This window comes from Lytechinus pictus, chromosome 2 (genome assembly GCF_037042905.1).
Source record: "Lytechinus pictus isolate F3 Inbred chromosome 2, Lp3.0, whole genome shotgun sequence".
In the NCBI taxonomy this organism is placed as follows: domain Eukaryota; kingdom Metazoa; phylum Echinodermata; class Echinoidea; order Temnopleuroida; family Toxopneustidae; genus Lytechinus; species Lytechinus pictus.
Window position 1 is genome coordinate 27,439,515 of NC_087246.1, and position 63,506 is coordinate 27,503,020.

A 63,506-nucleotide genomic window follows, 5' to 3' on the forward strand; every position below is an offset into this window, starting at 1 on the left:
CATATTTTAAGACAGATGCCGCCATATAAATGCCTATAATTATCATTATTCAATCGCATACTATGAACACTCGCTCGTAGGAAAAATATCATATGAATGCAATTTGAAATTTGCAAATTAAACGCACATCCACAAACCCAACACACACCTCCATCTATGTCACACACCAACATCGTTACGCCCTCACAAATCAAGGGACAGAAAAGTGGTACAACGATAACTCAGTCAGATTAACGGGGGAGGGGGTACGTATGTTAGTCTTAGTATACATCACAGGATTTCCCGCTATATACATAGTATGATCTTCAACTGCTCAATGTAAACTGAAGAAACACCGAAGTAATTTTAACTACGTATAAGTTAACTATGCACCTTCGGGGCATGCTTTGATACCGAAAGCAGTTTATGAGATTAGGCTAAGAACAAAATAATGTTGATGTACTGTATACAAACGTAGTGCTCAACCCCGTGGACCCTCGGCCCGGGCCCTCGGCCTCATTAAAAGGTCCCAGATAAACAGGTTTAATGGAGAGGATTTGAAAGAAAAACAACAAATGGGCACATTGATTCCGTTAGAAAAGTGTTTTATTTCTATATACCTTAGCAAATGCAGCAATTTAAAAATGGAGCAGAAAATAATACTCATATACAATATGATTATTATATTCTAAATGGTGCAGGACGGTATACACAACAACTCGGCAACCCTTTTATGTCTATATAGAAAAATGGTCGATGCTTTACAGATCAATATTATCGCCATCATTTTATATATACCTTAGAAAATGCAGCAATTAAAAAAAAAGAGCAGAAAATTATACTCATATAAAATACAATTACATATTATATATGATGCAGGCATACACAACAATTCGGCAACCCATTTAGGCCTATAAAGAAAAATAGTCGATGCTGATAGATCCAATATACCTTAGAAAATGCTTACAGATCAATATTATCAATTAAAAAAAAGAGCAGAAAATTATACTCATATACAATATAATTACATATTCTATATGATGCAGGTATACACAACAACTTTTTTAGGCCTATGTAGAAAAAAATGGTCGATGCTGATAGATACTATCAATATTATCGCCATTTTTTAAAAATACCTTAGCAAATGCAGCAATTAAAAAAGGGAGCAGAAAATGAAACTCATATACAATATAATTACATATTCTATATGGTGCAGTATACACAACAACTCGAAAAACCTTGTAGGCCTATATAGAAAAAATGGTCGACGCTGAAAGATACTATTAATATTATCGCCATTTCTTTTATACATACCTTAGAATATGCAGCAATTGAAAAAGGAACAGTACATAATGCTCGTATACAACATAACTATATATTCCATATGGTGCAGGTACAAAAACTCGACGACCCCTGTAGGCCTATATAGATAACTGGTCGATGCTGATAGATACTACCAAAATTATCGCTAAGTATTCACGCGCCAAATTTCAAAATCATATTGACTGCATCATTAATTTTTCTAGCTTGAGTGTCTAGTGCGTGACTGTATGTGTGCGCATTATTTCATAATAGTTTATTGTAACTACATTAGTCATGTTTATCTAGGGATTGGGGTTCATCTATCCGCTCTTTCCTGCATTTACTTCAGACAAGACGGACTTGATTTTCCATGCTGCGCTTTCAAGATGGATTTTTAATGCGAATGAGGTGAGTTAAGCCCCTTTCACAATTGACGTACGACCTGTTTACGACCACCTGCAACAGTTTTTTCTTGTTGTTGCACGATCGATCCCATGGTGTCTTGCGAGCACTCGCAGTCGTTGTAGACGATCGCACAAACTCGAGGTGGTCGGAGGTGATCGTGACTGGTCGCATCTGAACTTTGAACATGTTCAAAATCCAAACGCGATCAAATACGATTGATTCACTCGCAACAGGTCGTACCATCGGTCGGGCGATCATCGTGTGAGTGTTGTTCAACGTTGTACGACTTGGTGCGAGAGGTGGCACAACTAAGTATAGTCGAATTTAGTCGACTGGAGGTCGTACAACACTTGCACATGTGCTGGAGACCTACAGAGACCAGTCTTGCGACTGGGTGCGATAATATGAGACTGTTGCAAGACCAATCGAAATTACGGCTTACTACATTCCACTACCGTTGCATTCGCATGTATGCGACCGTTCAGCCCCTTTCACAATTGACGTCCGACCAGTTTACGACTGCCTGCAACAGTTTTTTCTTGTTGTTGCACGATCGATCTCTTGGTGTCTTGCGAGCACTCGCAGTCGTTGTAGACGGTCGCACGAACTCGAGGTGGTCGTGACTGGTCACATCTGAACTTTGAACATGTTCAAAATCCGAACGCGATCAAATACGATCGATTCACTCGCATCAGACCGTACCCGGGGTCGTACCATCGGTCGGGCGATCATCGTGCGAGTGTCTTTCAACGTTGTACGACTTGGTGCGAGAGGTGGCACAACTAAGTAGTCGCATTTACTTGACTGGAGGTCGTGCAACACTTGCACATGTGCAAGCGACCTACATGTACAGAGACCTGTCTTGCGACTGGTTGCGATAATAATATGGGCCATAAGACTGTTGCAAGACCGATCGCAACGGCTTACAACATTGCACTACCGTTTCATTCGCATGTATGCGACCGTTCCACTCGCAATCCCTCGTGCAACACTCGCATGTGATCGCACGAGCACAATAAGAGTATATGCGACTTACTCGTGCATCGGGGTTTACTGGTTGTTTTGTTGTACGACAGCTGTTGCAACTGTGAAAGCCTCTGTGCGATCTTATGAGATGACTAGCGATTGATGCCTGTTGCAGCCTGTCGCACGACCAAAAGGTCGCAAATGGTCGTACGTCAATTGTGAAAGGGGCTTTATCTGCCCAAATACCGGTTCATGCATGGTGGAAATTTGTGTGATTTTTCGTGCCCGCATTTCTTTGTGGAAAAGTTACTGCATGGGTTTATCAGGAACTTGTGATGAATGCCGGGAATGGATCTCGCCTGCATGTTATATATCATTTACGGCGGATCGCTCGAATTCTTCGTGCTTCTTGGTCTACCCAATACATTTTATTTTTTTAGAGAGAATACTTTCATTCTTATACAGATGTAAGGCTCTTCATTTTCATTTACAAAATGAAATAGTGAGTGAGAGAGTCAGAGTTACATCATCGACTCACTCATTTGCACAATGAGATGTACATAATAATGTTTTGTGCGAAATTTATTATGTCATAACTTTCTTATTTTACATCAGACTTTAATGAAACTTTCAGCCTAATACTAGTTTGAATTTTCTCTTTTGATTCAAATCAACAATTTATTTGGTTTGGACTTGACACTAATGTCCATTAGTGGACTATTATATCTGTTTACAAAACAGAACTTCTCTAACGGGCCCGGGCAGGACCAAACGGGCTAGTATGAAGTGACCCCCCCCCCCCCCCCATCTTTTAGACATTTTACTTAGACAATGGTTTTTGAACTATCGTAGCGTCCCAGTCGTTGTTAAAGAGAATCGACCCATCTTCTTTCCGTTCAGCGCACTTCTCCGATCCCATGTAATCGACCACCTCTCGATACAGCTCCGGCGATGCCGATCCCCGGAGATCGACGGTGTGGCTGAGAAAGTCGATGATGAGTTCCCCGTCGTCGGATCCCTCTTGGAAGCAGCTGGTGATGTCGACGCGTGACGCTTGGCGGGATTCGTCAAACTTGATCCCGAGAGATGAGAGGCTATCTCGTATGTGTGTAGTGCAGAGGTAGCGACTAACGCCGTCTTGGAATCGGGTGAACCGGTCCCAGAGACGCCAAAATCCACTGACATCTACATTCAAGGCAAGGGAAAAGAAATAAAGAAACAAATATTTGTAAAGTAAGGTTTTGAACTATCTACCAGCTACAGTGGTTACAGCCCCATCACTTGCTGTCTTGCAGGGGGTTGCCCTTCTTGTCATCAGAGGGTTAAAACCTTCTGTTCCAGGATGATGTAAGGACTGGGAGCATGGTTTTACTTGCACTTCACCATTTTTATTGTAAATAGAATTCCAACAAAATTGTCTGCACCGCTACCTCCTATCTCGTCACATCCAATTCCATTTTAATTTTGAAAAGTTGCTTATGGATTACTTCTTCAAGGTTTAAGGTTCAACGGCTTACATTATACCGAGCGATACAATAACTTTACATTTGAATAATTGATATCATTATATAGATCGAAGGGTGACTTGTGTTTCGTTTTTTTTTCTGTGCATACTTGCAACTCACATAGGAACCGAAAGGCAGAAAATGGCCAAGACTAATCTAGGCTCCATGAGTTCAACAAACATGTCGAGGCGTATCTTGAAGAAAGGCAATTCCCAATTTCTTTGGGAAGATACTGGGATTGCAACCAAGAACGTTTGGGGAGCTTTAGAATACGAAACGGCCCTTCTACTATTGGTTTCATTTGTTTCGTATATTTCTAGCCCAAAACGTTAGAATATTTCTCACCTGAAACGACGATTATGAGAAGAATACCGCCCTCCTCAAGGCAATCGTAGAGATACCGTATGGTGTCCTTGTGGTCCTTGGCGTAGTACAGGGAATGTATGGCGCTGATAAAATGGTACTTGCTTGGTTGGTCGCCTACCTGGGCACGGTACTCGTCGATGCCACATTGGCGGAGGTCAAACTCGATGCCTTCAAAGTCGGTCTTTTTGCTTTCTACCAAGGAGCGGTACATCTCAAGTTGCTTTGCGGCAGGTTCGAGAACAACATTACGGACGGATTCGAATCTAGCTTTGACACTTGCCGCCATCGAGCTATCCATTTCACCTAGTGAAAACAAGTGTAACTTGATTAATAAAATAAAATGTTTACGACAGCTGAAATAACGAGGGTTTTTGCAACTGACAAAGGCCTAAATGACTTTTCTTTCTTCTATAGGTCCCGAAACTTTCAAAAAGCTGGAAGACTTTCGCTAGATGGAAATTTCGGAAACGTAATCAAAGCCCTCCGAACGGATTCCCATTCTTGTCCGTATCTCAAAGAGGAACCCAACCCAAATTAAGGTTGTTTTAGAGGGAAAAAGAATGATTAGACACTTGGGTAGATAGGTGAAAGTGTGAACAAAATAGGACAGAAAGTTTTGAATTTTTTAAGTTGTAAAAATTGGTATTCACTATACCTATAAATGGAGACTTCAAGTTGTCAGTATTTTCATAACTATCATATTGATGTAAGGCAAGTATTACATTTTTCTTTCAAAGGATTCACTTAAAATTGTACTTTCAGGATAACATAAAACAATATGCTACCTGTGTTAAATTATGATTACTGCCCAAGGTGAACACGTACTTAAATCCCTAATAATCAAGTACATGACCTTAGGTAAAGTTGTCCCTACCATTTGTCATAATTTATTTACTCAGTTGCCAATTTGATTATTTACATGGTCTTAGGGATCTCAATTTTAAAACAGCCATAACTTTTTTATTGCTTGTCGGATATCTTTCAAAATTTCACTATTCTGTATTCTCTCCTCTCTATTATGACCAACGTTGGATTCCCTCTAAAAAGCATGAATTAACAAACCCCAACTTCACCTCGATGTTCAAAGAGCAAGTGCTCGTGGGCATAAAAAAAAGAGAGAGAGAGAGAGAGAATGGTCTTTTGCTGGTAAACATGCAGTACGCACGTGACGTGTCTGGGGTGTCAAACATGATTGTCAACGGTGTTTTTTTTTAAGGAAAGGCTTGCTGCACAATGTAGCATAACATTTTCTGAGCACTATAATTTCCTTTATAAGCACGCTGGAAATGTATTTTATGAGGGTTTTATAGGGGCCGCGTAACGATTTTGAAAGTATGGGGGAGGGGCTGAAATTGCATAAAATCACGATTTATTTGTCATCATATTCAAGTTTTTTTTACGCTTTACATAGTTACCGAAGAGGGTAGTTGCTGAAGCAATTATCCCCCCACCCCCACGTTATCGCAGCCCCTGCTTTAGTCTATCAGCATCAGCGCTACTAAACTCAATATCTTTTTAAGCGAATTATTTACGGGTTACATTGAAAATAACATGGACTTTTTTCCCACAGCCTCTGTCTCATTCATCTTCGAGGGTGGTGTCATTTTTTTCTCTCTCAATTGAATAACTGGGGTAATAAAGAGTTGCACGACCCCATCATTATTTCTTTCTCCCTCATTTTCTTCTCCCCCTTCACTACATGTAAAAACATAAGAGGACAACTGACCGACTGCCCCCATGCAGCGCCGCTAGCCTGCAGACTACAGTGCCTCCCCGTAACCACATGGCCCTAGGAAGCGGAGGTGCTGGGGTGAAGCACCCCAAAAAATGTATTGGGCCTTGGGGGTGCTGCGTGTATTATTCTCGATAGGCAACATCTCAAGGTATTCTTGAAGTTGTTTTAAAATAAGAAAATGTAACCAAAATGACCTTCATTTTGTAGCGAACCCCCCCCCCCTTTTTTTTTTTTTTTTTTTTTTTTTTGGCTTTTCAAATTTACATCAGCACCCCCACTTATAAAATCGTTCCCAGGGCCCTGCGCGACCTTACCAACTTTTCTTTGCAGTTCATAGTCTGATAATTTTTATACCTTTTTTCAATAATACAATGTTAGCTTTACAATTGATGGGCAAATAACTTTTTGCAGACTGACACATTTTATTTTACAGAAAAAGAAAACAAACGAAAACAAAGTGAAAATGTGGATTGTTCTTTTTTTTCAATTACAGAAAATTGAAATATCAAGAATTAATTACATACAGATGGATTCCATTGGCGGAAGCATTTTAATTCCAATCTTTAAAAAAAAAAAACACTGTAAGCCTATAATTACCCACGGAATTAATTATTCCGTTGCATTATCTTGCAAAAGTGTAGGTAAGGGTTTGTCTTCAAATCTAATGTCTTTGAACCTCTCGTGCAAACAATTGCTGTTGTGAGAAACAATCTAATCCAGGCCAGCGCTATTAAAATAAAGTAGGTCGAGTTGGTTGGAACATGTGGTAGGGTCCATGGTTAGAAGGGTGCGGAAAATTTTATTGATCATGCAGCCCGAACATCCGCGCACCACGTCCTGAAAATGTTCCAAATCGTTCCGCTATCACAACATTTCCATGGTATGGAAATTCCACCCCCCCCCCTAACGCGTTATATCACCTTCATGAAAAGTCTCGAAAATGTCCACTCCCCCAACCATCTCCAAATCTGACAAACAAAATCATAGAAATATTAAGCACAAATGATTTATTTCCTTTTTTTAACAAATCGTAAAAAGAAAAGAAAAAATTCAGCGGAGCCTTCATTACTCGAATCCCGGGGGGGGGGGGGGGCAGTCAAATGTATTGCTGTACACACGCGTGGCCAAATTATTTCCAAACATCCCCTAAACGAGATTTTCTCTGTGTGGAAAATAACCCCCTAAACAAGTTTTTCGGGGGCTTTATTTACAAATTTTGGCCCCTAAACAAGTTGTCGCCAGAATATGACCCGGGGAAAAAAAACATACCCTAAACACGTTTGGCTAGTCTTAAAAAAAACATACTCTAAATACGTTTGACCCTGCGATTAACTATTGACCAGTCTTTCAAAACTACCCTTTTTTTGGAAAATCGGAGTGCAGGCGCGGCCCGCGTCCAAAACTGAAAAACACCCTTTTAAACGCGTTTTTTTTTTTTGGTCACGCGTGTGTACAGCAATATATTTGACTGCCCCCCCCCCCCGGGCTCGAATCATATTAAAGGTCAAGTCCACCCCAGGAATTTGTTGATTTGTATCGGTAGAGAAAAACCAAACAAACATAACGCTGCAAATTTCATCGAAATCGGATGTAAAATAATAGTCAGGTCCAGATTTTAAAAAATGTGCTCAGAAAAAGTGCTTTTAGGCATTTTGTGTTAATGCTGATTTATCGATTGTTTTAAGGTAATTCAGGGGTGCTGAATCAAAAAATCATCCTGAAATCGGCAAAAAAACAAAATGGCGGCATTTTGAATGCAGCTTCCCATATTAAACGATTTTTATGGGTGATTATATTTCAGAAATTGGGGTCTATGCCTTATTTTTGATACCCTGGGTTGCAAACATAATGCATCCGATTGATTCGTCAGCCATCTTTAATTCCAAGATGGCTGCCACGATTCACAGGTGTTGATTGATAAATAATATGGCCAAATATTTGATGACTTTGGGGCGATGCTGGCATAATCATGTTGTGTCACGTGTCCGCCACTTTTTACTCGCCTGCATAGCAGAAGCATGACATGGACATCGCTTTTCCGACGGCGGCGATGGCGGCGGCAAGGTCAACATCAAATCTTAACCGAGGTTTAGTTTTTGAAATGTCATAACTTTTAGGGTATAGATGTCTTTTTCATGAAACTTAGTGTTAAAATCTGTTGAGACAGGTTATAGTTACAAAAGGTCGTCCAGGGTACCTGGAAATCCAACATAGCGTCCAAAACGGCAGTCGTTGTACCATCAACTCCAAAATTTAAAGTAAATCATCAAAATCATCAAAAAGCTTTCAAGGCAAATAATGAATCAGGACATCCAAGATGACCTTCCAAAATGGCGTCTATAATGAACGTTGTAACTTTGAAATGGTCCACTTCTTATAATATCCACCTGGTAGAAATAATTTTGCGGTCTACTGAGAAAAAAAATACAACATATATAAAATCATGGTTCCAAGAAGAAAAATTACATTGGAAAATTTTTAAGGTGTATCAGTGGTGCTGTTTTGCAAGAAAAATCATGATGGCTTAAAAAATGCCTACTATTTCTTTAAAAACATGCTGCATAGTGCATATACTATATACCTAAAGATATTTTTGTATCTTTCTCATGATTTCAAGGGTCAAATAATATAGATGAAGACGAATTACAGGGATACGCTGTTGTCCATTTTGTCAAAAAATTGCAGAACGCTCCAAAAATTGCATTCGAATTGGCCAACATTGACACAAAAATGGCAATACTTCATATCCCATCTAGCGCCACTATTTTGGTGCCTCTGCTATGTATTTACGACTCATAAAAATATGTTTTACAAGAGTTAGTGACATAATTAGATGGTGGTGCAACAACAAGTAAACAACCATAAACAAACGTTAAGAAATAAGGTACACTTTCACCTAAAAAGAACCATAATTCGCTGATAAGTATTTCAAGACACGTCATTTTACTATTAGTGCTTAGGACTATCCTATGGTTTCATGATTAGGGGACAGCAGTCATTTTTACGCAATTTTAGAAGTCGCTTTGGACATTTTACGACGAAAAGGACAATACAGACCATCCTTGTTATTTGTCCCGATTTATTATTTCAGCCTTGCAAGCCACCATAGTGTAGATTTTTTTCATCTAATTATAATGTATAAGTGATTTAAGTCTTTTTAGACTCATTTAGAAAGCCATCTTTGAATAATATGCAAAATGGACAGCTTCATAGAATTGTAACTAATCCAAAAGTATTATTAAACCCTTGAAACCATGGTGTAGACACCAAAATCATATCTCCCAGATGGATTCTAAATGGATTATGTCAATTTTTAAGTATCAGCACCCAGTTTAGACTCCTTTATTGGAAGTCATCTTGGATTTTTGGACATACAGGACCATTGATTGCACTGGTTACTTATCCTAATGTATTACTTGACCTTTTAAACCAAGGGTTAGACAACATAATCATATACCACAGGCGGATATTAAACAAACTATGTCAGTTTTAAGGTAACAATAGCCATTTTAGACTCCAATTTTGGAAGCATTTTTGGATTCTTGGACATGCTGGACCTCTGACTGTCCCTGTAACTTATCCTACTTTATTATTTGACCCTTGGAGCCATGGGTTAAACACCAAAAATCATATACCCCAGGCTGATTTTAAACAAACTATGTCAGTTTTTTGGTAAGAACGGCCATTATAGACTCCATTTTTGGAAGTCATTTTGGATTTTTGGACATGCTGGAACCACTAACTGTTCATGTTACTTGTCACATGTAATACCGGTACTTGACCCTTTTAACCATGGGTTATACTAAAAAATCATATTCTCCAGGCGGTTATTAAACAAACTGTGTCGGTCTGTAATTAACGACATTTTATACTCCATTTTTGCAAACCATATTGGATTTTTGGACATGGAGGACCACAGACTGTCTTTGTTCCTTGTTCCAACATATTTTTGACCCACTAAACCAAGGGTTAGGTATCAACATCATATCCCCAAGGCAGATATTAAACAAACTATGTCGGGTTTTAGGGTTTTTAGATAACAACAGCCATTTTAGACTCCAATTTTGAAAGCCATCTTGGATTTTTGGTCATAGTGGACCGTTGAAAGTCCTTGTAACTTGTCCCAGTTTACTACTTGACCCTTGATATCACCAATGAAAAAAAAACCAAATAAAAGGCATTAAAATAGTGAATTGTAAATTTTTAGTCCATGGCAGCCATTTTTACGCAATCTTGGATTTTCAGGTATCATGGAGTGCTTATGTTCACTTTTTCCTTTTACCCCCTATATACACCATTGAATGCAAGTCATGTATGCACCCAAAAAAAGGTCTATTGCAGATAAAGAGTCAGTTATGTTAATTTTCAGTGAATGGCGGCCATCTTAGACGCCATCTTGAAAATAACCACTTTCCCGAATGCGGATTTTGGTAGATTTTTAGTATGTTATTCCTGAGATCAAATAGTACCAAAAACAGTTGACAAACATTTTTGTTACAAATTTTGAGGTTCAAAATAGAGCAAAAAAGGGTGTAGAATGGCGGCCATATTGTTTTTGCAAATTTGAGGATTTTAACATCAAAATCAAGGTTGGCATACAGCATATTTAGACTCAGCGTCCTCAAATTATGCTTTAAAACTTCTCAATTCAGCATTAACACGATTTGCCTAAGGCAGTCTACTTTTCTCAAATCTGGACCTGACTATAAGAAAGTTATGACATTTTTAAGTTTCGCTTATTTTTCACAAAACAGTTAAATGCAAAACTCAGCGATATGCAAATGAGAGAGTCGATGATGTCCATCACTCACTATTTTGTTTCTTTTTTTAATTGTTTGAATAACAATTTTTACAGATTTGACAATAAGGACCAACTGTTAAAATAATGGTAATTCCACATGTTCAGGGAGAAATAAAACTTCGTTTCACTTGACAAGGAGGAGAAAATTAGAATATTTCATATTTCATAGAATAAAATACAAAAGAAATAGTGAGTGGGTCACTGGGTGACGTCATCAGTCTGCCAATTTGCATACCGACCAGGATGTGCATATAACGGTTTTGTGAAAATAAGTGAAACTTTAAATTGTCATAACTTTCTTATTTTGCATCCGATTTTGATGAAAGTTTTAGTGTTATGGTTGTTGGATTTTTCTCTTTTTATTTAAATCAATTTATGGTTGGGTTGGACTTATCCTTTAAAAAGAAAAAAAAATTATCAGTGGAGCCTTCATACCCCGAATCTTATTTTCACACACACATCTATACACACAATATTGATACCCCAGCTCTCTGTCTCTCATTTACTTTCATTATTTCGTGATACAGTTTGATCAGGGAAGCTGGGTTGATAGAATACAAGAAAAAAAATCAATAAATACACTTAATGGTACTTGCATGGAGTGCTGGTCTATTGCAAACAATGTACAAAAGTTACAATCGCTGGCGATTTTTTTTTTCTCTCTCTCTTTACCGCCCCCTCCCCCCGAGTTGCTAATCTCACCTGATCCACTTCCTATTCCCAGCATGTTAATATTGGTCTCTTGTGGGAAGGTATTGGCCAATCTCTCTCCGATGAGCTGGGGGAATGTATTTTCACCCCATCTCTCCAACACGGCGAACTTCTTCGAGTTTTTGGCGTACGCGTGGAACGACTTCGTGTAGTAGTCCGGATCGTGCATCAACGATTTCAAGTCGGCAGTTTCCATTTTTTTTAGCTTGATCTCTTCCCCTTGAATTCAAATATATTGAATGTTATTGACGTATTCCGGCAATTGTAGTAGTAACCGTCTGCAATGATATCATTAACTTGAAAATCGACCCGATATCAGCAAAAATCAGGAACTTTTAAAGCCGTGAGTCGATTGAACGTAAGATGACCTCGAGCATATACAGCGGTACATTGAATTGTGTACGCCACTAGACTATGAATGATTGTAACATGTGGTTGAACCCCAACGAGGCGATGTCGAACGAGAGGTGCAATTAATAATCAAATAAAAAAAAACTCACACAATAGAGGTCACACGAGGATCGAAGGTAATACTCGTTGGCACTAGCGTACCTACGGGGGGGCAGGGGGGCGGTCTGCCCCCCCTGACGAGCCACAACCCATGCAAAGGACGTATCCTTGCCCCCCCCCCCCCCTGACGAGCTTGAAAGACCATTTTTGCCCCCCCCCCCCTGACGAGCTTGAAGACCTGTATTGTATTGACGATCTGGAAGACTTTTTTTTTCTGGTACGAAATCCTTTATTTGTGATCGAAGACCTTTTTTTTTTTTTTTTTGCTTGTCAATTTTTTTTTCTGGTACGAAATCCTTTATTTGTGATTGAAGACCTTTTTTTTTTTTTTTTTTTTTTTGCTTGTCAAATTTTTGACCGGACGGTTTTGCCCCCCCCCCCCTGTGAAAAATCCTAGGTACGCCACTGCTCGTTGGACCTTGGAGTCCATGGAGTTTCAATAGTGATCGACTTCCATAGGCGAATGCTAGCACTACGTAGTCTGCTGGGCAAACCCTTTACTCGAGTAAAGGGTCTGAATTGCAGCCTACTAATGCCTTGTGTACTGAAGGGAGGCCCTCTCGCTCAAGTTTAGTATGTGCTAGTCTTTGCGTGGAGACACACTTGTTGATCAAAGTTTTAATCAGGGTCTGTGCCTGCAGACTAAGCACTACGTACAAGTAGATTTCGCTCGTGTCTATTTGAATGCCTGTGTATTTGGAATTCACGCGGTAATCCGTTTTGTTGACGATCAGCCATGTATGAATTATTTTGTTATAAACCGTGCGATAATTACAGTAGTCAGTGGAATCTGTTGAAACCGTTACTTTTAACTGGGCGTTGTGGCGCGCGCCTGTAATCCAAGCTATGTGGGGAAGTTACAAATTGATGTAGAGGTTCGAGGTTCGAGCCCTGGTCACGTCTCTAGGATCGTGACGTTGAAGGTCGGTCCAGACGTAAATAATCAAATCTGATTCATTCACGTCTGACAAAACTCAAATACACACACAATTAGGAAGTACAAGCATTATTTCAGAGACACAGAAATTGACTACTATTTTTTGTCATTTGAGGTAACATGATTATTAAAGAGCAGAATTTGAACTTTTTCAACATGCCATGTGGTTTTCTAGTTGAAACTCAGATACCGCCCGCCAAGTAACTTTTCTGTATCCCCTTTTCAAATTGTTTTACTCAGCCTTAAGGAATCATCTCAGTTACACCAGATAAAAGAGGATAGGCCTACTCTACGCTTTACAATACGTAGGTCATTTGTATATATTTTTTTTTGTAGAAGTCTTTATTATTCATTCAAATAACAAAATGATAATTGCAGCCAGGCGCGCCGGAACACTTTCAGTTTTCGGGGGGCAAAATCCCGAAGGGGGCACAATATTTTTGACAACGTGAGATACCGAAGCGATCGAGCGGGAGAGGGTGTGGGACCCCCCACGGTAAGGACTTTGTGTAAAGATGGAGTATAAAAGTTGCGTTTCTAAGAGCATTCAAAAATACATTTCTTGAGAATTAAACATAGAATTCACTACGAAAGACTATATAGTATTAAACAATGCTAATTCCACATGTTCAGAGAGGAATCAATCGTTGTATCACTTGACAATGAGGAGAAAATTAGAATATTTCATATAATAAAATACAAAAGAAATAGTGAGTGGATGACGTCATAGTCTCCTCATTTGCATACCAGCCAGGATGTGCATATAACTGTTTTGTGAAATTTTAAGCGAAACTTTAAAATGTCATAACTTTTTTATTTTACATCCGATTTTGATGAAATTTTCAGTGTTATGCTTGTTGGATTTTCTCTTTTTATTCAAATCAACTTTTTGTTGGGATGGACTTGTCCTTTAATGAACAAAATGCATAATAACTAAGCAATTCATGCTAGCGCGAGCTGAAACTTTTAATTAACTATTCTGAAAAAGGGACATATCAATTAACTGTTTAAAGTGAATCATTAATAGAATACATTTCCCACTAATCAAATAGAGCGAGTGCAAAGCTCGAGCTGAAAAAAATATATGCCGACATAAAAACTCGACTCTCATCATGAAGAGGGTGGATATATATCAACCAAACAATTGATGCGAGGGTGAAGCGCGAGCTGAAATTTTTGATTTCCGGTCAGAAAACTGGACATTCTAAGCACTCATTTTTTCATAAACAATATAAACAATAACATAAACAATAACAATTCGTGCGAGCGCGAGCTGATACTGTTAATTAACATTTCTAAAAAAGAACACGTTAATCAACTATTTGCAGTGACTCATGAATAGAATACATTTTTTACTAACCAAATAGAGCGAGCATGAAGCGCCAGCTGAAAATTTTCGATATTTTGACTTGAAATTTAGAATTTTTTACATTAAAACAAACTCAATTTTTGCATCTGTATTGAAAAAGCTATGTCTCTCAATAAACATAATGCGAGTGCGAAGAGCGAGCTGAAAATTTTCGATATTCTGACTTGAAAATTAAACATTTTTACATTAAAACATACTCAGTTTCTGCATATGTAATTAAACAAGCTGTGTCTCTCAAACATAATGCAAGCGCGAAGCCCGATCTGAAAATTTTAGATATTTTGACTTGAAACCCAAACAATTTAACATAGAGATTTTTTTATTAAAACAAACTCAGTTTGAGCATCTGTATGCCGTGTATCTCAATAAACATAATGCGAGCGCGAAGCGCGAGCTGTAAATTTTGATTTACTGATCCGAAAGGGAACATTTTAAGCACTGACCCGAACATTTTAAACGAGAAGGAAAATTGGTTTACTAACGGTACAGAAGTGCGAGCTGACAAGTCTTGATATTTTTACTTGAACATTTAACAAGTTCACACGCTTTTGTATAAAGAACAAACTTAGGTTCCGCATATTTGATTGAACAATCTGTGTATCTCAATAAACATAATGCGAGTGCAAAGCGCGAGCTGAAATTTTTGGTATAGAACTGACCGCAAACATGGCAAAGGGAATTTTTAAGCACTGTCCAGCATGAAGGAAATTGTGGAGATATTGATCTCACTAAATGTATGATACGAGCGCGAAGCCCGAGCTGAATATTTTTTATGTTTTGACTTGAAAACTTATTATTTTCACACTTTTTTTTTATTTTTATATAAAGAATTCAATTCAATTCAATTCAATTTATTTTTCTCAGTATAAAAACAATATAAATAGTACAAACATGAAATAAATCAGACATTGACATAAATAAAGTATTATACTGAAAGGGTAGCAGCCAAAAAGAAGTTAACCTTATGTACGGCCGACCCAAATAAAATAATACATTATTTGAACAATTAAAGTAGAAAAGGGGAAAGAATTACCTAACTAACCCAAACAAACAATCAGAATAATAATTACATAAAAAATGAATAAGTAGTGATGATTTGGTATTTATAATTTCTCCTAAAAACATTAAGAGAGCAAAGTGAGATGCGGCATATGCAATTTAACAATCTGTGTATCTTAACGATGCGAGAGCGAAGCGCGAGCTGAATTTTTTTTAAAGATTTAGACCTTAAACCGGGACTTTCTAATCATTGTCGGGAGCCTTCAGAGAGCTTCCCACGATCGCATTGCGAAAAAATTACAATTTAATGATAATAGTATGCAAAAATTTTGATATTATTTTTCCAACAAAGATAATGGAACTCAAAGACCGAGCAAGAACAAGGTACATGGAGCAGTTGGAACAACCCTGCGTGACCCGACAGTTTGTCATTTTCCCGACAAGCGTAATTCAGTCCAACAGCCCTGCGCTTCCGTAACAGACAATTTATAACTTTCCAAACATCTCAGACTCCGCATCTTAAACACCGACACACAGGTGTACCAAATCAAAACCTTGTCTACCCCATTCTCTTCTCTCTCTGATTTTGTCCTGCCTTCCGTTTGTTTTCCTCTTCCACTTTGTCTCTTTCTGCCTTTATCTATTTCTTTCTTCCGTCCTTCCTTTCTTTCATTTCTTTTTTTCTCTTTCCCTTCTTTCCCCTTTTCTTTCTTCTTTCTCCCTTCGTTTTTTTCTTCGCCCCCCTTTTCCCCCCATTTTTCCCGACGGCAGCGCTGATTTACCGACGATCTCCAAATTAGTGGGGGTGTCCACCCCCCCCCCCTCTTTAACGACGGCCCTGCGTGCAAACGCCGATACTCACGTACCACTACAATGTCCTTCTGGAAAATAATTATCTTTTTTATTCAAAATATTTTGACTACTTTCGGCTTTGAAAAGTACCTCTAAGTACCTCTACACCCCAAGTTTACTTTAAAAGTGACTTACGGTTGCGGAGTTAGGTGTCATAAGAGAGTCTTGCACGTAAATTTTAACGTTGACCTGAAATTGACCTTTGACCTTAACTTGTGATGGTCGACTGCAACATAACATGCAGGTCTGTATAAGTGCATCTACAACCCAAGTTTGGTTTAAAAGTGACTTACAGTTGCAGAGTTATGTGCCATAAGAGAATCTTACACGTAAACTTTAACATTGACCTGAAAATGACCTTTGCCCTTATCACGTAACCTCCGACTGCAGCATTACATGTAGGTCTCCTAAGTACCTCTGCAACACAAGTTTAGTTTAAAAGTGCACGTACTTAATTGCGGAGTTATGTGTCATAAGAGAGTCTTGCACGTAAACTTTAACGTTGACCTGAAAATAACCTTTGACCTTACCATCTGATTGACCTAACCATCTGACCTCCGACTGCAGCATAACATGCAGGTCTGTAAGTACATCTACAACCCTGGTGGGCGAGACAAAAAAGAGAAATAATGTATGCAGACTGGATATCAAATGTTGACTTCCCAGCACACACACACCCACACACACACATATATTGGATTATACATATATATGTAACTGTGTGCAGAGGTGGGTGTGTGTGAACAAACACCCAAGGATTTCATTCAAATGAAAATCATTGATTAAAAAACATGTTGAAAAAAGTGAATACACACAATGAACCGGGATGTTACCCTTTGTGATATAAGACCCTTGACAAATCACGTGTTTTTGTCTTGTTGAAGGACAAGTCCACCCCAACAAAAAGTTGATTCGAATAAAAAGAGAAAAATCCAACAAGCATAATACTGAAAATTTCATCAAAATCGGATGTAAAATAAGAGAGTTATGAAATTTTAAAGTTTCGCTTAATTTCACAAAACAGTTATTTTCACATCCTTGTCGGTATGCAAATGAGGAGACTCATGACATCACTCACTCACTATTTCTTTTGTATTTTATTATATGAAATATGAAATATTCCAGTTTTCTCCCTGTTGTCGTGTGAAACAACGCTTAATTCCCCCTGTACATATGCAATTAGCATTGTTTAATACTATATGGTTCAATCAAGTTGGTTCTTATTGTCAAATCTGTAAAAAAATGAAATATTGTATAATTCAAACAATAAAAACAAAAGAAAGAGTGAGTGAGGGACATCATCGACTGTCTCATTTGCATGTCACTGAGTTGTGCATATTGCTGTTTTAATTGTGAAAAATAAACGAAACTTTAAAATGTCATAACTTTCTTGTTTTACATCCGATTTTGATGAAATTTTCAGCATAATGCTTGTTTGATTTTTCTCTATTTATTCAAATCAACATTTTTTGCTGGGGTGGAATTGACCTTTAATAACAAATCGGTGGCCTATTATTTTTTCCTCCCAAGATACGGGCAAGATACCAACGCTGGAGCAACCTGTCTTGCGTTCAAATACAACTATGGATTGACTACTGGCCATGTAGGCCTACTCAGTATGCACTAAATCTCTGCGAAGTTAAATGCAGAATGATCGATCTTGTCGTATTTTCGCTTGAGTCCCTAATATCATCTTTACACTTGAACATACAAGCTTTGTTAGGAAGAGGGGACGTGGACGAAGTCGGAGAGGGGGTGATATTGGTACGATGGGGGATGGAAAGAAGTAACAGTAGTCTGGGACCGAGATTAGTAAATGTGGAGCTCTTGGCCCATTACGAAGCCGCTGCACACCGAGCATCCTGAGTATGTGCACTCGGCGAAGTCTGCAGGCGGCACCAGAATAATACATTTTGATTTAGATGTGTTTTATAATTATTGCGTAAATTGCATGCAATCATATATATGTTTATATGTATAAATGATTAATGATGTTTACCAGTAGGTTTTGAAATTTCGTTTTTTGGTGTTTGGCTTGATTGCTATGAAAATATTAATACTTCTCATTTTAACATTGTGTGTATACGTTTTCTTTCAAAATTTCCAAGTAGCCGATCCTCTCCCAGCTCCTCAGCAACGGATTGTTCGTATCCCACCAAGTATCTTCACTCCAGCTAAAGATCACCAGGGACGTTCTCTGATTGGTTTCTGTCGCAGTGATCACGTGGTTAAGCTGACGCCAGTAGGAGTCAAGACAAGATACGCCGTGATTTGCAAACTTAGTGTTAATTGTTAGACTTAAGCCCCCCTCACACCTGACCGAATGTAGGCGGACGAAGGGTGACGAATGGAAAAAAAATGCACGAAATGGACGCGAATTCAACGAATTCAAATAAAATTTCCGTCAAATCATGCGATCAGTAACTATTGTCAAATGTTATCAACGAACGGTAAGCGAAGGATATCGATTTTCGGTTCACCTCTTTGAATAAATTGCAGCCGAAGGCGAGACAAGGGTTTATATAACCCAATAAGACGAACGAACAGTGAGCAATGGTTTGATATGGCGTGTGATTAGAAACGAAGACGAGGGAATAGATCGGGCGTTCTTGTAGTTTGTGTCATCGTGTTGTTTCGTTAAGGGTTCTTTCGAGATCGGTCCACTTTGGCAAAAGCGCGATGAGGGACTAAGCGCGACAATCACACACGAACGATAAACGAACGATTACCGCAGACTAAATAAGAGATACGAATTCAAACAGATGACCAACGATTTTTCAATTCGTCGGGAAATTTTAAACATGTTCAAACTTTCCGCGCGAATTTGAATAATCGCAGCTGATAAAGGTGTACGAACCCAAACACGAAGGGCAAATATGATTTACTATCAGTTACCATTGAAAACGATTTAAACAAAAATGCCTTTCGCCAGCCATCGCATGGCATATTTCAGGCAATTCGGTTAGGTGTGAGGGGGCCTTTTAGAATGAAAGTTCGTTTTCAAAGTTGAATGACCACCAAAGTAAATATTTGCACCCTTAAAGAAACTGTTTACCATTACAAGGGATTGTTTTAAAAATCCTGAACGTGGATTTAGAATTATTTGAATGAAAAAAAAAACCGACAGGAAGAAATTCAACATCATATTCGTGAGACACATTCAGGCCTAAATGTATCAGTGACTAGAAAATCATTTAAGTTATCTGCTGTGGACTCTAATTGAGACACATTGCACATTGAGTTGAGTTGTGGCCAACACTTTCGGATTGTTGCCCCATGGCCTACATGTATAACATTTACTGTAAAAGGCGATGGACAAAAATGCACACATTAATGCGTTACAACTTAGGAACATGCGTGGATCAAACAGTCTGAATATGTTATTGCATCAAATGAATATGCGTGTTTATATGTTGCTATTATTTTTATGTTGATCTTTTCTTATGTATTAGAAACAAAACGTTCACACCTATATGAATGCAGTTGTTGTATCGCATAAATTACAATTTACAACCATGACAACCTTTGGATAAATGCATGCATTGTAGATGAATATTATCACACAACAGAAATATTTTCACAGTCATTGTATATTCATAGGCGCGGCCATCTTCAAAGATTTATCATCAGAATAGGTAATTGTTTTATATGTTTTCAATTTCACACGAAATTGAACAAAATAAATTTATGACTATTAATAATGTATCTGATCTGAGCAATATATATATATATATATATATATATATATATATAAATATATCAGTGTTCATTATGGAGTACGAGTTTTGTGTTTTATGCATGTATATAAGTTAGTCCACCTATAGATTCCCCCAAAATATGATTTGGTAATTTCAAACTTTGCGTTTCATCGTATTCTTTTTAATTATTTTTATATTAATATGACCCAACTTTGTCTATTAATTTATACAAAAATGTGATTACGATGTGATTCATGTATATAGATTGGATGTCCTTTAGTATAGGCTTATAATGGTTCTTTGAAGATGCTTAAAGGACAAGTCCACCCCCAAGAAAAAGTTGATTTGAATAAAAAGATAAAAATCCAACAAGCATAACACACAAAAAATCATCAAAATCGGATGTAAAATAAGAAAGTTATGACATGTTAAAATTTTGCTTAATTTCACAAAACAGTTATATGCACATCCTGGTGGGTATGCAAATGAGGAGACTGATGACGTCATCCACTCACTATTTCTTTTGTATTTCATTATGAAATAGGGAATATTCTATTTTTCTCCTCATTGTCAAGTGAAACTTTATGATTCAGTCACAGTTTGTCCTTAGTGTCAAATCTATATAAAAAATGAAATATTGTATAATTCAAACAATAAAAACAAAAGAAATAGTGAGTGAGGGACAGTGGCGTACCTAGGATTTTTCACAGGGGGGGGGGGCAAAACCGTCCGCCAAAAAATTTGACAAGCAAAAAAAAATAAAAAATAAATGAAGGATTTCGTACCAGAAAAAAATTTGACAAGCAAAAAATAAAAAATAAAATAAAAAAATAAATAAAAAAATAAAAAAAATAAAAAAATAAAAAGGTCTTCAAGCTCGTTAGGGGGGTCAATAAAGGTCTTCAAGTTCGTCAGGGGGGGGGGGCAAAAAAGGTCTTTCAAGCTCGTCAGGGGGGCAGGGATACGTCCTTTGCATGGGTTGTGGCTCGTCAGGGGGACAGACTGCCCCCTCTGCCCCCCCCCCCCGTAGGTACGCTTAGTCTGCAGGCACAGACCCTGATTGGAACTTTGATCAATAAGTGTGCCTCCACGCAAAGACTAGCACATACAAAACTTGCTGTTCCAATACCTTCAGTACACAAGGCATGAGTAGGCTGCACATTCAGACCCTTAACTCGAGTGAAGGGTTTGCCCAGCAGACTAAGGTACGCTAGTGGTGAGGGACATCATCGACTTTCTCATTTGAGTTGCGCAAATCACTGTTTTGTGAAAAATAAGCAAAACTTTAAAGTGTCATAGCTTTCTTATTTTACATCCGATTTTGATGAAATTTTCAGCGTTTTGCTAGTTTGATTTTTCTCTATTTATTCGAATCAACATTTCACTGGGGTGGACTTGACCTTTAAAGTAATACAATTAATGATATGCAGGAGATCTGATTATCTTTGGTGAATTCGTTCAAAATCATTTTTTGGGCGATGTACAAATTAAACTTTGTACATGGGAGGTTGTCTATAATTTATGAAAATAAAATACCTATCTAAAAGCAAAAGTTTATTACTTAAATTGATTTCCTTAGCATTAGCTATCGAAGAAACATTTAAGAGCTGAAAGATAATTCAACTTTTAATCATAGAAACAATAATGATAATCATGGACTTGTTGATATACATCGATGACAGTTAGCTGCTCACATTAAATGCAGGCATGTCACTGCTCATGCTCAGTTGAAGATATGTACATGTAAATTTGTCAGGTACGCTAGTATAGCGCTTTGATTATTTAAACACTTCGTTGACTGCAATGAAATTGAGTTCATAATACGCTATTGGATTATTAAATCATACTAAAGCTTTATTTTAGCAAATTTGATCGAAAAGGGCTGAAATATATTTATAAATTATATTGGCTGTCTTGATGATGGAGTCGACCATTTGAGTTTAAGTACAAGCAATGCTTGTTCTCCATTCCAGCAAATAAAAGTTGTTATGAACCGGATGTTAAAAAAGAAAGCTGATGAACTTTGCTTTAAAGAAAATAGTTATATGCACATCCTGGTCGATATAAGAAAACGGGTGACCCGGTCACTCACTGTTTCTTTGTATTTTATTATATGAAATATGAAATATATTACTTTCCTCATTAAAAATATGAAATGCATTTTGATTATCTACGTGTGAGGGTGGGTGGGTGTGCATATACTTATACGTGTGCGTGAATGAGGGAGGGTGTGTGCGTGGGTGGGTGCGCGTGTGTGTGCTAATGTGTGTTGCGTATAGAGCCAGACATTTTGAGAGAGCACACTATTGCGTATGGTGGAAAACTCCCCAAATTTTGTGTGGTTTGTTCTTCGCATATTTTCTATTCGTTCCGCTCGCAATTTTTAAAAACATTCCCTCTTACACCATTTTGTGATATATTTTGAAATAATTCCCAGAAGGTACACCGTGTCTAACACTTATCTTCTCCTCCCACCCTCCCCCCCCTTACCCCTAACCCTCTTCTTGGTATTGAAACTGTTTTGGAAGGGGGGATCCAAGTATCCCGTGTGTGCACCAGTATGTGTGCGAGTATACATTTGTACACAATCATGTGAGTACACCATGGTGTACATCCATCCTTCCACATATTGCTCATCATAAAAATCTGGCTACGTCTCTGAATTCGTTTTTTTTTTTAATAATAAAAACGCTACGTTAGTTTTGGCGCAAAGTATCTCCTCGGCCCAGACAAAATTGGTGTCGCCGGCTCAAAACCCCCTTTCCACCAATGAGACATGAGAGTGAAAATATACAACACAATTCATCTGTCGTGCCGCCCCCGTGAAACACAAAATCTGCAATCAAGGCAGATCTGGTTCCTAAGCAGAATTGTGTCTGTCGTAAGGAACGATATTCGCCGGAGGACACCTGCAGGCAGGGGCGAAGCGCGAGCTGAATTTTTTTAGTATACTGACCTGAAAACAAGAAAAAGGTAACTGTTTAGGACTGTTTGTAGTAACTCATGTGAAGGATACATATCTCACTACACAGATAATGCGCGGGCCGAGAGCGAGCTGAAATTTATTTATATTCTGACCTGAAAGCTTGATATTCTAAGCATTTTTGGTACTATAATGATTAAGATGGGTATCTAAAAGAACAATAGATGCGAGCGGAAAATTTTGATATTTCGATCTGAAAAAAATTGCCAGTTAATGGACGTTTTTAATAAAGAACAAAATATATATCCAACAAAAGATTATTGCAAATCGAAGCGGGAGTTCTTTTGAGGTTTAGAACTGAAAACGGGGCATTCTATTCACCTATTTAATCATGAAAAGTATGGTTTTTTGCTACAGTATTGATGCGAGCGCGAGCTGAAATTTTTTATATTCCAATCTTAAAAAGCGGACATTTTGAGCACGATTTTAAATAAAGAACGAGTTTTTTATCTCAATCTCGCTTGCTGATTTCTGTGTACCATTACAATCTTATTTTATTTTTGCACATGCGGAATTATTGGGGGGGCAAAACCATGTTTGCCCCCCCAATATTTTCATTGGTGGGGCGATCGCCCCCTGCCCCCCCCCCCCCCCCCCCCCCCAGGATCGACGCCTCTGCCTGCAGGCAATGAAGGTCATATTCGCATGTGCAATACTGTGGAGCAGGCAAAAAACCCGGATGGCAGGGGAGCGACCGCTGCCCCCCCCCCCTAAAATTTTTTTTCAGTAGTAAAATAAAAGAGAAGAGGAAGCAAATGTAAAAAGAAAGAATACAAAAACGGGGAGAGGTGTGGTGGTCTAATACCCCTTTCATAAACCCAATAAAACACAATTATGCGGCTAATAGCAGCATAATTTGGTCGTAAAATCAGAGGAGGACAAGAGTTATCCGCATTATTCTGATGCTACTATTATCCGCATAATAGCGGCATCGGGACAAGATTTTGAGTTTATGAACGTATTTCCAAATAATGCGGATAATTGCCATGGTGCGGTCACAAGGTCACCCTTTTCCAACACAACCGCATTGGAGGGGGCGTGTCCAGTTGTCATGACGATTATCCGCCTTTTTCAGGACGGGTGCTCGTAAAAATTATTTATGGAGTTTGTGAACGCAATTTTTATTGAATTATCCGCATTACTCTTAGGCGGCTAATTGGAGGATATGTTTTATTGGGTTTATGAAAGGGGTATAATACCCCTATAATTCAATTGAGAAAAAAATATGACTTTTAGGTCATCTTACCCCCTCCCCTCCTCCCCCATCGAAATATTCTGGTGCCACCCTTGCCCACCCCCATTTGCAAATCCTGGATCTGCCTTTGTGTCCAATCGAGGATCACATATTGACCACTTCCAATGTGATATATTTGACCACTTTTGACAATATTTAGACAGTTAAGTTATTCCATCTTTACTTCCTCTGCCATTCCTTCTTCCACTCCCTATATAATGCGTGATTTTCCTCATCCTCTCATTTCGTGATTCTAAAGTAACCAGATAAAATCTATATATAATCATGTAAGAAAAAAAAGTTTATCTCAACACTTTTTTGCAATGCCACACCTCAAGCAAATATTACAAATATAAGTTTGCACCTTTCTGGTCTGAAAGGCCCAAAATTGCACCTATAAAGGCACTTCAAGGCCAGAAAGTTGCACCCTTTAAAGGGGCTCCCAGAGGGATTACTTATATTCATAGAGTGTAGAACAATGAGAAGTAGATGAAAAATCTAAATTTTTAACAATTTTTTTTAATAAGTTAATCAACGGCAAGGTGAAAATCACTTGATTTACAACTGATGTACATTATATCATAAAAAGAAATTTACAACTTTCCTTTGTACACTATTTACAATGCTAATACAAAACAATGCAAAATGAAGTCAATGTGCTAATTGATTCCTGCTCAAATAATCAATCCATCCTACACTGAACTTTTGTCCTAAAACCTACATTTTTCTTACCAGTCCAAATCGGTTTTGGCATCACATTGGTTTGAATATTAATGAGAACACACACCTAGACTCTGTTTAAGTCCACCTTCCAAAAGTCAAATAATGAGCTATTAATTAAGTCAAGGGATATTTTGTAGGCAAGAAAATGTTAACGTCAGCTTATTACATCTTCTAATATGCTTTTCACACTGCACATATTTTACTTAAATTGGTGGGGCTATGAGGGGGGGGTGTTCTTAGCCCCACCAATTTCCCGGGGTTAAGCTTAGCCCACTTCGGTTTCACACTGTTTTAAGTGGGCTAGCATATTACATAGTACGGTACTATCTTGCCCTGCAAAAAAGCAGGGTTAGCCATGCTAAGAGATGCAGTGTGAAACAAAACTGGGCTAAGGAAATGTGGGGCAAAGCATTAGCCAATCACAGAAGTCAAAATTGCATGTTAATCACGCTCTGTGTGGCAAAATCATCAATATTCATGAGCTGTGCGATAGTCCGGGGTTAAGAAAGATAGTATAGGGTTAAGGATAGTATGGGGTTAAGGAAATGCAGTGTGAAAAGCATACAAGTAAAATCTGCCAAAGTCGGACAAATTTCTGTGATCCCAAAAGATTTGTCTTCGGTAGATTCATCTGTATATCACACTCATGCAACATTATTACCCTGGCTTTAACAGAGCAGCTGTTACTCTCCTCCGTTTCAGGGAATAAATTCCTGCAAAGATACATAATTCTGAAACTACATCAAAATAAGATGTAATGATACATGATTATCTATTTTCCCTATTTTTTTCTCCACAAAACAGTGATTTGCAATACACTTTAGGGATAGCTGATCAAGTATTCACTATACCTTTCATCCTCCATTAATCTGAGGACAGTGCATTTATTGAATAGCTTTGTATCATCAACTACATGAAAATGAATACAAGTAATTTAAAAATGTAATAGAACATACATCAAAGAATTATTTAGTGTATTACATAATGGCTCTCTCAGTTGCACGACTGGAGACCACATTATTTTAGGCTGGATTTTGGACTTTCTCATCATTTCATTTAGTGAAAATCAGCTATGCATAAAGTCTTTTGTTAACCATACTAGAGCAACAATAGGAAAGCCATGAACATGCAATTAATAAAATTATCAAGTGCAGATATGGAACTTTTTAAGATATTTGATTTTCGTTTTGAAATTCAGATACCATCCGACAGGTGACTTTTTGGTATCCTTTTTTTAAATTCTTTTCAATCACTCATGTATGAATGAGGGATCACTGAGGTTGTACTAGATCAAAGAGAACACTCTAAGCTTTTATCAAGTTTATTTGTGATTAAGTTGTTATAAACTATTAATAATTCTTAGGTTTTTTTCTGAGATGCAATGTACAGTTAAGAAAAAAAATGTACATGCAAGCCTATCATAATCTGTAATATAAAAACAGGTACAATCAATCAAGTACCCCCTCAAATTTTGAAGTTTGTACAGCAGCCGATGAGATGAGTCCTAAGAAATTGCTGCAGAGTCATGATGATAATTGAGAATGATCCTTAGTATTCTTCCAGTGTTTTCTTGAGTGACTACACAATCCGATTCTGCTGGCATTGTGGAATCCTCAGGCTGCCTCAGGTTGCCAAAGTAAACAGAGGATTCAGAAGTCAACGAGTTAACCAATTGCCCTCTGGAACACCATGATACCTGCTCTTATCCAAGAATGCATAGTAGTCAACGACTTAATGAAAACAATACAAGCAAACTTGATTATTAACTATCACGTGAAGTGATTCTTGTAAGTCAGAGGGACAGGATGCTGCACGATGGTGTTGACGATCTGGTTCTCAAAGACGAATGCCTTGACACGCTCCATCAGAAATATGAAGAGGAACAAAACCGAGAGGTATTGAATCCAACCGTACTTGATGACCTGCCAGAAACCTGGAATATATGTACACTGGAATTAAGGAAAACAAGCTTTTCTTCAATTTGTATTTTGAAGAGGGGTTGTTGATTTGCCAAGAAGTTTACTACATTCTACATTAAGGATTGGATACCCCCTTCTTTTTCTCAATCACCAGTTATAGCCTTCAGTTACCAATCCAACTATGTTTATGTTCTAGAAGTAAGCCTGTCAGACATGCAACACATCTTCATATCTCCAGTGCTGCTCAAAAGTTAGTGAACCCCTCCAGGAAATGAACATATTTAAAGTATTCAAGTTCTGCCATGTTTTAGATACTTAACTGTGAAGTCTGTGAAAAAATATAATAAGGATTGTTTCTCTGGGCTCACCGATCCTTGTAGCGTTGCTGTCTTCATCTAACACTCGCATGAAGGAGTGCATTTTGTGGTGGGGTTCACTAACTTTTGTGCATAACTGTGCAAATTGAACTACTGGAGTATGAAAAGGATATACAATGGTCTCTTCTGGGTAGTAAATGGTTCCCTTGATGGTAAAAGGCTGGCCTGCTCCCCTTCCTGTCAACCATATTGGGTAGTCACACTCAAAACGTGTGGAAACTAGGAGAGAAAGGGAAGAATAGGTGAGAAAGAGAGAGGGGTAGGGAGAGGGAGACAATTAAAGAGAGGGAATGAGAGGGAGAGAGGAGAAGGGGACAGAAAATGTGTGTGAGAGAAAGATGACAGAAAGAGAAAGAAGTACACAGAGAGGAAGAATGGGAGAGGAAAGGAGAGACATACGAAAGGAAGGAGTGAAGTGCATAGAGGGCAAGAGGGAGGACAGAAATGTGTGTGGATGTGGAAGAGGGACAGAAAGAAAAAAAACAACATAAAGTCAGTATAAGTAGGGTAGAAAAATATTTTTCAAAAATAAGATGGATAAGATACTGGTCAGTAACTGTCTCCAAAATTCATAGGTAAGTACAACTACAAGAATAAAGTATACGATAAGGAATTTATTCTCTGCATAGTGCTTTATCATTTCAGGTACCAGTAATTCAGTTATATTGTGATCCTACTGGATACCGCTAATTTCAATAAACCACTATAATAACACTTTCTTGATCTTCATTTAACTTGCTCTGAATTTTACTCCAAGTACTGTAAGTGTGAAAATTAATTTCAAAAGCTTATCTAATAATAATTTTAACCTAATCCAAGACACTTCGCTCCAGGAGCATATGTGATATTTATGTTGTTATCCCTAGTCTGATTCCTTGAAAACTTTCTTTTCCTCTCTCTCTCTATCTCTCTCTTTCTCTCTCCTTTTACACAAATCATTTTATCACAAGGATTGAATTCCCCTGCAATGCCCCCCCAACCCCTATTAGACCACTCAATTAACTCACTATTTCTCTGTTGATAGGAGGCAAATATCTTGCTAAACGTATAGTCTTCAGCAAATACACTGGTTGAGTCAATAATGGGAACCTGAAGAAATAAAAAAAAACAAATATCATTATTCAATTTGAACAGAGTAAATTAATGATTACATGTCAACTCAGCTAAAATTCAAAGTACAGTCAAACAAACACTTTGATGACTCTGATACAAAACTATTTATAAATTTGGTAATCAACAAACTTATTTATTGAAAGCCATCAATATCATAGTTCATCAACTAATGGCATATGCACTACCCTTTGCAAACAAAAAAATGAATGACTTGACACTTTGAAAACTTGAGAAAAAAAAAGAAAACTTGACACGTCACAAATCTCCACTGTAAGGATAAATATGTCATGAATGCATAATAATTATATACATGTATGACTGGAAAGAGTAACTTCTCCCAAATAATTTGATACAATATTTATATGGAATGTCTTCATGCTTAGATAATCAGTCTAGGTATTCTTTGCAGTGATGGGAATTTTGATTTGCGCCAAAGTAAGGCATGAATGCAATGAATGAATCCTGATGCCAATGATGTCATAATCCAATATGAGTTAGTAAACATATAATTGTATATTCATTTTTCAATAAAAAAAACTTGAGAATTGCTACTAAAGAGTGTTTATTAACCGGATTAACTGGATTTTAATACAACCCTTGTAGGATTATGACATCATTGACACCTGGATTCATTCATTGCAGACATGCCTTGCTTTGGCGCAAATAAAAATTTACATCACTGCAAAGATTACCTCCTGATCATCTGAGCGTTAACAAATACCACATAAATATGGTATCAAATTATATCTTTCCAGCCATAGGAATTATGTGTTCATGACATTTTTCCTTACAATTTGGATATGTGAGGTATCAATTTTTTTAAAACTCACATGGGGTGTATAGAAAGATTTACAAACTCAATAGACAGTAATCATAACAAGACATTACTTTCCATAATGTATAGTAACGATTACTCTATATTGAGGTTTTTTTTATTCATAATCCTAGAATATAACTTGTAATTTGAAACTTTACATTTCCATTTCCACTTATTCTAAATAAATAGTGACCCTGATGACACCCTGAAACAGCACACACTTAAAATTAGATCCTCTAAACAACAGAATTACAGGTGCATGTAAATTATTGGAATTCCAATGCCAAAATGAATATACATATTTGCAAATTTTGTAGTTCTTTACAGAATGAAGCACATCTATCATCAACCAAATTGTATATCAGCTTCAGGACAAGACTATAGCCCTTGATTAAATCAACATTAGGAATGAATCACATTTATTCATGCATTAAAAGATATGGGTGGTCAAGCAAATTAATATCATTTTCATACCTTTCGGTTGAAACAAATATTAAATGGTTACGACACTAAGATTGCCATGCTAGATGATACAAGAATATAATTCACATTAATGACCATACATGCCCAAATCTCCCCTAAAATTCCCCCAAAATGCATGCTTTGGGGCAACCATTTTTTCTAGACTTGCCCCGACATCTGTCACAAACTATATTCAAGGTTATTTAGAAAATATCAATATTCTAACTTTGGCAGAATTTGCATTTATTGCATAAATTTTGCTTGTTACCCCCCAAATGTAGCCCTTAAAATAAAAGAAATGGCACCCCCCCAAAAAAAAATTCTACTATCACCCCTAAGTCCCCTATGTGGAGAAAAATATATCCCTAAAACCTGTTATTGACCCAGGTATGAAACGCTTCAGCCAGGATAAGGAATAGCATTCTACTTACATCATATCTTGTGTCATATCCCTTGTGGGCTAGAGGCTGTTTAAGTCTGAGATGAAGATCCCCATCCATATTCAGCTCAGCACCAGCTATGGCTGAGGTATGACTGACATATGCCATGGCTTCCATTCTAACATCACTGAATCTCTGTATTTCAAAAGTAACAATTAAATAATAACACATCTTTCTTGTATAATATACAATGTTCATGTACACCGTAAACTAGGGTGACTTTGGACACAACAAAAAAAGAGTATTGTTTCATTTCATAATAATAATAATAATAGTTACATTATGAAGCGCTATATAAATGTAAATATAATTATTATTATCAAATGTAATAATACTCATTTTCTGTTGTGTCCAAAGTCACCCCAGTTTATAACTGAACTCTCTTTTTAGGGTACTTTTGGAAAATTCAACTATTCTTTTCTGCTGGCATGCCTGAATGAATAATATAAACATTTGTAATTCAGAGCTACCTGTAAAAAAAACCCCATATATTCATGCCTCACAACTCAATAATTAACATTTGGTAGACATTTCATAGCACTTATTAATACAATACAATTTTCTGTTATTTTTTTAATACTCACATATAATCTGTAGTCAAATATGAAAATGAGTTGAGCTCCATGTACTTTCTCAGAATCAAGAACAGGTACCTCAATAGAGAAAATAAATTTATCATTCTTTCCATCTCTGTTTGAGTCTTCTTCTCTCGACTGTATCCATGAATAAAATGGGAGAATAGAAAAATATAATTGGATCATTGCTCTCAATGAGTCACATGTGAAGTGTAACCCTCCAATGGTTTTTATATCCTCTTTAATGTTGTGGTCCCCCAAATCAAATAAGATCACTGTCTCTCCCATAAATTAAAACTAAGTATGAACTTGATCCCTTACAAATTTCTAAGTTAATGCAAGAACAATATTTGTCAATGTTTATATTGACTCTTGTGTCCTTTGGCTTTGATATCCCAAAACTAATTAGATCAGTTATTCCCATATATGCATGCTTGAGTCTTGACAAAATATGAATTTGATCTGTTATTTTCAAACACATTTTAGTTATTTTGAGAATGAAAATAAGATTGACAGACAACCCAAAACCATAGTGCCTCTGCCAAACACCAACGGTTGGTCAAGCCACTAAGATGAAATAGCGGGATCAAGAGATACTGCTTTTTCCCATCATCAACAATTACACCAAAACAATGCTTCTTCAGAAATTATTCTGCTGAAAGTTAACATGGGAGGCAAAGCCTGAAAGACTTGCACATGATACTTTATTTCCACCAAGGTTTGCAAAACTGGTAATGAATATTTGCTCTTTAAAACTTGAAAGTGAAGTAAAAAAAAAAATAATGGAAAACCTGTTTGTACCTTCCACCTTCTTATATATGTAATTAAAGTGCTCCCTATCTACCACCTCCCCCCCCCCCACACACACACACACTACATGTCATTTAAATGCATTTCCACAAAGAAGTCTGCAAAACTGGTAATGAAGATTATGCTCTTTTAAACTTGAAAGAGAAATAAAAACATTTTATGGAAACCTGCTTGTGCCTTCACATGTAATTAAGTGGTCCCTATCTACCATCCCCCCCCCAAAAAAAAAAAAAAATTCTTGACTGGAAAATGAAAATTCTTACCTTGACAAGAGGTATCCGAAGGTTTGCTTGTTCAAGAAGATTAAAGTTGAGGTATGTACTCCAAGTAATATAACTAGTTTGTGAATCAGTTTGGAGGATGAGAAGGATCTGATGTTTGAACTTCACATCAGGTTGCTCTCTGTAGTATGCTTGTTTGATCCAAAAACCTGAACATATTCAAGAAAGGGAGAAGAAGAAAAGGATGTGACGGGGGATAAGTGAGAGAGAAAGGGATATTAATCACAACACAAGAATGGATAAAGTCAGTAGGCCAACAACCTTTCAAACTACAAGGAAATGGGAATGGAACATTCTACATCTAGTTCTAATTAGTTTCAGGAAAACTTCTCATTGCCACCACTCATGAGGTCATTGTATGCCTGGTGCCCCTGAAATCACTTGCCCAACATCAATACTATCTGCAACTGATAACTTGCTTTTGGTTTCCTATGAAAATTACATTTATAAAAATAATATGAAGGCCTTTGAAGTCTTCCAAAAGTGGTACTAGTATTTGATTAATATTTTTCCTTATGTCATGGAGGTGAGCTGAAGCTATAGAGACATTTTTGCCAATAGAGGGAGCACAATTTATATTAATATCAAAGTACTACAAGGAAAAGACTGAACACTTCCGAGTATTTTAAAATACAAATTGATGTAACATTTAATAATAATATATGAATGAATGATTAAATAAAATAGCTCATAATGAAAAGTCCTGTCTTCTTGTTGTTGAGTTTTTTATTCATATATAAGCTACACTTTTTGTTTACCAAAAAGGTGTGTACATGGAATCTACTGCTGGTTTGCTCAATGCATGTAGGAATTTTCTCAAGTTCTGTTTCTTCCAATTTAGTGCATCAGCGATAATAAATTGAAGGAATCTTTTTAAAGTGTGTTATTGTTGCAATGTTCCTGAAATTACCATCTTGACAAGATAAATAACCTGTATTTAAAAGATGGTAATTTCAGGAATTTTGAGTTTGATTAAAGTTTGATATCAATATTTCAATCACAGAAAATCAAGCCATAGTAATAGGTGTTGTGAATGCCAGAAGTGATGTCGCAGCATGCGTGACCCACTAGTTAGAAATCCACTGCCAAATGCGATCCCTTGTGCGAGGTTAGTAGTGTGAGTGTATTTCAATAAACAAAATTAAATAATATCAAAGTAAACAACATTAGATCTAGACCCACTTCTATGGTAGGGGGTCCTACAGCTACGAACCACTCCATTGTGCATGCAATTTCAATGGCAAAATAATTGCGCAGTCTAGCTCCGTGTGTGAAGCTGTGATGCAGAGATCCCTATTCAATTTTTCTACAGAGGCTGCAAGAAATCCTTGAATGCAAAAAAAACAGCAAATGTTTGGAATTTTTTAGTTATATTCACTTTAATTTCATATTTTTCTATGATAATATGGACATATTTTAGACATTTATTTGAGGCACAGGAAATACTATTTCTTTGCATGATAAATCAAGTGTGTAGCTTTAGGACCCCTTCTATGTCGGGCAGCGAAATCAAGAGGTGTTCGGAAACACAGCGGGATTTTCGTATTAGTGAGTTTTGTGATATTTTCTTCTTGGTTAAGGATATTTAGGAAATTTCTTACAAATTAATGAAAAATTAATTGTTCAAATATTAAAATTGGCATAGTCTTTATCGTTTGAAAACAAAGTGCGTAGCTTAAGCTTTTAAAGGTCCCCCCATGACGAAAAACCTCCATTTGAGAACACTATACCCCAGTTGTTCTCAATCAATTCTCTTCTCCAAGTACGACAAACCCTACTGCCCCAAGCATGCAATGTAAGTATCAAAACACCTGTTTCTTGACCTCGGTCCGAAGATAACACAACAGCCCGAGCGCGGTCCGTACAGCGAATGCCGCCATTTTTTATTCACTTACTTTCCTTATTTCGAGGTTGATTTTCTTCGTTCGAAATTGAAAATGGACTAACATTGAATTTTTTAATACAATATGCCTTTGAAAACGTGATTAAATATCGAAAACAATAATTTCATTCCGAAGGTCCTTCTACAGGCAGAGAAGTCTTACGTAATAGCACAGCTGTTGTTTATCATTTCGTCCTTGGCTCAACGCTCATAATCTGGCCTTTGGATGTGAAATTGAGACAGCGGGGATTACCTGGCCAAGCGGGGTTGATCAGGCGGGTGTTTCATAAAGCTGTTCATAAGTTAAGAGCGACTGGTGATCCTGTCTTGCGGTAAATGGTACACACCATTGGCGATGATCACCAGTCGTTCTTAAAGTCGCTCTTAACTTACGAACAGGTTTATGAAACGGCCCCCAGGGCTTGGAAATGTTTCAAACACGAAATGGGGTCTAATACCGCAGTTTGCAATCTGAACTGCGGTCTTTCCCCAAACGGGGGTTTGACGTAATGCCATCATACATTCACAAGTATCTACTTTCCTATTTGAATGCACAAATTTAAAGAAAATTTAAATGACGAGTGCCAAGGCAGTGACATAGACAGCTGGCAGCCGTCTGTTTTGAGGAGTTTTTTAACATTTTTATTTTTTTTAATTTCTCCTCGTACACAGACGGCTCGCTATCGTGCAGCCACCATTAGGGGGTTAACAATGCAAAATTGCCCCGACGGGGCTCGTTGATTTTTGTCTTTATTTCATAAAAATATATAAAAAGAACTGTACCAAAAGGCAAAATAAAGATTATTATTCCGTTTTGGCCTGAAATGAAACGGGGAAAAATAAAAAGGGGAAAAAACAGAGACTTACATCATGACTCATGTTACATGTATTTCGGCTGTCGCGCAACTTCCCTGTTTTATCCGAACTTAATACATAAACCACTCACACGTATTGCGAGGTTAGTATTAGTATACTAACATTAGTGTACATAAACATATGGCCATTAAGTCCCCAGTACAGATCTTGGTGAGTGGAGCTAGCCAGGCGGCTTCTTGAGAGTAAAAATCATTTACTAACGTAGGCTTACTCTAAACGAAGCCAGGCAGTCCTCCCTATTCATCTGCGTGTACCGCAAAAAACCCTGAAACTTTCGCCCCCGGGATTTCTACTTTCCTTCTAAAAGATCTAGCTCTAAATCGAGCGTCGCGTAACGTTGGGGAAGTACAATAAGAAACAAGATGGCGGCGTAAACATCGGGCAAGTCTCTTCCGTCTTTTCACAATATTTTTTCATTTTTTTGATGAATACTTGTTTTAAAAATAACGAGAGCGTAGAAATGTCGGAAATTAAGTTTTATCCCATGTACCACTCACACTAATACGAGGTTAGTATATGTACTAACCTCGTACAAGGGACCGTGTTTGACCCTGGATTTGAAGTAGTCGGCAAACATCGCTTCATTGCTGAAGTAATATTTGCCAAAACTCCTTCTCGCTACGCACCGGGGCTCTTTCCGGTAAGTAGCAATACATAAAAAAATTATACATATGATTTTGAAATGATTTCATTATAAAAAGAGCAAATTTCGCTTACCTCGGCCTAGCAAGTGACTTCGTTTGTCTCTTCTACGGAAATACAAGGAAGCCCGTTGGTGGCGCTAATAAATTTCACAACCTTGATTCAGCTCCTCGGTCATTTTATAACTGTGTCTAAATTCTTTGAATGTGCAATTCTTATGATTAATTTACTAATTATGGGCACCAATAAATGAAATACCTTTAAAAATATAATTCAAGATTACTATTGGCGAACACTTTTTTGCAATTGATTTAAAACGATGACTAATAAAATAAAATTGAAAAAATACACATGCCTGGAACGAAACCCAAGCTTTAACACACAACACAAACACACACGAACGTCAATAATACAGTATACCAAAGTCTATACAATGAAAAGATTGGACACTTCACGGACTTCGCGTAATGCCTTGCGTGGATATGAATATAAATCCCGTGCCCTCTTTAGGAGAAAATTGATATCCATGCCAACCAATTTTATCTCCGTGAAATCTTCACTAAAGATCAAGAAAATATACATACATATACTTAGGAGAAGTCATGGAAGGATCTAAATGATTCGGTAAGTGTCATACTCATAGCAGAATGTGAAATACCAGATTATGCGTGATATTTTATGTGGGCAAAAGCCCAATATATTTTCAATGTGTCGTGTGTGCCGTGTGAATATGACTGATATTCCTTCGCACGCGAGACGATATGAACCCATGGGTCATTGGGTGCCCATGTACATGATTTTAGAGCTACATGTAGATCTTTTAGAAGGAAAGTAGAAATCTCGGGGGCGAAAGTTTCAGGGTTTTTTGCGGTAGGCCTACACGCAGATGAATAGGGAGGACTGCCTGGCTTCGTTTAGAGTAAGCCTACGTTAGTAAATGATTTTTACTCTCAAGAAGCCGCCTGGCTTAGTGGAGCCAACATAATTACAGAGACCAAAGCCAAAGGCCTTTGCCAAAGCACAAAGGCATAAAAGCTTTAACTTAAAAAAAGTTTTGTTTTGCCTTTTGGTTTTGGTCTAGCAAGTGACAGGTTGTGTGTCCTAAATTTCTAAATTTTAGTGCAATATCCTAGGCAATATTATAAAGAAAAAACTGGAAAGGTTACAACTATTGAATTCATATTTTTGTGCAATCCGAAGACAAAAGAGTAGGTTTGAATTTTTTTAAATGTCCGGACACATAAGAACGAGAAGAGGTGACAGAAAAACAAGTAGGTGGGACTGAACAATAAAAACGGTATTTACATTTTCATTTTGATAGTATATTATACAGCATTTACTAACCTTCACTTCTGTACGCGATCAAGAAAGGTGGTATTACTGTAAAAAGAAAAGCTAATACAGCAAATATAGTAGCTTTGGTGCAAATACTGGCATTATATCTTGTCCGAATTGGACTCGAAAAAAGCTCCAGAACCGCCATTTTGACGCTTGTCGGCTGCTATGGAATTCATGAATATTGATCATCCTCAGGATCAGATTGGGTCACGTCACATATAATGAATATGCATATTTACATATTGGTTGAACTCGAGCAAGTACTTGTACATGATTATTTTCATAATTTTTTTATGACTATTATGATTAAATAGACCATGAACAATCACAGAAACTATGATTATGATTTTGATGATATCCTCAATTATAATAATTAAATGACCATGGGCGTCATGCATATAGATCCATTACTTGAAATAATACTCATCTATTCTGGCATCGCCGCGAAGTTTAAAAAGTGATTCAATTCAATATGATTCCATTTATTCAACAACATCAATTCGATGTTGAGGCAATGGGGGTATTGAGCCGAAATATTGGGTGTTCAGTCTTTGCAAAGAGCAAAGCCACTAACCCTGATGGAGTGTCGATTTTTTTTTTAAAATTCAGATCTAAAGAAAAATTATCATTTAATGTACCGGTAGGCCTACTTTTGCAATCATACACGTGATCCGTATCTCACTAAATAAATAAGGCGAGCTCCGAATGCGAGCTGATCGATTGATAGATATATGCTACCCGAAATTGATTTTTTTTTCAATAACTGTTTGACATATGTGGAAAATAACTCTCAAAAAGTCACTAACAAGCGACGTGTGCAAGCATATCGGTCACAGTCATTAAATCTAATTTCATCATAACCCCATTTTCATTTCCTTTTCTCTCACCTTTTTTTTTTGGGGGGGGGGGGGGTCTTGAAAGTTTTTGCGGGCAGTCCTCATCATACGCCAGTGCTTTAGGCATTAGTCATAATCAATAATGCACGGTTCTTAGTTTTGTTGATGTTTGTCTGGATTGCCTATAACTCCTTTTAATTGCTTTTGAGTTTGAAAACTCGGAATTTGCACTTGGAAAATGTATGATCATGGAGTGACCATAAATTGCGCACAACTTTATTCAAACTTTACCATGAAGTTGTTTTTCATTAAAAAAATATCACAGTTAAAATCACAATAAATCACTCGACGGAATAAAGTAGGTCAAGGGTTTCGCTGCAGGTATTCGGTGATCTCAAAATTCTATATGGCGATGACTCGTGCGCGCTAGGCTGAAAATTGTCATAAAAAGTGTGACCTTAAAGTGATACTCCAGGTTGAAGATATTTGTATTTCAATGAATAGAGTAAAATTCACAGAGGAAAATGCCTCAATGAAAATTTGATCAAAATCGGATAACAATAACGAAGTTTTATTGAATTTTAAAGATTTGCATTATCTGTATGGTGAAACAATCTAGGTACATGAATATCCATTAGATGGGCTGATGATGTCACATCCCCACTTTCCTTTTTCAAATGTTATTACATGAAATCATAATTGTTTCATTTTTGTATATATTATGTGTAAAAGATGTGTCTCCATTATGATGAAATAAGTTGCAGCAAGAAATAACTAATGCTCTTAATCACTTGTCAATCCAATTGTTTTAGTTCTTAATAAATTTTTTTTTTTTGTAGTAAACATAATTTCATAATAAAATCCAAAAGAAAAAGTGGGGATGTGACATTCATCAGCCCACCTAATGAATGTTCGAATATTCATGAGACATGCCTTGAACTTCACCCGTAATGCAAATTTTCAAGATTCAATAACTTCGTTATTTGTTATCCGATTTTGATCAAATTTTCAGCATTACGCTTTGCGAATTTTATTCTATTTAGATTGAATATATTCAGCCCGGAGCATCCCTTTAGCTTGCGCACGATCATTTTGCCCAACTTTAGAAAAGAAATAAACAATGAAGCAGATACAAGGTGAGATAATTTTATCAGATTGAGGTTAAAGAAATGCCATAAAATCGGTTGATATCGCATTTGGCTAACTCGTTTGAAGAGTGAAGACCACTGCTTGCAAAATGGCGATTGGAACGGACGCAATTTAAGGTAACAAAATTTGCTGGTTTACGGGTTTTGCCAATATATTCACCGTAATCTGGGTTATTTTAGGTCTATTTTTCATCATGCAGAGTCATGATATAAATTAGATATTGAGATATTCGACAGTGCGCAAAATTAAGGTCACACCACCATACATTATTTTCTGTATTTTCCTCAGTAGTCATTATTCAGATATATTGCATGTCTTTATTTTCTCTCTTTTTGGGGGGATTTAATTGAGAGTTGTTTCGTTTCCATTGGTTTCTTTACTATTGAGAATGTTACTTTTTGTTTGGATCAAAATTAACAAACTATTTGAATTTGAATTAATATTTTTTTCTGAGGGTTTGATCACATTTTTTGTGTTATCCGATTAACAATTTAGGCTACTTCTAACTGTATAGGCCTACTTCTAACTTATTTATTTTCAGAATCCCTTATTATTATTTCATTTTATTTATCTCAGGGTGCAGGGGCCGGGAAACGATAATGAAAAGGGGACTGAAGTACTGAACATGCATGAAAATCACAATTTGATTTACACATTTACTAAACACATGTGGGGGCTGAATTAAGCCCTCCTTCCCCCTCCCCCCACTCACATGGCCATGCCGAGACGTTTACCGTACGCTGCCCAATCGTCGCTCAGTTTACGTATTTTCCTTTATGTTTCATTCAATTAGCTATGATACCCTTACTTCTTTCACTTCTGAGTGAGAAAGTGTGTAATTTTGTTGTGATTAAATGTATTGTTTACAAGTTTTATAGTACTATACACTGTATAAAATGTTTCTTTCGCCAAGTGCAATTATTTTTAGGGCCTCAAACTTTTTGTTACTGATCTACGCCTATATATCATTTTTTGTTATCCTCCAAACTTTATTCCGTATTTTTTATAAAATACATATTTTCAAAAAACCTTTCCCGACAAACTTTTAACTGATTTCAATTGTCTAATAATATGAATATGATTCTAATCCATTCATGAATTTTATGAGTATATTATTATTTATTTATTTATTTCGGAAATGAAAAGTATATGAAATTGGAACAATTAATGTAATACAACATTAACAGAGTATAGACTGAGCACCCACTGGGTCAAATAAATTACTGTTGTCAATAAAGACCATGACCCTATAACCAGTGAATAAGGGTGCTTACATAAAATCGGAAGTGGATAAAAGAGTCAGCATGAACAAAAATGTTTAAAGAACAATATATATAATAGAATAACATGCTTGATATAGTTAAGTTAACTTAATTAACTTAAAATATCAATATTGATGAATTTACATTCTTATAAATAAAACGCTATAAAGCTCTTTTAGCACATTCGCCATTCAAAGTAATCATTTTCGCCACTCATCCAACTTGAGTGCCCCCCCCCCTTGTTGTCCCTTCCGCTCATCGCCCCCTGATGCCATTGACCATTGATTTCCATTATTATTATTTTTTTTTTAGAAATAATTATTTGCATCCTCCTTCAGGTTCTAATTCAAATTTGTTGCTTTTACACGGTCTTGACTCATTATTTATCAAGTATATGTATTCGTGTATCCCACTTTTTTGTTTACTCTTTACTTTTTCTTGTCGTATTGATATTTTATGGGACTCTCACTGCATATTCTTTGGAGCCTTCAACCAACAAGCTTTGCTTTTACTTTTAGCTCCCTCATATCCACATCTCTCATTTTCTTTGTCATAATTTTAAAACCAATTACAAGAATACATTCTAGTACTTTTTTCTATTGTTATATTATGTATACATTTCATATTTTAACGATGTTTATTTATGCTTATCTATGAAAACTTGTATTGTATAATATTATTGTTTGTATTGAATTCTTGATTTTTTGAAAATGTGAAATGTTGATGTGCATAAACCTTGAACCCTGAACTCTGATAATATTTTTGGGGGATTCCCTTATGTTGACTTTCATTAAAAAAAAGCTCATCTTGAAAAACAACAATAAATATTTAATCACCTCGCTGGTTTAAGTTCATATTCGAACTCCCGTCAATAATAGGAGAGGGAAAAAGGCACTCAAGAAAATTATATTTGTTCAAAATAAATTGGTCAATTTAAATCCTGTTCCGTTTTCAAACAAAACACAATAAAAAAAGGAAATCTCCAGAAACATGACAAAGTTTCATCTATTCAAATCAATCAGGAAACTACTGACCGAGTTCAAAAGGCCTATATAGGCCCATTAGTAGGAGATTTTTTCTTATTTATTCATTTAAATTCTTTATTTTATTTAGATTTTTAGATATGAATCAGATAGGCATGCAGATAATGCGTATGGGCCTAACATAAAATATATGTATCATTAGGCTCATAAGTTATCACATATATGCCTAATTACACATCTATTTGAGGTGACGTGTATTAAATCCTTGTTTCATTCCAATTAAATTATCCATAAATTTCATACTCTGAGTAAATGATATTGGTAATCATCAAAATATGAATACGCCACATAAAAAACCCAGTATTACGATCGATAATAGCCTAGAAGAAATGCCAGGGGCCGCGGAACCGGGGGAGGGGCTTCACCCCAGAACAACAAAAAACTATCCCTATATCTCCAAGTTGTTTGTACGTCGGTATTTAGTGATAAACATCGAAGTCTCATTTTTTAGCATTGATGACCCTACGATTCGTTATAGAGCAAGATAATTTTTGTAAAACTTTTTCCCACACACTTTGGGCTGGGACAATGATTACAATTAAATCTCGAAATATTTCTGGTGAACAGTGACAAACTCTTTTGATCATCTTTCAACATTTCTGTAAACGTCAGCTTATCTGCCTGCTCCATGATAAATCGTTGACGACCGAGGGGCTTTTAGTTGCCGTCACCCTCAGCTAAAGGGAGAGAGAGGGGGAGATAGAGAAGAAATCATAGGAGAAGTGAGAGAGGAAAATGTAAAAGAGTATAAAGACGAAAAAATGGCCGCGTTGCAAAAAAGACAACGGAAGAGGTATCAATCAAGGCCGGAATAGGAAAATAATGAAATGAAAAAAAAAAGATTAAGAGGAAGGAAAATAAAAGGAAGAAGACAAGACGAAAATGAGAGTTGGGGGAGCGACAAATACCTGTACCCTTCATTTAGAACAAAACAACTATTCAGCCTGCGCTTCGCGCCCGCATTGCCCGTTTGTTTCATTATTCATGTCTTGTTTTCAAGTCATTCTCGGTTTGTAAGATAAAACATCATTACAAAAGTGCTTAAAATGTCTCGTTTTTTCTCTGAATCAGGGGCGGAAATCTCTCCCAAAAAGTAGGGGGGGGCAAGGGGCTGGAAAATGTGACAAGCAAAAAAAAATTGTTCATGAATTCATATGACACTCGATCTCTTTTCGATCTCTTTTAAGACTTACTTTATTATTCATGCATTACAGTTATAATCTGCTCTAGCTAACATAATGAGCATAATAATATAAGCTGATCAATCGAGCTGATTTCTCTTAGAAAGTTGTACAAGCAAATATTACCACTATTCTTATTGAAGCGATGTTTCTTATGAGGTAGGCCTATACTGAATTATGACCTGAAATAAATTCAGACATTCCTACATTGTTTACTCTTATACTCTATAGATTTTGGTCATTTTGCCTCCGACGAAGATTCTGCTAGGATCGAAAGCATAGGCCCCCTTTTTGACTTCTTAATTTTCATCTCATATTAAATTCACGAGTTGAATTAGTAGAGTAATCAGGCGTTACCATGGCAACATACCATTACCATGCATTCAAATGAACTTATATCCATGCAGAACACTCTGTTGTTTTCGATATTTAATTCAAATGAATTGGTCAAACCTATATAGATTTTGGCATTTTCATTGTCATTTTCCACCATTCATCTTTTCCCACCATAATATTGATTTATGATGGCAATTCAATAAATGCCCCCAACGTCATTGGCCAAAGTTCATTTACCTTAAATTACCTTTGACCGTGGCTCGGCATGACCTGAAACTCACTATAGGATTTTCACTGACTCCCTTATTTCTAAGTTTCATGATAGCTATAAAAACCTGTAGGCCTATTTCAAACTTATTACATTTCACAAACTTATCCTGTTTTAAGATTTCAATGTTTACGACGCCGCCCGCGTGGCGCCGTCGGAAAAAGCGGCGCCCTGTCTCTGCAGGCAATCAAGACAATTGTATTTTTCTGCGGGAAAGATAAGCCGTTACCATGGCAATGGATCTTTTGCAAATACTTTGATGACTTGATAGGCCTATATCTAGAAATTGAATTTGGAAGGCTTAAGAATGATAGATTGGACCATTTAAATTGACAGGGTAATGTGCCATATATATAGGCTCAATATGTTATTTTTTTAAAACATATTAATCAGTTGCCATGGCAACGGCGGAAGGAGGCATTTATGAAACTGGCAACAAGCGGATTCATGTTCAGCACCATCAAAATAGAGGAAATGACACAAAAAATCAGATTCTAAAGAAAAGTCTACTTGAAAAATTATGACAATTCCGTTTATATAGGCCATATACTCTTACAATGATTATCATACACATTCAGGGTGAGCGGAGTTAGGGCAGGCTGCTATCTCAATGTATGCCCTCGCTAATTCATTCACACAACAAATATTCATTCTAGAAAAATTTGTCATGACGACATATCAGGACCTCCCGCACCTACGACTCTCACATTTTCATTCATCATATAAGAATATAACATTTTTCACTGTTTTAAGGAGTTTTTAAAGTGATTGAAAAAAAAACGTAATTTGGTGCAGTTGCGGTACAGTTGATCGAAGTTCAAACAGTCGGGTTACTTTACATTTAAAGCAGTATTTCACGATGATTTATTAAGGGATTGATTTTATTTTTCCACACTTGGTTTTTTCATGTAATGGTCTCCTCTTGGCTGCTTAATTATGCGAGTATACTAAACAATAAGGAATTTGGGACGAATTTAAAATGATAATCATAATAAGCAGCGTGCGCATCGCGCTTGTGAGGGTGAGCGAGAATTGGGCAGCGTACGGTACCACTCATGAATATTCACGAATACGAAACGCGCCGAAATAAACAATGATGTTATCACGAGATGCATGCTGACACGGAAGTAGATGCGGTATTTATACATTGGAGCTTCAGCTGTGTTATTGTGCAATGAATATTGTAAACAACAGACAAACGTTAACCGCAGCAGCAGAGTTGTTTCTGTAGTGTAGAGAAAAATCGGAAATTCGAGATCATCTCAACAGTAACTTGTTACAAGCAGAACATTTATATGATTTCTCTCATATTATCGGTAGTGAAACTATAGAACATTTTGTCGGGATCATTTCTGTGTGTGACCTACGAGTGCGACAGGGCATTTTTCTGTTGGAAAAAAGGAGCCAAGCGCAACTTCACAAGATGAAGTGGGAGTTCAAAGAGGAACATTCGGAAGGTGAATATTTTCAATTCAATTGGAATTGATTGAACTTGTAAAGGGGAGAGGCTAGAGGAGGCGGGATAGGGGTCAGCCTAAACAAGAGGATTCTGTGATGATTTTTTTTATAAATGTGATATTGATATTTATTCAATTGACAAAGAGTCCTTGCTTGGCTAGATCAGGGGCCGGGGGGGGGGGGGGGGGGGGGTGGGCGGCACTCGACCAAAAAAGTGGTAGGGGTGTGCCGCGGGCGAGACAAAAAACGGGGGCCTTGGAGCGGGCTAATTGTAAAAAGGAGGGTCCTCGGAACGGGCTTCGGAACTACAAATGTTTGTGAAAACGGGGGTCCTTGGAACGGATCGCCAGCGTGTGAGTGCGTATGCATCCCTATGCCTATGGAACGTGCATGCAGCTAGCCCGGCAGCATGGGCGCCGGGTGCGCTAGCGCAGAGGCGATGGTCGGACAGCTCTGCGGCCGCTTTTCACCAAAATTGCGGCTCATCGTAGCAGATCAATGCGACCGGAACGGCGTAACAGAAAATATGCGAAGCTTTGGAGCGGATTTCTTCTTTTTTTCTCGATAAGAAGAAAATGCTATGCTTTGGAGCGGCTTTCTTTGTTCTTTTTCTCAATAAGACAAATATGCTATGCCTTGGAACAGAAATTTTAGTGTAAAAATGGGGGTCCCCTCCGCGGCACGTACCCACTATGCATTATATACTGAGTGCCCCCCCCCCCCCCGGGGGGGGGGGGGGCCGGGGTGGGCAGTAACTAACCTCGTAATATAAGTGAGTGGAGGGGGGGGGTGTTAATGGGAAAACAAGGAGTTTTGGGGAGGAAATTGGACCATTCTGTTCTTTGGGGGAACTGGTCACCAATGCAAATCTTATGAGTGATAGTATTAAGTTAGCCATTATTTGCCATAGCAGGACTAATAGTAACCCAGAGAGCTCCCGCCCGCACAGCGGGCGGGAGCCCAGAAGCTTACCGTGTATTTTACCATTGTCACCGGACTAGGGTGATTTATGGTCTAAATATTTCTCCAAATGAATTGTGAAAACAGAAAGTATACAATTACCATGATTATATGGATGAAGGTCTAACGAGTGGCAGATTCCTGACATCTGGGCACAGTCTGGAACCTCAAAAAAACGAAAAGTTCTCTCCTTCTACCCCGTCTCGATCGGCCATTTTTGTTAAAAATCGTAACAAAATGGCCGATCGAGACTGGGTAGAAGGAGAGAACTTTTCGTTTTTTTGAGGTTCCAGACTGTGCCCAGATGTCAGGAATCTGCCACTCGTTAGACCTTCATCCATATAATCGTGGTAATTGTATACTTTCCGTTTTCACAATTCATTTGGAGAAATATTTAGACCATAAATCACCCTAGTCCGGTGACAATGGTAAAATACACGGTAAGCTTCTGGGCTCCCGCCCGCTACGCGGGCGGGAGCTCTCTGGGTTAGACTAATAGTAATGACTGTACGACTATACTACGAGGTGCATTGCTGTGTAAGTGTGTTCATTTGTCAATTGTAGAGAATATTAATTTGCTTGCCTTTGTTTAGACAGGAATAACCGTCGTTCCTTGGGATTTATTTAACAATTTTCTGACATTTTACTATCATCCCCATTGGTGAGTGAGCCAACGCAGTTCAGCGGAACAACCAAAATACAGAGACTGAAGCTTTCGGTCGAGCCTTTGTTGTGCTGAAAATAAATTGTAATACTACAGTCTACAGAATGATAAAATGGTTTGTATACAACCCAGTACGACAATACACCAGATGATGACCTGCACTAAAGAACTTTAAGAAGGGTAACTTGCATGAGCATGATCATTAGACTGAGAGAGAATTAAATTCCGTAATTAGAATGAACACATGTGAGTGATGCTGATCTCACTACTTCTCTTCCTCCAATATTTGGAAACCTGTCTCAGTCTAACTTGGTTCAGTGGCACCACCGGGGTCACAAAACAAAATTGACATATTCCATGTCAGACTAGGAAATATTTATTGATCAGGGATATTGTAAGGTGCAAAATAATAAGTGAGTTCAGGGGTAGAAAATTATATATATGTTCAAACTTGAAAGAAGCAAACTCAAATCAATCAGCCAAAGGGAAAATAAGTGAAAGTAGGAGAAGATGCAAATAAACTCACTGAACTGAAGTCGAAGAAGTCTGGTAGTGCACTGATTTAATCTCTGGGCTACTTTGCCTCAGTAAAACTTGGGATCACATAATTCAAATTACATAAAATCAACCAATCAGAAGATATAGAATAGAGGAGCCAACTTAAAGTGCAGGAGTCAAATTCATAGAAATAACCAATGAATAAGGGATAAGGAGATGAAGATGATAAAGATGTCTGGGTGATTATGTAATAATGGGAATAGAAACTAAGGAGTCAGGTGAGGGATGGAATGAGTGGAACACCTGAATAGAAAAGGAATGAATATGACAAAAGAGAATGAAAGGAAAGGAATTCAATGTGGAGAAGGATGAATGGCAACTGACAATCATTAAACTCAAATAAAGGGCAGTGCTAAAAAGAAATGCAAATGAATTCAAGTCTAGATGGAACAGAAATGTAAAACAGCTGAAGGAAGCACAATTTAAAGGAAATAAACAAAATAAGAAATTGACAAAATAACCATCCTACAATATGTCATAACTCATAAATACACTACAACATGAACAGAAGATGGTTCTAAATAATTACCTATCAGTATTACCAGATGTACTGGAAAAATGCAGAGAACTGCAGTCGAGTTTCCAGGTCTACATTTATCTTTCATCCAAATTCTTAATTTCTTTGTATTTTCCTCCAAGTTTGCTAGAACAGTGTCAGTGCCCAGTGTGCATGAAGGACATGGCTTAAAATTCTCATCCTACGTGTATCATTTCCAAGGACCACTCTTCACTTCAGAACTTATCAAGCCTGGCTTAGTTTACAGATGGTGCTGAGACAACTTCATTAGGCAGTGAGTTCCAGTCATGGACTATTCTACTTCCAAATGCATTTGTTCTATTAACATCCGATCTGCTTCTTTTCTGGAAGAGTTTGAAGAGGTGACCTCAAGTTGCCTCAACAGTAAAAGATGGGAAGGTCATATATCCTTTTCAAGCCATTCGATTCTTAGACAGGAATAACCATCGTTTCTGGGGATGTATTTAACAATTTATGACATTTTCCTATCATCCTCGTCGGTGAGTGGAGCCAAAGTAGTTCAGCGAAACAACCAATGCACAGAGACTGAAGCTTTTGGTCTAGTCGATTCCATGCACTATTTAAAGTCTGGATCATGTCACCTTTTCTCATTCTGTATTGAAGGAATTGTAGTTTTAGGGCTTGAAGTCTGTCTCCATAGTCTAGCATTGCTAGGAATTTTTAAAGGACAAGTCCACCTCAACAAAAAGTTTATTAGAATAAAAAGAGAAAAATCCAACAAGCCTAACACTGAAAATTTCATCAAAATCGGATGTAAAATGAGAAAGTTAAGACATTTTAAAGTTTTACTTAATCTCACAAAACAGTCATATGCACAGCCTTGTCGGTATGCAAATGAGGAGACTGATGACGTCATCCACTCACTATTTCTTTTGTATTTTATTATATGAAATAGGATATATTCTCATTTTCTCCTCATGGACAAGTGAAACAACAACCAATTCCTCCCTGAACATGTGGAATTAGCATTGTTTAATAATACTATATGGTTCAGGCAAGTTGGTCCTTATTGTCAAATCTGTAAAACATGAAATATTGTATAATTCAAACAATAAAAAAAAGAAATAGTGAGTGTGAGACATCGTCAATTGTCTCATTTGCATGTCACTGAGTTGTGCACATCACTGTTTTGTGAAAAATAAGGGAAACTTTAAAATGTCATAACTTTCTTATTTTACATAGACTGATTTTGATGAAATTTTCAGCGTTATGCTAGTTTGATTTTTCTCTATTTATTCAAATCCACATTTTTCTGGGGTGGACTTGACCTTTAAGTTTTGTTTTATAAGTTTTATAAGTTTTGTGTAATGTTTCATCATCATCAGCATACAGAAGGAAGCAGAGCTTGTCAAGACTTCTGGTTGTTCCCTCTGGTAGATCTTGATCCTACGTGAATTTATGATTTTATTATTTGCGTGGAGGGTGAACTCGTACTTGTATTATGGTAGAATTTGATGCTGGGAGGACTAATCTTTGTCCAGCATATTCTTGAAAGAGTCCAAGTGAAGTTGCGAGAGCCTAAGAGTGAGACAACTGATGAAAAAAGACTGTTCCCTGAATGTGCTACTCTGACTAAAACAGTTTCTCCAAAATAAGGGGCACTGTTGAACCTTGGCTTACACAGTTTTTCCCGTTTTGACTAAGGTTAAATGTATTTATACCAATTTACAATGTACATGTACCTAGAGAGTTCGAACTTATGAAGCTTTATGTACCTTGAGGAATTGACGTTTTAAGTCTTTCCCCCAACAGCACTTGTCCAACAGATCTTAGTTTAAATCTTTTCACTGATTTAGCTTCTATGACTTCTGTAGGCAACCTGTTTCAATCAGAAATTACTCTGGCTGAAAAATTTACTTCTAAGTTCCAACCGAGATCGTCTAGTGAAAATCTTGAACTTGTGACCTATTGTTGCTGAATGAATTGCTGTTGTAAGGAATATGTCACTAGAGATCCCCAACTGTCCATTTAACAGTTTATAAACAGTAATCATATCTCTTGTGAAGTTTGAAGATTGAGTCTCTCTAGACGTTGCTCACAGGGTAAACTCTGGAGACCAGGAATTATGCAAGAAGCTCTGCTTTGTACTCCCTACTTTGTCTGCATCCATTTTGAATCTCACATGCCTTAAGATGTTCCCGTATTCCAGAGGAAGTTGAACCAGAGACAAGATTGGTAAAATTTCAGATGTTATTTCAGAAAAAGTACTGCGGACATATTATCCCAAGTATTTATACACTGGGATCTACATTGACAACTCTGTTTGAAATCTTGAAGACCTCAATGGTATCTCCACTTTGACTTACATGTAAGGCTTGCCATTCTGCCCTAGTTTATAAATGCAGCGATTCAGGAATCAACTTGGTTGCTCTTTGAACCTTTTCAATTTTCACAGCATTTTCCTTAAGCCTTGGCCACCACACTATGTTCCAATATTTTCAATAAAGGATGCACTAAAGCCATGAACAAACTTTGCAAACTTGGTAATATGTCCCTGTTTATAACAGTACCGTTTCTTTTACATTTTTGGGACAATTATAAACAGAAATATATTTGCTAACATTTTGCTACTGAATTTTATGATTCTTGAGTTTGATTTTCTTTTTTTTTGCAATAATTTCTTTAGTGACTTTATAAGCCACACTATAATAATTGAATTGCTTTAAACTAGGGAGAGTATACCTTCTGATATTTGTAATATAAAATAAATCGTTTACTGATTAAACTGTAATAGAAGAGCAAATGCTGAGATTTCATTGCTTCAACTACTCCAAGTAAAAGTTGTTACATAGTCATAAACAAATAAAATAAAATAATTTTAAGTCCCAGACCTCTGATGTTGCCAGAAGGAAACCCTGATTCATTTTCACATAGCATTGGCGGCTCAGTGAACTGAATATGATTTTTAATCTTTCTTGCTAACCCAGACCACAGGACATCAGAATCCTCCAACTCCAAGATCCTATTCAAGTATCCAGAAATGATTTCTGTCATCGTCCAGAAAGCGCCAAAGTCCTAGATCCCTGATATTGACAAGAAGACCTTCCTGGGAGGTGTTTCTCAAAGATGTTCGTAGGTTACGAACGACTGGTGGCTCTTAGGAACTAGACAGTAGTGAATAGGAACTACAGTACTGTGTATCATTGAGTACAAGAATTGATCACCAGTCATTCATAAAGTTGCTCATAACTTTAAGTACAGCTTTATGAAACACCAACCTAATCCCTGCCGACGTCACATTGGCTCAGTTAGCTGAATATGATTTTTGATAAATCTTTCTTGCTAACCCAGACCACAGGACATCACAATCCTAGAAGATCCTATTCAACTACTGTGAAAGACCGTTCCTATTTTTTTCAGAAAGCACCAAATTCCCAGGCCTCTGATATTGCCGGAAGTAAAGATCTGATTCGTTTCAAGATTAAATCTGTGGCTAAGTGAACTGAATATGACTTTTTAATAAATCTTTTGCTTTCTTGCTTACCCAGGCCACAGGACATCAGAGTCCTCTAAGATCCTATTCAAGTATCCAGAAAGGATTCCTCTCATCTTCTAGACCTCTGATATTGACAAAAGGAAACCCCAGGGGGCCGTTTGATAAAGCTGTTCGTAAGTTAGGAGCGACTTTAAGAACGACCGATTCTTTCTTATGTGCTAAAACCATCGCCAATTTATTATACCATTTACCACAAGAAAGGATCACCAGTCATTCTTAAAGTCGCTCTTATCTTATGAAATACTTTATGAAACGGCGCACCGCTTCCTACCGACATCACATTGGCTCAGTATATGATTTTTTATATTTTGCTTTCTCAACCCAGACCACAGGACATCAGAGTCCTCCAAGATCCGATTCAAGTATCCAGAAAGGATTCCCGTCATCGTCCAGAAAGCGCCAAAGTCCCAGATCCCTGACATTGACAAAAGGAAATTCCTGATTCCTGCCGACATCACAGTGGCCCAGTTTATGTGGATAATCAGAAAGAGGATACAGCTGCCTGCTGAAAAGGCCATCTTTTTATTTGTTGGCAAAGTACTCCCACAGTCAAGGTAATTTTTTAACAGTCATGACTAGAAATGAAAAGTATAATAATGATGATAATTATATGATTTTGATGATGCTGATGATGATATTGATAATACTAATAATGATAATGAATAGTTATAAGAATTATAATAATAGTAATAAAACATTCATGATACTATAATTTATTAAACAAATATACATGTATCACTAGGCTTTGAGAAAGTATAGTGGAATTATTTATCAGAGGTTGGTCTGGCAATTACTATTTTTCCCGAGGGGCGAAGCCCCGAGGGAAATATAGTAGTTTTGCCAGTCCAACCGAGGAGTAATAATTTCCACTATGCTTTCGAATAAAACGCCTGATATATTTGTTTTATAGGCCTATCCTACTTTTAATAATTTATAACCAAAATCTATGCGCTGAGCTTGCAAAGTCTGGTTACTTGCATTGAATTACCTACTTTTCTCCGAGCGGAACGCAGATTAGTGCCTGCGCCGACGCATCACGGGACTTGCCCGGGAGAGAGAAAGAGCTGGCCGGTATGCCCGAGAGTTAAGCTAAATATCCAGTTTTCTGAAATAATGACGTCAGAATATTGGTATAGCGAAAAATATATCGAGGTCTGACGTCACGCAACATCATAGTTGAAATATATTTGGTCACATGATGCTATTTGAACCAATCACTATACAGTCTTCAATCTAGGTAGGATATCATCTAAGATATCTTTTTACTGAATTGGCTAATTATGTAGAAACTATAGTTTAAAGTACTTGTAGATATGGTCCAATTTTTATACCTCCACCGACCATACATGTAGGTAGATACCAGAGTCATTATGTTTTGGGGATTCTTGATAATTATATTTCCATTTTTATGTTGTTTTCTACAATATTTAGCATAAATTAGCACAAAAGAAAGAAATTCCAGGCAGATGATGTCTGGCAGTTGATTCTTTTCTTTCAGATAAAGAATATAATAAGCAGTTGATCATGAGATTGAGATCATAAATCTCTCATCACATGTTCATGAATCGTATCACAATGACTCATAACACAATAAAAGAGAATCACATGAACGTGTATGAAGTCAGAAAACAAACTACATGTACATGTCAGGTCACATAGTTCACAGTCAGCATGGGGATTTCCCATTCATGCAGTTTATGCAGTTACACCCTTTGTAACACAGAACTCAAGAATTTTGAGCTCTAAATTTAGGTGGTTACATTCCATGTATGTGCATGTACATCTGGGCCCTGTTGCATAAAAGTTACCATTATGGTAACTTGACCATCCCATGGTAACTACCATGGTAATGCTGATCAACGGCCAATCAGAATCAAGGATTCCATGCAATTTACCTTTGGATGGCAAAGTTACATGTACTATGCAATAGGGCCCTGTACGTTTTTTTTAAATGTCAATGGAATTTCAAATTCTAATGTACAACTAAAATGTAGAGGATTCTTGCTCTGCAGCAGATATTGGTCTCCTTGAATGTCAAGTTGCATATATGATGAAAGATATAAAGCAGAATATCACAATTACGGTTGAAGGCTGTACAAATGTTGATACATGTATATTGTACCCTGCATTTTTCAAACATTTACATGAAATTACACATTTGTGTTGGTAGTGGTATAACGTGGTATACATAAATTGTCTACACTATACATGGAGTAAAGGGCCTATTTGTATTCTATTTGTGGCCTTGCTCTACAAACAGTTTTAGTGTGGTTATTTCACAACCAATGAACATGGCAGTCTAGGTTTTTTGTAAACAGTGGTATTAAAGTTGAATTAAGAAGACGATTCCAAATATTGAGATATTTACATTAATAGCAACCTTACAACCCCCCAAACACTAAGAGGTGATTCGACCCCCCATTTTCTTTTTTCAAAATAGTGAATTTGAACGATTTATCCCTACCCATTTTCCCTGAGTTCGCTCCTTCAATGCCTACCGAGACGGGTGTTCTTTGAGTGTGACGTCACCGGGGGGTATTCGGTCTCGGTGTAGTAAGCAAGGCAGTGCCGCTTTGTGTACTATGCACGTACGCCTTCATATGGAATAACTGCAGTTGAAGTTGTATCTGCGAGCCATAGAACTTGCAAAGAGGAAATGATTAAAATATTTGTGGCCGTACTATTATTCCAAATATGTAAATTCCCTCAGAATGATACCATAGACCCTAAAGGAATAATTTCAAGGTGAATAATATGAAATTTGATCGAGATCTTCTCACCAGTCGATAACGTAGCAGACGTGTTATTATGACATATTTATCCGCGTGTGACGCGGCTCTTGCAAAAAAAAACAGTTGGTTGCGGAATTGCTTTGTGCCGACCGGCCGCCCGCTCCGGCGCAGCTAGCTGTCGAGCTACCGTACCGCATACCTTTCTTGTTGTCTTCAGCCATAGATATGTATACTAATTACTATAATATCCCTCTAGCTCTGTCTTCAACTCACTTGCGAATTGCGTTTGTATGTGTGACGGTGACCCCTAGCGTAATTAAATATAGAAAACAACTCAGAAGGCCGAGAAAGAATAATACGTTTGGTTCAAGATTGTTCTGTGGAATGAGCTATGAGTGGAAATGATCCAGAGGATATAAAAGTGGAGTCAAAGACAAAAGAAAAGAAGAAAAAACGCCAGGGGATCGCTGCACGGCCATGAACTAAGTCGACGTACCAGACCATAACAGTACACTCAATGCCTGGGTGTTGTGTCTACTAGTATTATGCGTTCAGCGCGCAGCGCGCGCTGAGCGAGAGCTGAGCTAGCCGCCGGAATTACTTTCCAGCTATTCACTTGATTGAACATCGTGATAAAATAAATGAGAAATAGTGAAAATATCATTCAATAACTCACTGTTTGCTATCTTACATCATGATTGAAGAGTTCATGATGGTTATTCATACTGTTTTTTATACAGGGAAAGTAAAGATTTGTACATATCAGTCCTATTTATTTGATTTGAGTTGCTTTGAAAAAAAATTGTAAAATATCTTTCTCTCTCTGCATAGCATTTCTGTATGACATTCAGGCACCTCTTATACTAAATTCCCCCCGGTGACGTCACACTCCGAGTGGCTTTTTTGTACACTCGTCTCTCGGGCTCTGACAGGTGGCTAATTTCATAGACTTTCAAAGCAAAATATCGAGAAGGCAGAGGATTTTTGTGACATGCTATCTGTTTGAACAACTTATATATACTATATATTGTGTGTAGAACCTATATTTATGGAAACTCACCCCCTTCTTAATTCAACTTTAAAGGTGAGTTTAAAAATCTAGATGGGGCAGCACATACAGTGCATACGGGGAGGTTTTCTAAAGAGTCACAAGCAAATGAAGCGAGCAAGTGACAATTTTGACATTTCTAAAATGAAAACATAGTTTGTGACAGATTTTAACACAATAATCAATCTCAATATTCATATTTTTTTCCTTTATTTTCTTCCTTGATCATAGAAATTTTTAAAGGGCAAATGCCCCTCCCTTAATTGTTTGCTAGTCCTTGTAAATAGGAAATAAAAAAATCCAACCATTCTTATTAGAAATGTAAACTCTGTTTCAGAACGCAACCATGGATTGAACTAAACGCCTGGTTTCTTATGGGAAAAAAGGGTTGGTTAAACGTAGCCCCTACAAGACATACATGAAGCACCTTTTAGATCAGCCAGGGATTAAATTTTCATTTTGATATGAGTCAGAAAATAAATTGTAGTCATGACAACCTCCAATGTATGTAGATAGAGAGGATGAGAAGGCTCAAATGTCAAAACTACATACAGTACATGGGTATAAGTTACACATATATATAGCCTATATTAAAGGCTTGTTCATACTTAAATCTTTACCTGATAGTGCTATCAAACAAGTGATGGTAATGTCAAAAGGGGAGGGGGTAAAAACGATCTGATTTTTTTTTTTAATCATGTACATTTAAAGAAAAAATCCTTGTTTAATTTCTTTCAAGCTTTTCACTCTCCAAATTTCAATTCTTCTTATCCTTTTATTTTTTTTTCATCTATTTTTTTTTGCTTTCTTTCAAATCAGTAAAATCAGTGTGTCTGTCACTGCATTTAGGCCTGATGCATACTCTGGAAGAACCTTTTCTGACAATGCCAGTGTGTTATTAACATTGAAATCTTTTTTAATTTTCCTCATACTAGTAACTATAATTAATTACCTAATTTATGATACTTTGACAACTTAAAGTAATCTGGTGTCCAGCTGATCATTTGCCTTGAGTTTCAGGTCATATGATCAAGGCCAAAGAAAGTTCTGAACTTTGACCATGTTGTGGCATCAATGTACAAAAAGAATCATTTTGAAAGTTTAAGTATTTTTATACTTTCAAGTAACATTAAATCAATAGGCAATCCTGTTCTTACTTCCATTGATCATATTTGAATAATTATTTATTTTGTGTAATTAAATATGAGTGAAAAAAAGGGATATGACATCAAAAGATCATGAATTGAATATTCATGATACAAAACTGGAACAGTAAAATAATGAGCACTACACTTTGGAAAATGCATGTAGTGATGTTACTTTTTATCCAAATTGAATGAATTTTTAGTACTTTGCTTACTTACATGTAGTTCTTCTATCCTATAATTTCAATCTAGGTCCCGGAACACAAAGGTTAGCAATTAATCACTTGATTTTCACGATTGATTGTACATTGTAGTCATTGGAATTTATCGTAGAAAAATGTTTTACGATCATTGCTACATGTAAGTTTTGTGTTACAGGCTTCTGCTGGGATTTTGTGTCATGAAAGGACCTGTCGGGCATTTTATCTCACAAAGTCTGTTTTATCTGTCAGTTACCATGTAGTAACAGTGCTTCTCAGACAATCATAAGCAAGTAAAGTTGTAGGACCAGACAACTTGTTGAGCAAAATCTTATGTTGATCTCCCCAGACTACTCCTCTAAAAATTGAACTCAGCCACATTCAAATCTCGTACAGAGGCAAAACCAAAACATGGAGTTCGTTTTTGGCATCATATCACATGAATGGATGGAATGATAGTCACTACAGGACTTCATTATTTTTGCTGGTTGGTGATATCAGAGTGAAAGGAAATGACAGAGTTTATTACAGTGCACCAGTTTGTCATTCGATGACATTGATAACTTGATTACTCTTTCAATCACTCTATTGCAGTACAGATTAAGGCTTTCCTTATTTCCTGGCTTTTCACATTCTGTAAATGGGTATACGTTGAGTTGGGATTCTAAATTTGTCAAATGGTTGGTTATAGTGTTTGCAGCCAGGGGTGATGTCAGGGTTTTTTTATGGGGGGGGGGGCTGGGGTGGAGATGATATGATAATGTTCTTCAGAATGAAAAAAAAAATCTATAATGGAAACCAAAACCCAAGTAGAGAATCAATCCTAAGAGTAAAATGAGAAAAGCAATTCAAAACAAATACAAATCATCAGAATCAGTTAAATAGAATAAGATAGTTATAGAATCATGGAAAGTCTTGTTATATTTCTTTGGGAGTCCTCAAATTGGCAAACATGCTTCAAAATGTACACGAATAGTCAGATTTTCCTTATTATATATTTCAAATTGCATCTTGCCTCCTTCTGAGCACCACATATGTCATGGGAAAATATAATAAAAAAAAAGTAAAGGGTACAATCTGTGTACAAAACAAATTAAGAGATGTCCACTAAATCAAACATTCTGAAGCATGTTTGCCAATTTGAGGATCCCTATGGAAAGTATTGCAAGACTTTTCAAACTTTCAAACTCTCTTTTTTTATATAACCAATTTGATGGAACTTGTTCTATAAAATTGCTTCTCCCATTTTGCTCTTTCCAATAAGATTGATTCTAGCCTTGGGATTTGGTTTCCTTTAAGAGTGGACAGCACCCTAAACAAGGATTCGAGGGGAGGTTGCGATGATTTTATGCAGATTTCCAAGATTTGTAAATGCGGCCTAAACAGGGATTTTAATAAATTGTTTGGATAATTGATACCCTAAATCAGGATATTTCCATATTTTAAGAGAGATAGTGGGGTCCAAGTTCAGGTAAGAGATGCAGGATAGATGGTCTTAGGGATTAGGACTGTATTTCAAATTCAGATATTTCATGATCAGGCTTTTTATTGTGGTTGCTTTAAGTCTTTATGTTCATGGGTCTTTTTAAAGTTGGTCCCGGTCAGTGCAAATTATATACCCTTTTCATGTTTATATATCATGATATTTCATGATTTAGGGGGCTTTTATCCGTCAATCTTTTAGGCGTTTTTTACACTCTATTTGCTTTTAGTGCAGGACTACCTTTGGAAAAAGTATATTATTCTTGCGAATGCTGTCCGCTCTTCAGTGGAAGTGATCCTCCTGGAATGATCTCGCCTCTCTCTCTGGGTCTGTCTCCAATCCCCCCCCCTCTCTCTAATTCTCTTTTCTCTTCCTTTCTCCTGCTCTCTCATATCAATGTCAAACATTGTCCCATGAAAGCAATCCTTGAGAAAAATCTCAAAAACATACTTTTTGTCTCACCTACGAAGCAGAGTGAAACTATAGGCGCCGCTTTTCCGACAGCGACGGCGGCAGCGTCAACACCAAATCTTAACCGAAGGTTAAGTTTTTGAAATGACAGCATAACTTAGAAAGTATATGGACCTAGTTCATGAAACTGGCCATAAGGTTAATCAATTATTACTGAACATCCTGTCTTAGTTTCATGTCACATGACCAAGGTCAAAGGTCATTTAGGGTAATGAACTTAGACCATTTTAGGGGAATCAACATCAAAATCTTAACCTAAGGTTAAGTTTTTGAAATGTCATCATAACTTAGAAAACGTATGGACCTAGTTCATGAAACTTGGACATAAGGTTAATCAAGTATTACTGAACATCCTGCTTGAGTTTCACGTCACATGACCAAGGTCAAAGGTCATTTAGGGTCAATGAACTTTGGCCAAATTGGGAGTGTCTGTTGAATTACCATCATAACTTTGAAAGTTTATGGATCTGATTCATGAAACTTGGATATAATAGTAATCAAGTATCACTGAACATCCTGTGCAAGTTTCAGGTCACATGATTAAAGGTCAAAGGTTATTTAGGGTCAATGAACTTTGGCCAAGTTGGGGGTATTTGTTGAATTACTGTCATAACTTTAAAAGTTTATTGGTCTAGTTCATAAAACTTGGACATAAGAGTAATCAAGTATCACTGAACATCCTGTGCGACTTTCAGGTCACATGACCAACGTCAAAGGTCAATGAACTTTGGCCATAATGGGGGTATCTGTTGAATTACCATCATAACTTCGAAAGTTTATGGATCTGATTAATGAAACTTGGACATAAGAGTAATCAAGTATCTTTGAACATCCCGTCCAAGTTTCAGGTCTCATGACCAAGGTCAAAGGTCATTTAACGTCAATGAACTTTGGCCATGTTTTTTGTTGTTGTTGAATTACCATCATATTTGTGTAAGTGTATTGGTCTAGTTCATAAAACGTGGACGTAAGGGTAACCAAGTATCACTGAACATCTTGTGCGAGTTTCAGGTCACATGACCAAGGTCAAAGGTCAATGGACTTTGGCCATGTTGGGGGTATTTGTTGAATTACCATCAACTCTGTAAGTATTTTGGTCTAGTTAATAAAACTTGGACATAAGAGTCATCAAGTATCACTGAACATCTCATGCGAGTTTCAGGTCACATGACGAAAGTCAAAGGTCATTTAAGGTCACTGAACTTTGGCCATTTTAGAGGTAATTATTAGATTGCTGTCATAACTTTCAAAGTCTATAGATATAGTGTACAATGTGGACATAGGGGTAATCAAGTATCACTGACAAGTTTTAGGTCACATGATCAAGGACAAATTTCAATGAATGTACTGTAGTATTGTATCATTATATGAATTGTGTTTTTTGTGAATAATTATTTTATAGTAGTTTTCAAAGTCAGCACTGCTGCTATATTGAATAGCGTGATGCAGGTGAGACCGCCAGAGGCATTCCACTTGTTTCAAATTTGAATTAATTATAAATATAGAATGGAAGGTTCATACACACTTTTTACCTTTGAACTATCATAGCAACCTCTCTTTTTTTTCTACCTCTCTCCCATGCTCAGTGCTACTATGGGCCAGATCTACCAGGAGCACAGGGATTCGGATGGATTCCTCTACGTTGCCTACAGCGGGGAGAACACCTTTGGAGCTCCCTTACTATGAGGAGCCAGGATGGATCCCTCTCTTGCCATGTCCAGGGGACCCCCTTCTCCTTGCATGGAGAACCACATTGACTTCTCCTTGCATGGAGAACCAAAATGACTGAAACTGGAGATTTGAGAACTTCTCGTTAGACTCTGAAAGAAGAGCAAGCTGTGGCAGCAAAAGCTGTGGAAATCGCTACCCATGTGGGGACATTACCAGACCCAATCACTCTTAAGTTCGGAGAACAGTACCATGAAGAAATTTTACATCGATATGATTTCCTTGATGATTTTACTTCACACTCATATGGGAAATGCTTCTACTTTTTTCTTTTTATTTCCTGAGCAAAATATTTTATTTTTTCTATTTGAAAGGCAGTGAGCTCTGAATTACCACTTGTATGTAGTGTGTTGCTTCATACCTTTTGGAGTTTGGTATGTTGTGAGGAAAAGTATATTTAAGGCTAAGTTCTATTATGATGATCATGATGAACTCTGGTAATCTATACATGTATACATGTGCACCAGAAAAAATATACAATGTGTGTAAATTGATCTCACCAATTGAGGGATCTGTTCAAGTGTTTTTTTTCCTCCGAACTCCAAATTGATAGTTTAGAAAAAAATGTTTTAATCATTATTTCCAATTTTTCAGGAGTTCCGGTGTCGTAACCTTACTGTATTTTTAATGCTTTATTGCATTTTGAATTATATAGTACTGTACATGTAAACACAAACATATTGACCTGGAAGTAATGTTGAAACCATGTTTTTCGCACCGAATGTGATTCCACCTGAGGCATTGTTTGGGGGGTCATCCATCCGTCCTTCCCTCCCTGCGTCTGTCCATCCATCCCGTTTTCATTCTCGTGATAACTAAAGAACTGCTTGAGGGTTAAGCTTCATTGTTGGTTCATTCGGGTGTACCGAATGGATAATGATCTGTTCAAATTTTGAGGTCAGAGGTCATTATATACATTTTACCTGAAAATATCTTGATCTTGTAACAACTTGGAGAACCGTTTTAGGGTTCGAATTCAAACTTTGCTCATGTACTTTTTGTATGTGATTGAGGATGGTTTGATTAGATTTTGAGGTCAAAGTTCACAGAGGTCATTATTTCAAATTGGGGGTGATAGGTGTGTGATATATACTCGATCTGCGAATGGCCGAGGCATAAATTTTGACTGCAGATGAAAATCCATCTAGTTTTCACTTTAATTAATACATTGAATACACCAAAATATCATCCTATAATCAATGCACTCATACATGTAGGCTAGTATGTCATAGGGGGCTAATTTATGGTTACTCTGTATATTTGACCAGCCACAACAATAAGTCACCAAAATGAATTTTGAGATTTTCATTGAGCCTTGGAAAAGTAAAAATTGATCAACAATAACCATCACGAAAAATAAGAAGACAAGGTTTGAAGTATGGGGTTCATTCCAAGCAGTCCTCAAAGAAAATAGTGCCAAAGAAACTCCTGTATAACTTTCACATTTTGAAGACCAAATCACCATTTTGGCCATTTTACCGAGAACAAGCAGTGGTGACTTATCGTTAGTGAAGGGCCATCACGGCGGAACTCTGGAATCGGAGCTCTGTTTTGAAGTCCTGGGCAATCTCCAGTGTGGGGGTGGGTGGTCACTTACTGTATGTGTTGGGTCCATTGTTTATAGTTTTTAGAAACAAAAGTGTAGACTCATTATTCAAAATCTTTTGTTCATTAATACAGTGGCGGATCAAGGGGGATGGGCACATCCAGCCAATGCCCCCCCCCCCCTTTGAGAGTCATAGTCCATATTTTTAACGTAAATATGTTGTTGAATACAATACACAAGTGTGCCCCCCCCCCTTTGAGAGTCACAGCAAATATTTGTAATGGGAATATGAATATGTCCTTCATACACAAATGAGGACCTTTTTTGCTTGTAAAATTTCCAAGGAAAAAAAAATGTGCCCCTTCCCCCTTTTAAGAAAATCCTGGATCTGCCCCATTCATTAATACTAGAGTAACAAGCATGAATTCTTAGTGCAGTGGGACAAAAGTATATAGTCATTATTGAATCCTTTCTCTATATATGGACTTGATTATTTTTAAATTAATGCATGAAATCTACATGGTTTGAGACTAATAATTTAAACCCATAGTTGCATCTCAGCTATTATGTATAGTGTATATTTTATCCAACTATAACTGTGTGTAGTGCAATACATGATTAACCAATTATTGTATGTCATTTATGAAACATAGAGGCCAACAGAATCAATTTACTATTCTGTTTTCTGACTTTGAAATAGAATATTGAGCCAAAACTGATTCTAATTTTGTTAGTTTAAACGGTTGTTTTTTCAATAATTTGTATATGGGGGGAAATGTAAAATCAAGCATTTGAAAAAAATCTCTCTTTTTTTCAGTTCATTGTTTTCTAAAAATGTATTTTTTCTCTATTTTTTCTCTGTAAAAAGGAAATCCAACAGCTTTTTAAAAAACTTGTTTGTTTGTGTTAAATTTTAATCATGTGCCATGCCAATTTCATATTTTCTGACAATCCAGTACAACTCATCAAGCTAAACTTGTTATAAAACATTTAGGTTGTAAGTGGATCAGACGATCTGGAGAAGATATTGCCAAACTGTATGTTATGTATAAGTTATTAAATCGTTATCCCTTAAATACTATATTCCCTTGGTAACAGACATGTAAGACAGAAAAAATACAATATTTTGTACAGGTTATTATTTTTTAATAACATTATCAGGTGCTTTTTTTTTATTCTCAAAATTAATTTTAGTTCAAAGATTTAGGTTGAATGCAACAAGTACAGACAAATTAATTGTATTAAAGTACAAGGCATTCTGTAAAAACTGAAATTCCCCGAAATCGGATTTGACATCTTTGGAAAACAGACAAGGTTTGATTGTTCATCCAAAGATCCAATATAGATTGCTCGATGTGTGGTCAGCTAATATTCATCAGTATAGCCAGTCAAAACCTAGAGGCTGCAGCTTTTGATGATGTTTCGCATATCATGTGATACGTCGGCATTAGTGTGATACCGAAGACTATGAAAACTCTAGTCTAGTCTGCAAGCACAGGTTCAAATTTGACACTTTGAACAAAACCAAGTCTAATGGGGCGTTGCAAGAAAGTTATGTTGCAATTGATTGCAAATCGACTGCAACTTTGCAGCCGATTCCGATCGACTGCAACTAGCAATCAATCGCCAATTTGCGTTGCAAGAAAACGGCTTGCGATTGAACGCAAGTTGCAGCTGATTTGCAGACGATTTGCAGGTGTAAACAGGGTCTGCAGCACAAGACTAGCCGAAAAAGCAAAATATTGGCATGCAACAATCTTGAACCTGGAAGAGAGTAAGTAGAAAATATTCATTTTTCAGACAATTCTTTCTCCATTATGTATGTTTTTAGAGAATTTATATATTTTAGACCTATGCCAGGGAAAAAATTATTTTGAAAAAAGTGAAAATAAATCTTTATCGCCGGTCGAAATTTCACTTTCAACAAATTTTCTACCGTACAATTTCAATCCCAGTCCCACACTTGACTTTTTGTGTTGGTAATGCACGGTTGTATCAACAACACGGCAGGTCATTGCCGGTGCAGTGCTGTTAAAAATCACCCAGGCAGAAGCAAGTAAATGTGTAGGCTCTAATTATGTATGAAACATCGAAAATGACCTTTAAAGATTATTTTTGTTCCTATTTGAAATGATTTTTAAGTTATATCGGTTTCAACGGCGAATAGCCATCCAGTAGGCAGTAAATAGAAATTAAAGACTTCCATTACAGTCTAGACATTTCCACAAAAAAAAGATTCCTCTCCATTTGTCTCTCTTTTTTTAAGAGTCTAACGTTACATCGAGCGAAGTTCGTACAGGCCCTACTCCACTTCACTACCGCTACACTACGCTCCACCTACCCGAAATTCGAGACTGGACTCTATCTGATATTCCGAGTGACAAAGGTGGGATTTTATGGGGGGAAAATATAAAATTCATGCAACATCACGATCTTTAAAAACAATTAGGCCTAACTAATATTCTTACTTACACCAAGTTTCACTTTTCCATGCTTCTATCAGTCTCAAAATTGGTGATTTAGAGCCAACATGAAGTTCCTCACACAAATAAATAATTCGCTGCCGTATCGCGCGTGCATGCAATGTTTTGAAATCTGCAGCGAATTATTTATACGTGTGAGGAACTTCATGTTGGCTCTAATTCTAAATCACCAATTTTGAGACTGATAGAAGCATGGAAAAGAAGTGAAACTTGGTGTAAAGTAAGAATATTAAATTCAATTGTTTTTAAAGGTCGTGATGTTGCATGAATTTTATATTTTCCCCCATAAATTCCCACCTTTGTCACTCGGAATA

The 63,506-nt window shown here is 37.0% G+C and overlaps 3 protein-coding genes across 3 annotated transcripts; 1 reads left to right on the top strand and 2 right to left on the bottom strand.

The window, feature by feature from the left end:
- Nucleotides 1–567: 567 nt before the first annotated feature.
- Nucleotides 568–12,186, bottom strand: LOC129254475 (histamine N-methyltransferase A-like). The gene is made up of 3 exons (XM_054892939.2): nt 11,762–12,186; nt 4,503–4,826; nt 568–3,837 (listed from the first exon to the last, which is right to left on the bottom strand). The coding sequence occupies exons 1-3, from the start codon at nt 11,964–11,966 to the stop codon at nt 3,473–3,475; spliced, it is 894 nt and encodes a 297-aa protein (XP_054748914.2). The 5' UTR covers nt 11,967–12,186; the 3' UTR covers nt 568–3,472.
- A 12,665-nt stretch (nt 12,187–24,851) lies between these two features.
- On the bottom strand, nt 24,852–36,793 carry LOC129275981 (transmembrane protein 231-like). The gene is made up of 7 exons (XM_064114584.1): nt 36,614–36,793; nt 31,852–32,018; nt 30,788–30,916; nt 30,195–30,338; nt 28,379–28,460; nt 27,481–27,590; nt 24,852–27,015 (listed from the first exon to the last, which is right to left on the bottom strand). The coding sequence occupies exons 1-7, from the start codon at nt 36,750–36,752 to the stop codon at nt 26,845–26,847; spliced, it is 942 nt and encodes a 313-aa protein (XP_063970654.1). The 5' UTR covers nt 36,753–36,793; the 3' UTR covers nt 24,852–26,844.
- Nucleotides 36,794–43,805: 7,012 nt separating this feature from the next.
- LOC129254473 (gamma-aminobutyric acid receptor-associated protein-like 2) lies at nt 43,806–62,483 on the top strand. Its single transcript, XM_064114630.1, has 3 exons — nt 43,806–44,139; nt 50,682–50,910; nt 59,022–62,483. The coding sequence occupies exons 1-3, from the start codon at nt 44,106–44,108 to the stop codon at nt 59,119–59,121; spliced, it is 363 nt and encodes a 120-aa protein (XP_063970700.1). The 5' UTR covers nt 43,806–44,105; the 3' UTR covers nt 59,122–62,483.
- The last annotated feature ends 1,023 nt before the right edge of the window (nt 62,484–63,506 follow it).

What these genes read in the sequence shown, in the direction of transcription:
- LOC129254473 (XM_064114630.1), top strand. Translation starts at nt 44,106, where the DNA reads ATGAAGTGGGAGTTCAAAGAGGAACATTCGGAAG. An exon ending in CAAAGAGGAACATTCGGAAG is followed by an intron (nt 44,140 to 50,681) that starts GTGAATATTTTC and finishes TTCTCAACCCAG; the next exon opens with ACCACAGGACATCAGAGTCC. An exon ending in AAAGTACTCCCACAGTCAAG is followed by an intron (nt 50,911 to 59,021) that starts GTAATTTTTTAA and finishes TCCCATGCTCAG; the next exon opens with TGCTACTATGGGCCAGATCT.
- LOC129254475 (XM_054892939.2), bottom strand. Translation starts at nt 11,966, where the DNA reads ATGGAAACTGCCGACTTGAAATCGTTGATGCACGATCCGGACTACTAC. An exon ending in GGGAATAGGAAGTGGATCAG is followed by an intron (nt 4,827 to 11,761) that starts GTGAGATTAGCA and finishes TGTTTTCACTAG; the next exon opens with GTGAAATGGATAGCTCGATG. An exon ending in TCTCATAATCGTCGTTTCAG is followed by an intron (nt 3,838 to 4,502) that starts GTGAGAAATATT and finishes CCTTGAATGTAG; the next exon opens with ATGTCAGTGGATTTTGGCGT.
- LOC129275981 (XM_064114584.1), bottom strand. Translation starts at nt 36,752, where the DNA reads ATGGCGGTTCTGGAGCTTTTTTCGAGTCCAATTCGGACAAGATATAAT. An exon ending in TTCGGATACCTCTTGTCAAG is followed by an intron (nt 30,917 to 31,851) that starts GTAAGAATTTTC and finishes TCATGGATACAG; the next exon opens with TCGAGAGAAGAAGACTCAAA. An exon ending in CAGAAGAGACCATTGTATAT is followed by an intron (nt 27,016 to 27,480) that starts CCTTTTCATACT and finishes CAGTGTACATAT; the next exon opens with ATTCCAGGTTTCTGGCAGGT.